Source organism: Notolepis coatsorum, assembly GCF_963971535.1.
Source record: "Notolepis coatsorum genome assembly, chromosome: 2".
Lineage (NCBI taxonomy): Eukaryota > Metazoa > Chordata > Actinopteri > Aulopiformes > Paralepididae > Notolepis > Notolepis coatsorum.
This window is the reverse complement of record NC_140166.1, coordinates 184,124,437-184,196,525: the sequence shown is the minus strand read 5'-3', so window position 1 is coordinate 184,196,525 and position 72,089 is coordinate 184,124,437. Positions and strand designations below refer to the sequence as shown.

Below are 72,089 nucleotides of genomic sequence, written 5' to 3'. Positions count from 1 at the left end.
GCAGGCTTTCTTCTGTTACTGTCGTGTAGGACATCTAGGTGGGCTCCGTCACACCGACTGCACCTCTTCTTTAGGCGGCACTCGGCTGCCATGTGACTGCGCGCACATCGGTAACAGCGCCTGTTGGACTTTATCCATTGACTCACTTCTTCTGCATTCATCTTCTTGAACAGGTCACATTGTGACAGCCAGTGTTCCTTCTCGCAGTACGGGCACACCATCTTCCACTTCTCTTTTCTCGAGGGGGTACTGTGGTTCTTACTGCTCGGTACTGATTCTGATTGGTGCATGACAGTCACTGATCTTCTTCCATCGTTTACTCTCCTAGGTCCCTCTCTGGAGCTTGGTGTGCTCCGCACGAATGTATCCAAGCGTAGGCTGCTGACTTCTCTCGTCAGGAAGTCGGCTAAATCGAGGAGGGATGGTTCGGGACCGTTAGGATCACGGTGGTCTCTTTGCCGCCTAAAGCGCTCTTGTCTGGCGGGCGGCAGCTTCTCTAAAATCCTCTCGACGTTAGAGTTGGCGTATAGCTCGTGCATACCCTTTTCTCGTTGCGCTCCCAGCATCCCTACCAGGGACTGCACTTTTATAGACAGGTCGTCTAGTGAGCGATTGTCTGTTGCTGGGGGTAGGCGGTCAATATGCCTTATCTCTTGGATTACGTAATCCCATATACGTCCATATCTCTGGTCCAGCGCTGCTAGAGCCGCGGTGTATGGGGTCGTAGAGGTGGCATAGGCTAGCGCTATATTGTGCGCTCGGGGTACTTTCAGGTGCTTCAGTAATATTGCATACTTGTGGCGTTCGTCAACGACATCCACCATCATTGTCTCTAAGCACATCCGGAGCTCCGTGTACTGTGCTCGATTCTCATGGGTGAAGTCTGGAAACGTCGGTGTGCCAATGTATGACGCCGTGGATGGCTGGCACATCGGTGAGCGTTGGGAGAGAGGCCTCCTAGGCGAGTCTCCTCTTGCGCCTCTCTGTGGGCTGGTACCGGCAGGGTACCATGGCCCGCTGGTCCAGGTGCTGTTCCTCGGGGCTGGTCGTGCGTCATGCTCACCCGTGAATAGAGTCGGGGGTCTGTAGCGCAGCGCCGCGGGGGTATAGCCTGGGCTGTACTGGACCTCCTGGTCCGGTGGAGTACTGTGCTGTCGTCGGGCTTGGTTCTCCTCCTCTCCCTCTTCTTCTTCTGTCAGGTCCTCTAGATCCTGTAGTCGTTTATTTAGCCTCTCCGCAGTGTATGCTGCTCCTTCCTTGTAGCTGGGTCTCGCTTGGACCGGTCGGGGAAGGGGGTCTGCGGGGGGTATAGGCTCTCTCTGGTGGTCAAGTTCAGGGTCGCTTGGTCGGTTAGGGGATGCTGCCCTTGACTGTTGTCTCGACGAGGCCCTTGAACCCCTGGCGGAGGGAGAGGGTGTTGCCTTGGTGATCAGCTGCTCCATTAGCTGCGCTTGTAGTCTGTCGCGCTCGCCCTGTAGTCTGTCGCGCTCGGCTTCGCGCTGGATGAGAGCGATGTCGCGCTCTGCTTCTCTTTGGGCACCGTCAGCGGCGCGCTGGGTGTCGGACCGGTCTCTTGCCATATTCTCTTCCGTCTGAAGGCGTCTCATCTCCAGGCGTATGTGCTCTTCTTCGCTCCGTTGCTGTGTTTGGAGTCGATCGCGTTCACCCTGAAGTCGATCGCGTTCGGTAGAGGCTGTCAGGCTGACGAGGAACGCCTGTGACAGCATCCTCTCCGCCTCGCTGGGGGAAGACGCTTGTAGAGGTGAGCCGCTCCTGGCTGTACTCGTTGGGGAGTCCTGGAGCTCTATCTCCTCGGCGCTCTCCTCATCTTGTTTCGTGCAGGGTTCCACCTCTGGAGGGTTGTCTTCCTCCCGGAGCTGGTCGGGGACTACTTCTTCGGTATTGGCGGGGGGTAAAGGCATGTCTGTTCCCTCCTGGTCCCCACCGTGAGCTTGGTCAGTTACATTAGAACCCACTAGGGCCTCTGTGGTCGGGGTAACCTGGTCGTTAAGGTCAGACATAATTTTACTTTCTACTTTTACCGCGTTTACCGTCTGTAGAAGGCTAGGTAGTTGACTGACAGCGTAATCCTCTAAGTACTGAGGTGTCTGTCGTCTGCGCCGCGGGCGTTCTACGTTAGGAGGACCGTTTCGTGGAGTGTTCATCATAGGCCATTTCAATATTAATAACACTATATTAATATTACACTAGTTACCCTCCGGCTCGAAGGACCAATTGTAACTGAGGGGTACAATTCCCTGACTGTATTGATAAGTATGGTATCATTAAACCACTACCGCTTGATGTACTTTAACTTCTGGCCATACAGTACACGATATCTAAGTATGATGAACACTTTCCCACATATGAAATCAGGTCCACACAAATATAACAGTCGAAGGTTTAATATAGCAAAAGGTATATACAACATTCACTTAATTACATTTATGATTTGAATGCACTTGTAAGGCAAATGAGTATTCGTAGGCAAATCAACACTGAATGTCCAATCTCTGGTTACGCAGGAAGCAAGTATACAACCTGGTTCTTTAGGGAACTATAGCGATGGTACTTAAGGATTATAGCGGGATACTAAAGGGGTCCTGCTGGTTGTAAGTCAGTAGGGGGGGGGGGGGTTTGGAGAGCCGTCAGCTGCATCCCATCTGGCCAACGATTCCTGGGGAGAATTCAGGTACAGAACACAGTGCCCGCAGGATCTTGATCCACAGATGAATACACTTGGGCCCTCTTGTAGACGGTAGCTGTAGGCTGTAGGTCCACAACGAAGGAGAAGCGAGGCGGCCTCGGTCTGGGTTGAGCGCCGTCTCACCTGGGCTCCTCTCGGGGGTAATTCCAACACTCACCGGCGTTGGCTGTTATCCGCTCCACAAATCAAAGCACCCAAAGCAAATAGATATTCCATGCCGTATAGGCTCAGCAGTCGTCCGGGCAGGTAATCCAATGTGCAGGTCCCCCTCGGTCCTCGTCTAGAACTCCTCGGATGCAAGCACCACACGTGGTCTGCCCAGCCTGGTTAAGCTTCCAGATAACACGAGGAGGCGATGGGGGTGCTACTCACTTTAGAACTCGATACCGAACGATGCACCATACATAATAGACTATTATTAACTTAATAGAAATACGTCCCACTCGACGGTACAGTGCCAAACTATGACAATTCAGCTATGAATTTACACGAGGTCTCAATGCCTATTCTGGGGCCAAATAGGCCATACTGCACCACACGTGGGTCGTGGGTGAGGCTTCACGTCTGTTACTAGGTTGGAGGGTAAAGGACTAATGGACTAAAAGAAAGTTCTACTTTACTTGCGCCATATTTATATGCACGGTGAACAAATAGTACCATTCGTATTTCGGTAGCCGTATTCCTATGCGGAACCGGGGCTAGTTGGGACATGTTCGTCGGCACTATTGAACTTGACTCAAGGGGCTTGTCTGCTGGCGCCAGGTTCTTGTCCAATGAGAGAATGAACTATTATGGGCTGTAGTAGACTAAAGGGATATTCAGTGTATATGTACAAAGAATATACAAGGGATATCAAACGATATATAAATACTATTAAATATATATCCATAAATAAATATATATATTCGGTTTAATCTGATCCTTCACAACAATTAGTAAACCCCGCTTTGATTAGGGGAAGACCCAGGCACATGGTAAGGAGTTCAATGGGAATTCAAGAACGTCACAGTTATCACAAATACAAAAGAAATAATTCACATGTGGGCCCACGTTACCAAATAAAACCTACACTAAAGCCGGCTTATAATGGTTGGGGTACCCCTAGACACTGGTCGTTAGCATTCGCTCGAATGGATACTGTTGTGGGCACACGAGGTACCGTTGTACTTAGCCAAGATGGCGGATCCACTCTCACCACCCCTCGTCCAGGTGACAAGATGGCGTCGGGCGATCCCGCGAGCACAGCCAGCGGGCTGGGGTAGACAGCATGGGCAGTGGTGGAACTGGAGGAGTGTGCTGTGTTGTGGCGACCTCTGCTGGTGGGAGAGGTGTCCTCTGCGGCGTCGATGAGACGTCCACTGCGGGCTGCTGACTGGGCTGGCGCGCTCTAAACTGTTTGGCTACCTTAAACACAGCTAAACTGTGGGTCTTAGTGAACCCTCCTGCTATCGTCTGTACTACTAACGCAACGTGGCTGTATGCACCACCGGTCTTCAGCGACGCTCGCCTGGTGATATACTTGAGTCACTATAGCCGTTAGCAGCATGCTAATACACCGCTCACACTTCTACTATAACACGTTATCTATGGACGTTGGTTCTTCTTTCTGTATCTCTTACTCACAAACTTCACTATCGCTTGTACTTCTAGGATAACACGTTATCTAGCAAGTACTCTCTATCACCCGTCGCTCTCCAACGGGGCTCTTCAACGGGACTCTTCAAACGGGGCTCGTCCAGAGCACACGCCCGTTGCGACCGCTCGCGTCCGAGTTCACTGTCAAAGAGGACTTCCTTCTGTTCCGCCCTCCAAGTAATCATCTCTCGCTCGCTGCTTCTCTCTCCTCCGCTCCACCTGCCACCACTGCCCCCTGCTGGCGACCGCAACTGATCCCACTATAGGACAACTCCAGGCAGGGAGAAAGATGCTTCAATGTCATGTTAATGATCCATATCGAAGCCGGAGAAAGAGGAGCACCTCGCACCATTAGTAGTCCGGGCGAGATATCAAAAGGAACACTGTTTATCACACTTTATACACACAGGGGAAGTAACAAGTTAGTCAGCACTTCTGAATACTTAGCAGAATATTCAGGATTCTACATTTCCCCCCACTTTAAACTTGCCAAGTCCTCTGCAAGTTACCTCAATGAAACCAGTTTAATCACATGAAAACGGTCCTTAGACCAACAGTTTCACACATTGTTTCATCAATTGTACACATTGTTCCACAAACACACTCTTTAGCACATAGTCCTGGCGATACCGAGCGGGTAGCCGACCTCTGGTGCTCCTCTGGGGCCGGGTTCGCTCGACCCCCCCTCGCGTCTGACTCCGTGTCAGATTCGTCCGTCCCTACCGGCAGGTCATCGGCCACGGCTTCGCCCTCCGAGGCCTCTGATGGGCCGCCAGGGGCGCCCTCCTCGCCCCTGTCTCCGCCGTCTTCACCGTCCTCGCCGTCCTCTCCTGAGGGGACCAACTCTACCTCTCCTCCCTCGTTCGGCGCTGCTTCAGCGACGACCCGCGGGGCCCTGGGTGGGTTACTCGAGGGTAAACGAAGGCACCCCCAACGTCTGATTCGGATGAGCTCCGCGATCTCATCGGGATCCTCCGGGGAGCCCTCGTCCGCTCTTCCGGGTCGGAGGCCGGGAAGGAGCAGATCTTGAGTTGATCTCTATGCACGGTCCTTTCGGGGCCCCCTCCTTCGGGGCGAACCGTGAACACCGATGTCCATTCGTGGCTCTGCTTAACCACCATGTAGGGCGTGGGCTCCCACTTGTCCTGTATCTTGTTGCGGCCCTTGGGTCGGTGGTCGCGTATCAGGACTCGGTCCCCCGCCCTCAAGAGTGCGCCCCTGGACTTCCGGTCGTATATCCGCTTGCGTCGATGAGACGCGTGCTTTGCGGCGGCATTCGCGGCCTCCGCGGCGGCCTTCAGTCGCTCGTGGTGTCCCTGGACCCATTCGTCCAGGTTCTCTGCACCGTCGTTGACGACATCCCTGCCCCCCAGGACGTCTCGGGGCATCCTTGCGTCCCTCCCGAAGAGCAGATAGAAGGGGGAGTATCCCGTGGAGGAGTGTACGTGGCAGTTGTACGTGAGTACCAACTCCGGCAAGTGTTCCTTCCAGTCCCTCTTCTTGTCCGCGGGCAGGCTACGTAACATGTCGTGCATGGTTCGGTTGAACCGTTCGCACTGCCCATTTCCCTGAGGGTGGTACGGCATAGTGCAGCTCTTTGAGATCCCATAGAGCCTACAGAGCTCCTTGATCACACTGGACTAGAGATTTCGCCCCTGGTCGGCATGGAGCCGGGCGGGGCAGCCGTAATAGACGAACCAGTGTTTGATGATTGCGACGGCGGTGGTCTTTGCGGTCTGGTCCTTGGTCGGGATGGCGATGGTGAACCACCGAAGTGTCCCCCGTCTTCGTGCTGGGTCTCATAGATCCGCCGCCGCAGGACCGCAGGCACCACTAGCTGTAGGACCTCCTCCCCGTCGCGGGGGTCGCTGATGCGTCTGAACAACACCTGTTGGTGCAGACGGAACCTCTCCCACTGTCCGTACACCTTGCGGAGACCTGCGTCCATTTCCTGTAAATGGGTTTTAGAGGGCTGGACTCCCCGGGTCACCGCCCGCCACACCGGTCCCAGTTCGGGGACGTCTGCCTGAAGTTGCCGTAACTCCGCCCAGCTGTACCCGCTGTTCCCCTTCTGGGTCACGATCTGTCTTGCGACGACTGTCGGAACCCCCCGCGGTTCGGTCCGTTCCTCAGGGCGTAGGAGAGCCCGGACTTCGTCCGCCGGGATCACCACGTAGCCGTCGCGTGCGACTAGGGCGGGGGCCCTCAATGGGGCGGCCCGTTCCTCGGGGACCAGCCGAGTATGGGTGCCCGTCGAGTACGGTAGGGGTGCCGTGATCGTGAGGAAGTCCTTCTCGGTGTCTTCCACTTCCGGTTCTGGCCTCATCGGCATGCGTGACAGGGCGTCTGCATTCTGGTTGAGCCGGCCGGGTTTGTAGTGGACCACAAAGTCATACTCCGCCAGCTGAGCGTTCCAACGCTGCTCCACTGCCCCCAGATTGGCCGTGCCCAGGTACCGCAGCGGGTTGTGGTCGGTGACCACGGTGAACTGAGCGTATAGCAGGAGGTCTCTGAACTTTTCTGTGATCGCCCACTTCAGGGCGAGGAGCTCCAGCTTGAACGCGCTGTAGTTCTGGTCATTCCTCTCTGACCCTCGTAGACCTCTGCTTGCGAAAGCAATGACACGCTCCACGCCCTCTTGCTTCTGGCTCAACACTGCCCCCAGCCCCAAGTAGCTCCCGTCGGTGGTCACGATGAAGGGAAGTCGGAGGTCCGGGTAGGCCAACACTGGGGGCTTCATGCGGCACTCCCGCAGGTGGTCGAAAGCCTCTTGGCACGGGGGAGTCCACTTGAAGGCCTCGGTCCATCCTTTAACGAACCCCTTCTTTTCTTTCCCCATCAGGGCATGCAGGGGCTGGGCTACTTGGGCGAAGCGGGGCACGAACCGCCGGTAATAGGACAGGAACCCGATCACCTGTCACACCTCTTTCGCCGAGCGTGGCACCGGCCAGTCCTCTAGCGCCTTTACCTTGTCGGTGTCGACCTGGACACCGGCCGCTGACACGATGTGTCCCAGGAATTTCACCTCTGTCTTGAGGAGAAAACACTTCCTGGGCTTGAGTTTGAGCCCATGCTCACGGAGGCGCCCGAACACCAGGTCCAGTTTTTGCCAGTGACTCTCGAAGTCGCTGGCGAACACCAGCACATCATCCAGGTATACCAACAGGACATCGAAGGCCAGGTCTCCCAGTACCGCGGTCATCAACCGCTGGAACGTCGCCGGGGCGTTGCACAGCCCAAAGGGCATATGGGTCCACTGATAAAGGCCGAAGGGCGTCGTGACGGCCGTCTTCTCCTGGTCCTCTTCCTTCACCGCCACCTGAAAGTAGCCTGCCGTGAGGTCGAGAGAGGAGAAGATCCTGGCCAGCCCCAGGGCGTCTAGGGACTCCTCTATACGGGGTAGAGGATACGCATCTTGGTGCGTCACATTGTTCAAGCGGCGGTAGTCGCAACAGAACCGCACAGAGCCGTCATGGGCTACAGCTCTCCACGAGTACGCCTTGGTCTACCAGGTCCTGCACGTGTCGTTTCACCTCCTGGAAGACGTGGGGCGGTATCCGGCGGTGCCGTTGCTTGATGGGGTGTGCGTCTCCGGTGGGGACGTAATGGGTGACCGTGGTCGTGTAGCCGTAATCTCCATCATCGACGGAGAACACCGTCTTGTGTTTCTCCAACACCTCGTTCAGTCGGCTCACTTGGGCCGGGGTGAGGTCTTGGAGATTCGCCTGGACGGGCACGACGAGCTCTCGGGTCCTCTCATCGGCCGCCGCCGGTGTCGGTTTGTCTCGGGCGTCAATCGGCGTCACCCTAACTTCCCCGTTGACTTCTTCCATGGTCATACTTGACTGGGGCAGTGGAGTTCCGCCAGTCGGGACCGGGGCCGGAGCACGATCTCTGCGTTGGTCGGGTTCATTAGACGCACGGGTACTCTTCCATTCAGAGCGTACATCACCACGTTTGCTACTAGTAGGCCGGGTGGCAGGTTGGCACTCGGAGTGCTCTCGATCATCACGGGACGCCGCATCCCCGCCGACGTCTCGCAGCAGCCTGAAACGATCATCTCGCTGTGCGGGGGGGGGACCACCGGGTCTCGGCTGGCCACCTTCACATAGCCCATTTTTCCCGGGGCCGTGCACTCCCGTTCTGTCTGCCTCATGGCAGCGACAACTCGGCGCAGTGCGACATTCCCGGCGCCGGGGCGACGACTACTGGCGAAACGCATCCCCTTGATCCCCTTGAAGAGGCTGTCCACTCCGCCGAGTGCGTTCATCCCCAGAAGTCCCTGGACGGCGGGTCTTCAGAGGGGGTCATCTTTCACAATGAATATGCACTTCCCGGGGAACGTCATTTCCAAGCACTTCACCTCCGCGTACAGGCACCCCACCATGGGGATCTCCAAACCGTTGGCGGCCGTGAGGGTGATCCAGTTGGCGGAGGTCAGCTTCTGTTTTGGGAAGTTTCGCTTGAAGTGGCTTTCCGACATGGTCGTCACCTCGGCTCCAGTGTCGAATAGGCAGCGGGTGTCCACACCGTCTATTTGTACCTCCAGGGTGTAGCATTCCCCGTGTACCTTCTGCTCCTCTGGGCTCTCAGCGACTGGGTCGGCGGCTCCTGTCGCAACGGCGTCAATCGCCCTTTTCGGTCCGGGTCGGGGTCTCGACGGGCCCGGCGCTTCGGGAGCGGGGGAAGGGGCGGGGCGTGGTCCACCGGCGGGGCAGGGGCAATCTCTGGCGATATGGCCCGGCTGTTGGCAGGTGTAGCATATCAATCGCCCGTCCTCGTCTTGGCGGGGCATTCCACGCGGGGCCGCGGACACGTCACCTCTATGTCACCGTCCGGCGGCGCCTCTCTGGGGCGCGTCTCGCTCCTGTTGCAATACCTGGAAGAGCTGTTCCTGGCGCGCGCCCAACCGCTCTTGGCCTGCGAACAGCTGTTGGATCGACTCTTGTGTGTCTGCGATAGGAGGGGTTTTGCGTCCCTCTGCGGCGGCGGCGTGGATCAGGCCCCGGGCGGGACCCTTCGTGGGGGGCAGGACCATCTCTTCCTCGGACCAGTTTATCGCCGCCATCATCAGGTCGATAAACGTCCGTCCCCCGTCCTCCCTCACGGACCTCCTCATCTCCCGTCTCAGCATCTCGTCCCTCAGGCCGAGCACGAACTGCTCCTGCAGCCGGGCGGCAGGATCAGTGACCTGTCCGGGGTCTCTGCCCTGAATGCGCCGCATCCGCTCCTGTAGGTCGTACGCGAACTCTCGCACGGTCTCACCGTCTGACTGCCGGTGGTCAAGGAACTCTCCCAGGCGGATACTGACTGGGGTCTTGTCTCCGTACATCTCCTGCAGCAAGTGAAACAGGGCATCTGGCTCTGGGGCGGTTCCTTCCATGGCGAAGCGTACCGTCCGCTTAGCCTCGCCCTTTAAGTGCTGCTGTACGAACTCCGCCTGGTCGTCGCCGGGCACTTTGCTGATTCGGAAATGGGCTTTCATTTCTCGGATCCAGTCCTCCACCGGCGACTCCCCTCTTTCTTTTCCCCCACCGAACTCGCTGCATTCTCGGTCTCGTTGGACATACACGGTCTGCGTGGGGGGCGGGCGGAATTCACGGCCCTCCCTGTCGAGGGCGACTTGGGTCCTTTCCAGGGCCTGTCGGTCCAGGAGTGCCTGCTCGGTCAACTCCTTCACTGCGTCGGCTAGCTGCTTCAGGAGTGCCGCAGCTCCTCGAACCTCGCCGCCATCTCCTGCGCGGCGCGGGTCCCTTCTTCGGACGTCATGGTCTCTCTACTGGTCTGCTTTATACACACAGGGGAAGTAACAAGTTAGTCAGCACTTCTGAATACTTAGCAGAATATTCAGGATGCTACATATCATTTGCAGTTCAGTGGACATTTCTCAGACAAACATAAAAAGACATAGGAAACATCTGTGACTGAACTGTTTTCTTCTGGTGTTATGAAAGCCCATTGCTGTCTGCTTGTGTACTTCGTAAGTCCTCCAAATATGTATGAAAAATAAACAAGTATATACAATATGTTGCACATGTTGCACTCCAGGTACTGAACATTAAGCTCCAACAGTATGTAGTATGATGTACATGTATATAGGAATTCGGAAGCGGCCAATGTCATTATATTCTGATTTGAAAATGGCTGCTGCCAGAAGTAGCTAAGGTGAAAAACAATTGAAGTTTTGGAGAAGCTCGCTTGCAGCAAGTTAAGACAATGTTATCCTATGAATCATCCTCAGTCTCATCAAGCATCAACCAAGCAATCATCAACTTACCAAGCAAGCTAACTTTAGGTTGAAACGAAGTTAAATTGTCTCCAATGCTGAAGGTGCTCAGGGAGAACAGTGGGGATGCATCCCATCCATTCCATATCATCCTAACTAGTTTATTGTTGGGTTTGGATTAGAGCACTCCAATAGCAATCTTACAGAGTGTAATTAGGAATGCATTTCTTCACATATCACTCTGTGTTAGGTTTAGGTTCAGAGTTTTGTCCACCACACTTTGACGGGACACAAGCTACTTGTTGCAGGAAATTTAACCTTTGATCCTCTACTGCCCCACCCAGGCAAACATCTTAGAAATCATACTTACTGCCAAGAACTGGAAAGGAATTTGGCAATATTAAATTACATGACATCCATCAAATGATATTTGTGTTTGTGTGAGTTACAGACTACTGTGATCAGTGTGAAGCAAAGCCCTGACTACTCTGTGAGCGGCCAGTGGGAGGTAGAGACGGAGGGAAGAGGGGGCCAGAAGGAGACTTGTGTCTTTGATGCAGTTATAGTTTGCACCGGCCATTTCACCAAGCCACATCTGCCCCTCAAAGACTTTCCAGGTACCAGCAAACCAGCTTATTAGCTATTGTGTCTCCAGATTAGGCTACACAACTCTAAGGATATTCTAGACTCTATTGAGGCTATATCATCAACAATGTCATGCAAAAGTCATGCAAGTGCCAGTGGTAATAAATACCAGTATGCGGTTAAATATGATTTTGTGTTTCCCCTCCCTGTCACAGGTATTGAGAGCTTTGAAGGCAGGTATTTTCACAGCTGGGAATACCGCAATGCCGAGGGTCTGCAGGGGAAAAGGGTGCTGGTGATTGGGATTGGGAATTCTGGAGGTGACATCGCCATGGATATTAGCAGAGTTGCTGAAAAGGTACAAATAAACGCATTCCGTCAAATTTAGGGGGGTGTCGATTCAAGGGTCACCGTTACATGCAGGTTTACCCCCCTCTGTGCTGATTTGACCAGGTGTACCTCAGCACCAGAAGTGGAGCATGGGTCGTCAGCCGCGTGGGGGAGGGCGGGCTCCCAGCTGACCTGCTAGCGTTCTCCCGGTTGGCTCAGGCACTGCAGGGGCTCCTTCCCACCTCCTGGAGTGCCAGGACGGTGGAGAAGAAACTGAACCAAGTCTTTGACCACAGGCTATATGGTCTGCAGCCTAAACATGGGTAGGAAGTTATGTCATTAACCATATGTCAACCAACGGATACCTGCAAAATATTATTAATTCCCAATCGCCATTCATGTCAATGTTGGCCTCAGCTAATTAAACAATGTGATGTTAAAAGGAGTTTTCAGGATCACTCCCAACACCACCGATGATCATCTCGTCTACTGCAGGTTTTTTGCAAAGATTCCACTAGTGAATGATGACCTGCCAAGCCGCATCCTCTCCGGCCGGGTTCAGGTGAAACCGAATGTGAAGGAGTTCTGTGGTTCCAGTGTTGGGTTTGTTGATGGGAGCACTGAAGACAAGGTATGTATCAATAGTCGGGGTTAAAATTTTGGTGCGGGGGTGAGTGGCTGAGCTAGAGCTGCTGCGGTATTGATGTTTTCCTTACCGCACAAATTTGCGAAATATTTCCTACCGCTGCGGTTATTACCGCACACACACACACAAAAAAAATAAAAATTTGAATGCATTTTTTTTTGGTAGTCTACTCTTTATAGCATATAGCCTGCCTCTAGTCTAAATGTCTATCTTTAGAGGATGACTTTGCAGCATGAATATTGTTTGGGATTCGGCAAGCACGCATTCGTTATTAAAAGTGAAACACGGATTCGAAGTCTCCCCTCTGTGTCGCGGGCAGGGGTGGTAGCGGCGCGCCCGCCGGTTACCCCCCCGACCCTTTCTTCTTCTTATTATTATTATAACGTTACTACTTATGATTACAAAGGCATTCGTTTTGTGGCATTAACGTTATATAGTTACACGTTCAATAACATCAGCGTATTTACCGGACCATAGCAAGGCAAGCGTTACTCAATTCATATCTCAGTTCCTTTCTTTGCTCAGAGCATGCGGAGTTGTACCCATTCTGCGGTCTGTTAATAAAGTTTTCAATCAGACAAGTGTATAGAACGAAGGGCTTTTATTATAACATTTCGTTGCAGTAAAATCATTATGCCTCGTTCCCTGAGGAGCGACGGTAATCCACTCCGGTCTCCGGTGGGAGCTAACGTATTAGCCGTTTTGTGACTGTGAGCTCTGATCAATGGCTGACATTCAGGAAGTAAAAGCACTGCAAGACGCTCCAACGTGTGACGCGTATCTCTTCTGACCAATCAGTGGTCTGCAGTGTTTCATGTGACTTTTCTGGTACCCAATAGGGTCGCTTGGAACCTCGACAGAGAAGTAGGGTATATCTGCAGAGCCGCAAGCCCAACGAGAGCAGGGTACTTTATTATTATTATAAAAAACAGCGGTGATGCGGTATTCAGCCCAACTCTGCGGTGGGCATGATGTAACAGCGATACCGCGGTAATACCGATACCGCGGCAGCTCTAGGCTGAGCCCCACTAAATTACCCTCGAGGTCCTCTGGATGAAGCAAAAACAATGTATGGTGGTGAGGGGGGGCTAAATAGACTAAATCACATAGTAAGAGATATGACTATACATTTCCCGGAATATATAGTTAAACTGGGTTTTTCGCCAGTCTGATGGAGTAGACCTCTGCTTATGTTACCACATACAGTGGTAATGGTAAGGTCCCATATTTAGCTTTATTATTCTCTCTCCAAGCCCCCTCTCTCTCAATGCAGTGCGCTCTGAGACTCGCACCGCGCATGTATGAGCCTCTCTCCCTCTATCCCTCTGTCTCTCTCTAGGAACACTGTCGAACACTTTTGAGGAAGTGCTGACTGACAGGGAAGCGTCTCTACTTTCCGTAGCTGCATTTCTGCAGACCCCTCTCTGATTGGTTGAGCCCATTTCTGCAGACCCCTCTCTGATTGGTTGAGCAACCGCTTCCACATTATTTCCACTCACTTGGTTTTGCTCATACTTACTCAACGTTACGCTAACTCCTCCAATCATAGTTGATTTTGGGCGGGCGGTGGCAGATCAGAATTCTTACACATCACAGATTGACGTAAATTCAGAATGGCTTGGTTTAGTGGGGGAGGTTCTTATCTCAGCTGAACTGGGGGAATGGGACTAGGGATGGGAATCAAAAACCTCAGTGACTATCGATTCTCTTATCGCTGCCAGGTTTTAGTTGTGCATAACGTTAGCGCCATGGCAGACTATTTGATTCCTTAAAGCCTCGAAATTGCCTGGGTTTTGGTCATATGCTCCCGTTGTTTGGCTGCTTCTATGTGCAGTGAAAACTACTCTAATGCTTTAGAACCTAGTCATTGATTTAGTTCAGAGTAACCTAAGATTAGCCGCGGAGCTAGCGCTAGCTAACGTGAGCTAATGCTAGCTCCGCGGCTAAGGTTACAGACATGGCAGACTATTTGATTCCTTAAAGCCTCGAAATTGCCTGGGTTTTGGTCATATGCTCCCGAAATGGTCCCGCTGTTTGGCTGCTTCTATGTGCAGTGAAAACTACTCTAATGCTTTAGAACCTAGTCATTGATTTAGTTCAGAGTAACCTAAGATTAGCCGCGGAGCTAGCGCTAGCTAACGTGAGCTAACGCTAGTTAATCAAGCTCACAGAGAGAGATAAACAGCTGCCAGCGGATAGTACAGGTACAAATACAATAAAAAAGCGGTGGGGGCTGTTGTGTAAACCTTGTACTCTTTAGTTCACATATAATAAGAGACGGAGTGTTTGTTTACTAGTCGGTAAGCCAGGCAGTACCGTGCAACATACAAATGTGTCCGTGTAGCAACACAAGCCAATACCTTACAGGACAGGGGCCTGGGAAGGGAGCTCTGTGTGTGTGTGTGTGAGACAGAGAAGTCAGAGGAATAACGACCTGTTGAATGCAACTACGGTTCAATAGATTAAATTAGTTTAAGATATTGAACTGTAGTTACATTCAACAGGTTGTTATTCAATAGATTAAATTAGTTTAAGAATAAAAAAATAAATATATTTTAAGAGAATCTCAAATACATTATTTTATTTAAGTGTAGAGTTAATGTTTTATTTTTTACAGTTTTTCTATTTTTCTGACATGGGGGCTCAACAATAAATGACAATCAGAAATGTCAAGTTGCATCTTGTTATTCTAACCAGCTTAGTTCTGTTGCATTTCCAATTTATTTATGTAAATTGTAAATTGATCAGGAATCGATAAGGGAATCGATAAAGAATCGGATCGATAAGCAGAATCGATAATGGAATCGTATCGATAAAATCCTATCAATTCCTATCCCTAAATGGGACTGGGTAGAAATTGCACATCTAGTCAGTGTTGGTACAACCCCACATTGCTAGAAAACAATGCAAACCACTGGAAAGGGCCATTTATAAGATAGGGGACCATTAATACCCATAGGTTTAAAGTCAATGTTAAAATCCAAATCTAAAAATACATAGGCCTACAGGGTGATCTCTCTTCAACCTCTTCATTTTGTGTTTGTTTTGTACAGGTGGATTTAGTGATTTTTGCCACGGGGTACAACTATGACTTCCCCTTCCTGCCTTCAGCTTTGCGGGCTAAGAGTGGCTACAGGCTGCCTCTCTATCGGCACGTGTTCCCTCCAGGGTTGACCCAGCCTACTCTGGCTGTGGTGGGCTTCATTCAAAGCCTTGGAGCCATCAACCCTATAGCTGAGATGCAGGCCCGCTGGGCCACCAGGGTATTTAAAGGTAGACCTTTTTTTTTATTATAATTCTATGGATTGGTATGTAGGTCATTGTTTCTCAAATATGGGTCCTGGAACCGGTGTCAGTCCCTGGGATGTTTCTGAGTGGTCCACTGGTTATCTGCTGTAGTCATTTTTACATTTACATTTAGTATTTTTTTTAGCTGACACTTTTATCCAAAGCAACTTACAAGTTCTGTACGACAAGTCAGCAGGAAGGGTACAACTCTTACAGTTGAGTAACAATGATCATCAAACAGTGCTGAAACTTGGGTGTAAATTTCAGTTATTGATTGAAAAAGTGTGAAAGATTGGTCGGGTTTCGGCTGTCCTAACTGTGGTGGGAAGTTCGTTCCACCATTGTGGAGCGTGGGCCCAGAATAGGCGGCTTCTCCTTGATGACCCTCCCGGAGCTCGGATAGGAGTGGGTCTGAGGCGGCCAGAGGATGTAGAGCGGAGGGGTCTTGAGGGTGTGTAGTTGGAGACCATTGACAATTTTTCTAGTAATATTTTTAATGGACGCGGACCCTGAACACCAAAGGTTTGATAACCACTGATTTGCTGTATTACTTGGGAATACACTGATGTATATTAACACTTTGACTGCCACGCTGTTTGGTTAAAGTTACCCTTAGAATGCCAGTCTTCTAAGGGCGGCTAGGTGGTGTAGTGGGCAAGGCACTCGCCACCAGTGTGGAGACGCTAGGATTTGCGTGTTCGAATCCAGCTCTCCACATTGTTTTTCAGTTTGGCTGGTCGTCCGCAGTAATACACATTGGCCGTATTACGGGGAGGGAAAAACTGAAGGGTGGGGATCGAACGTTGTGAACAAGCGACTCCTACAAGTCGGTTGGTGCGCCTGCGCAGTAGAATCAGGAAGTGTCGGGGGCAGCGTGAGCCTCCCACGCGTTACTCCTCGACACTGAGAGATCGAGCTGCGCAGGTGAAAAGATGCGACTGCTGTTACCTCAAGTACCGGAGGGGACTTGTGCTATGTATGACTTAGTCCACATTGCAGCCGGCTTGTGGGAGGCAAGAAACAGCGTTCGTGACAGGGGAGGGTTGAATTGGATGATACGAAATTGGGATGGGAGAAAAATATGGAAAAATGGGGAGAAAAAGTGGATCAAAAAAAAAAAAATGCCAGTCTTCTAGTTTCTTCCGTGGTCGTTGCACTATGTTTGCGAAGTTGTGTTTGTGTTCTGTATTATAGCTGTAGAGACAAGGTGTGGCTCATTTTGACAAACATTACTTGTAGTCCAGCATGGGAATAATAGTTTGTTTCCACACGCTGTAGTTTATTACACGCTAAACATCGCGCATTTCCTTTTTCCATTTCCATTTCCATAGATCGTGAGATAAAACATGTTATGTGCAATAAGCCCAAACCGTTCTGTCTGATCCCCTGAAACCCTGAATACTCCCATATCAAAGGTATATGACTTGTATATGTATCATCACAGAATCATCAAGGGGGGGGGGGGGGGGGGTCGTTTTAACTCAAAACTATGATCGCGTTTGCTGAGCATGTTTTTCGTCCGGTGAATCACAGGACTGTGATCGTTAGAAAAACACGTTTGAGATTAGGTAAAATAGACATAGAATGTACCTTACCTTAGCCAGAAGGTATTCCAAAAGAATAATTCCAAGTGATCGCATCGCCATCGCGATTACCAGTGTATGGGGCATTCTACCGAATTAGTGCTGTCCCACAACAAGAAAAACTATTTAACAAAACAATTAAGTATTCAGACATAGATATTTACTAAGAATATGTTATGATCTATTTAAACCCAAGGCATTCAATTATATTTTGATGAGCTAAATATATACAAAATCATCATTTATAGGGTACTTTCTATTGGGAAGTAGTCCCAAACCCTGACATGTACATTTCAATGTATGTAAATAACACTTAAAAAATTTTATTTAGTTAAATGGTGTAATTTCAAAGATCTTCATGATTAAGTTTAAACAGAAGTTGAACGATTTAGATTTATTGTGGGTTTAATTTTTTCATTAAAAAACTATACTCAAAAAACCTTGTCCCTAGTTTTCATGTCACTATACCGAAACACAGGAGTTTTAGTCCATTGGCTGAGCCTGTTTTTTAGCCACACCCCTGCATTTTTGACCAGGCATTGACACTGCCTCCCTGTCCCTCATGGCTGCATGGTAAGTAGCTAAATCCCATACTTTTGAAATAAATGTGTTCCAAAGTCTGAAAATCGGTGTGTAACCATAATAATTGTCACCACCGAACACATATTTTCTTCAATTAAGTAAACTTTTTTGGGGTTTCAGAATATTATATTTTTATGTGTGTACACCTCTTCAATGTGTATACTAGCCATGTGCTTGCTAGCATTCTTTAGTTATGCTCAAAGTTAGCCAGAATTGTCACTACCGAAACAGTCACTATACCGAAACATATGGTAACGTTTTGGTAGTGACACAATGGAATGGTAAGTAGTTAAATCCCATCATTTTGAAATAAATGTGTTCCAAAGTCTGAAAATCAGTGTGTAACTTTAAGAATGGAATATATATTCTCTTCAATAAAGTAAACTTTTGGGGGTTTTATGCTAAATATTATGTGTTTATGTATTATGCAGTCACTATGGAAACACTGGTGGCGGAATCCACAGAGAATGGATTGCGCGAAGCAAATTGCATTCGCAGAGCCTGCTCTGCGTCTGCGAGCTATCCACTAAAGCACATTGCTCGATGAGATACCAGCGCAGACACGCCCAATATGTGTAGCTCGTGAGCAGTCCGCACTCTGCCCCCCTGACAGCGCTCTTGACAGAAATGTGTGTGTCGAAATGTAGCGCGCTGTCAAGTTTAGCGCGCTGTCCAAAAAAATTCAATAAATTAGAAATCAAGAAATCACTCCATCCATTAACTCAACTGGACTGTCATACTATTCATTTGCACTAGCACTATTGCACTTGGGACATTGATATTATATTATTGATGTTATTATTTATACATGCTATATTCAGTATGTTTGTATGTGGTGATGCTCTAAACTCAATTTCGTTGGACCAACAATGACAATAAAGATTATATTCTTTTGCACTCCTCTATACATTACGAAGTAAACTAAATACAATACAAAATTAATGGAATACTAAATAAAATAGATCTTATGAGTTATGAACAGTATCTAACTTGTTCGAGAAATATAAAGCCGAGTGCCAATAGCCTTCGCAAACGCGTGATTTAGAAATAAGGCTAGCTGACATTTCAAATGATTGGTTCTGAGATGATGATCAATACAGTAAACATTTATTTCTGATATAGGTGCTGATCAGCAGTAATGCAATGTCATGATTATTATTATTCTGAAGTTATTATTATTATTACATTTAAAATGTATTAATAATTAATTAATAAGAATGAATTAATTAATAAGAACTCCTCTCTTATTTTGAAATTATGAAATCAGATATAGGCCAGGGCTTTACAACTTAATAAAGAATATATATTAAATAGGATAGAAACTAAATTAAATGTATACCATATACAATGAAATAATATTATAATCATATTGTGCTATATTCCGTTTATATCCCATTTAATTGTATTCAATCTCTTTATTAAGTTGTAAAGCCCTGGCCTATATTTGATTTCATAATTAGATTACATTCTAGTGAATGAGAGGAGTTATAATTAATTATTAATTTTATAATAATAATAATAATAATAATAATAATAATAATAATAATAATAATAATAATAATAATAATAATAATAATAATAATAATAATAACTTCGTTTTATATAGCGCCTTTCATAAGACCTAAGTTCGCTTATAGGGGAAGAAATAACAAACAGACTGTAGCTAAGGGGCTACACAACCCTGACTGTTTAAATAATGAGCTTGGCAAATACTAAATGATATATTATTAAATGTACACAAAATGGCGGACACTCTTAACTGGAGGGGACAGGGGTACCAAGTTGAATTATTACATTTAATGTGTAACATAAAAACACACATGTAACATATCACATTAATATCCTGTGGTCACATTAATATCCTGGGGCTAATCAAATGTACATGCAACCAGTCGGGTATAGTCGCTGGATAGGGGGGTCTCGTACGGACCGGGTTCCTATAGTCCAAAACGCTGGTCTTCGGTGTTGGAGTATGTCACTCCACTTCTCCTGGCTTTGGCGATATTACGATACCGTTTTTAACGTTAGGTTATGACTATAACCAAGTTCTGTTAGTATAGCGACGCTCGGCGTCACTCTCTGCACTGTCCTCGCACACGTGCACGCGCACTGAATAAAAACCACAATGTACCTTTAATCCCAATATTTGTCTGACCACACCCCTATCAGCTTACCCATATAAGCAGGGGTGGGGCCACCCACTCGCCTCCTTCCCAAGCTTTCACCACAAGGCGAGATCAAGGGCTGCAGCGGCGTCGGACGCCGAGCGTCGCTATACTAACAGAACTTGGTTATAGTCATAACCTAACGTTCTGTATCGTATAGCTCTCGCTCGGCGTCACTCTCTGCACAAGGGAGGCCGAGCGAGAGCCATCGGCCGACAAATACACCCCGCTGAAAGCCCCCCACAACCATCAGAACAGGGAGGGCCGAGCCCCCCCGACCCACCCTAATGGAAGGCACCCCCCCTATTGGGGGCTTCACGGGAGGGCGACGGACCCGACCGTGCGAAGAGGCACTCAAGCAACTCAACGCACAGGGTGAGCAGACCGTGGCTTGACCCCACGACTACACACACGCACAACCCGCATGCCACCCGGGAACGAACGGAGGAAACAACCTCGTTACTGCCCCCAGAATCATGGGGTCAAGGGCAAACCCAACCCTGTGGCAAGGCCGTAGCAGCGGAGCGCGAAGGAAGACCCAGACCCACCAAAGGGACTGGACCCCCTGGAACGGGGGCCCGGAGAAGTCCATGATGCCAGCATCAAGACCCCACCAGGTGGGCACTTAGTGACCCCGCCCCCCACATCGCCAGCGTATTCGGACAAAGGCCCCTCAGCCGAGCGGGCCCTGTCCCCCCAACAGTACACCGCCTGGCACACTGACCCTGCAGAACAGGCAGTCAGCATGGCCGTAAGCACACAAAAAAGGTTATCCAACGGAAGCAGGCAGCGCACCGGGGAAAAACCAGGCAACAGGCTGTTAACCCTAGCCTGGAGACTGCGGACGAGACAGGCGCCAGAGGGGACAGCTGAACACAGCCGCCCCGGCGGAAGGGGCGTATGCTGGCGTTGTTGCATGACCAAGCCTCCATTTATAAAAAAAAAACCACCCAGAGGGGTTGAGGCAGAGAAGGCTGACATGATTGGCAGACGTCATGAACGTGCAGGGGCACCCTCAACCGGGTAACCCGGGAGTTGACACTGCTCCAACACACCAGGGAATCAACCACCTTGGTGTTACCCAATGCGGTGGTTGTTCCTATAACCCCTCAAGAAAATACTCCAAAACACACCTGCGGGTATACACCGGCTATACCGCAGTACAAGTGTTTCAGTTTTCAAAAAGGGTTAACTCAGGCCTACGGGTCGACGAAACATGACTTCGGACCGGGCCCGGCGATACGGGAAGCACAGGGTCACCAGAGGAGGTCAAAAGACCACCCCAACAGGCCCCTCTTCGCCATGCGTGAGAGAGGAGCGAAAAAGAATGGAGAACCAGCCCCAAGCACACCGTACTTGGTATTCCCAGGCGGTCTCCCAACCAAGTACTAACCAGGACCAACCTGTGTAGCGGCCGAGATCTGACGAGATCAAGCGTGTACAGGTTGGCATGGCCGTAAGCCATTACGACAGTGCTGAGTAAAAAATTTACCCAACCAGGGTCTCCATAGCGCTTAACCTTGTGACACCCGGACCGACCTGGCATTTTTCCCCCTGAAAAAACCCCAAGTCCCTCAGGGTACCAGAACAGCAGATCTGCATCCCCGGCGGACAACGGGTTCAACTGATCCGGACCAGCGTGACCAGAACCAGTCCCGTGCCCTAACCACGCCGACATGCCTACTCCAGGAGAAGGGGCAGATATGCGTGTTGATCTTAAGCATGAAAAGAAGGCGCCACCCAGACGTTCGGGCGAACCGCGCCCGGTGGCCCACCCCCAGGGCGTGAGACCCCTCTACATATGTTCAGATCCATTCCGTCATCATCCCCCAGATATGAACGAGAATCCGTCGATAACCAAACCAGGTCGTCGGATTTGGTCGTCGGAAGAGGAAAAACCTCCATCCCAGTTGCTTTATAAAAACGCCGTTTTAACCTCAAGCAACCAAGGCGTGCCAGTCAGTCGCCTGTTTACAGAACACCCCGAGCTAGCACTATACGTGCGTCGGGACACACCCACATCAATGAACAGGCTATTTAGACCTGTCATTGAATCCCCAAGGCGCCCAGGGGAACGACAAGAGGGGTGTGACACTTCCTAACTCCAACTCTTTTTAATAGAAAAGCAGGAAGCACCAACAGTATGTATCCCAGTCTACACAGCCGGGGGTAAAAAAATTTCACATTTTTACATCAAACCACCCTCCCATAGGAAGGAGACGGGAATCCCCAGAGAGACTTCCCAAGCGAGCTGTACAGATTGAAAAGAATATATTGCACCTTGAGCCATGTAAAAATAAATGGTTTTAGGGCTCTCCGGGGAGGAGGCACTGAACCCATACACACTCAATAATCGAATTTAATCGAATACATACACAATATGGTAGGACTCCTTCTTGAGGGTCCACTCACCTTGACAATCTGAGGAGGAGGCTCTGTACTCTGAAGGAGGCTCCCTCACATGGAAGGAGGAGTCCCAACTCACAGAAGGCCCGAATAGGAGCTTGGTGAGGAGGAGCCCTGACCACCCCCCGAAACAGATCCATCACATGGACCTGAACAGCACACGGAAGTCCTACCAACAGAGACGCGCACGGTGACATACTCTATGGCGGGGGAATTTCTGCGGTGCACACGCCCAATATTGCAGGCCGTGGGACCAGGAAACTCCCCCCCCCCCCCCCCCCCCCCCCCTCACCCTGTAACGTGCCGAACCGCAATGTGACAGGAACCTTGAAGGACAGGTGGGTTTACCCCTGACCAACAGAAAAAAGGGGGAGGAAAGGTTACCAGTTCACCCCTTTACGACCCCACACCCATGATACGATGTAATGACAAAAAGAGAGTATGACACAGTCATAGTCAGCTCTATGAAGCGTCTGACAGCTTCACACAGCGCATGAGCTAACCTGCTATCTGATTTTTACTAAGGAAAAAACACAGAATAGAGAGGGCTCTCCAAGAGCCCCGGTACCAAACTTACACATGTGCTTCTGTGGCCAGTCCAACCCAGTTGTAGGTCACATGACACACACAACCCATCATCACCTACAAAAAATGGCAAAAACACTCTACAGAGGAACGCCGTTTTTCATAATGAGAGAATACATAATTCTCGATTAGTATCGGCCACAGGCCTTGCGAAGCACACACGAAAGCGACCAAACAATCTTTTCTTTTAGGAAAATAAAGTTTCTCCAGCAGTTTTAGCACAACCTCAGCAATCAAGCTAAGGGTTACATCGTATCCCTACCACACAGTGACACAATGTAGTGCAACAACATGTCTGAAAGGAGGATGAAGAAGTCCCCAGGGAACCGGGGGGAAACACAATCCTCCTACTTTACCCTTAATACGGCCAGTTAAAACAGGAAAACCTGTTAATATGTGAACACACTGTTCATTGTCATTACAGGCTGAGAAGAGAATCATTCTTTACTCATTTGTCACTAAGCATAGCTTTATAGGTTAGTTAACCCCCTTAGTTGTGAGTACACGGTACATATAAACACACATGATGTTTCTCAACACAACAAACCAGATCATTTTCACATCTGTAACAACAACCCGATTTGCATGGAGAAGCTAAATACCAGTGACAAGACAATTCACACATAACTCGCGTCGTATCCTAAATGTAGTGCAGCAACACTCGTTTTTGGAAAACAACGTTATTTACAAAACATTTAGAAGGGAAAGCCAGAAGAATTGTACAAGGTCTGGCCAAACCTTGCCTACCCGGAGCGTAGATCAAGCGAAGTGCAGTCTCAAGGCACCGTAGTAAACACAGCTGTCCTGTGTTGTCGATCTGGGCAGAGTCGCCGCTCCCTCCCGTCGCTACGGTCCCTCTTGTTGACGCAGTCCTTGCCGTCCTGGCCCAGGGCAGGTTCGACGAACATCCTCTGTCAAAGATGACGTCGTAGTCAAGAGTGTTTAAAACATGTTATAATCAAAGCACGTTCAACAGAGTAGCATTAAGCTAACGGCCGCTCCAACCGTCGGTCGCTACCGCCCCTGCCCGCGAGACGCTGAGCGAACGGCGCACGCGACCAGAGGGGAGCTTCGAATCCCCCCCCGCCTCTCCCCGTGAGGGAGAGGGGAGTTAGGAACCGCGGCGGCGCGCGAGGGGCCGGAGCCACCCCGCGCTGGGCCTCGGCCGATAGCAGCAAGCTAACGTTTCCTAGCCTAGCCAGGTAGGCCACCTAGTGATCACAGCAGGCCAGCGCCGCAGCTAACAGCTGACTGGCTAACAGTAGGCCACCACTAGCACGTAAGCTAAGCAGCAAGCTAACGTTTCCTAGCCTAGCCAGGTAGGCCACCTAGTGATCACAGCAGGCTAGCGCCGCAGCTAACAGCTGACTGGCTAACAGTAGGCCACCACTAGCACGTAAGCTAAGCAGCTATCACCTGAACTTGTACACAATGATATAACACTCACCCAGACAGGCCGCCGTTCTGAAACCCTCCTCACTTTTTAAGAGAAAAGAGAAACAAGATGTCAACACAGTTTTACAACGGTGATTTTACCAACACCCGACGGAGCCAGCACAATACCCAACTGGCCTGTGTAGCTGACTTTGAACACAGATCTTCCGCTAATGAACATCTATGCCCATATCTCCTCGTGAGGGAATACTCTCATTTGGATATGAAAGATGGGGCCTAACGCGGTGACAGAGAGACATCCACTCGTCCAGAAAACACAGGGATCACCAGTGTTAATGGTCGTGGCCCACTAGTTAAACTATAATGGGCTTCAGACCAAGGTCTTCTGTCGCCTAGGAGGCTGAACAAAGGACCCTAGTCTGGGGCCGGTTTTCATAAACATTGTCAACTAGCCCCCATAGCACTAACAGACAAGTGGAGCTTGCCAGCAAACATAACTCACCAAACCTGGAACCCACCGCTCCTCACAGCGGCGCGTCCTACAGCCCAGCTGTGTCTTTACCGCAACCAGCACACAGCAAGGACTGCAGTTGGAAAAGCATGTAGCGGCGCAAACTCCCAATACGAAAACCGGTGGAGGATTTTTAGAATGATCATCATCTTCCAGACACTCCAGTACGAAGACAATATCGCTGTATTTTCTCAAATAGTGAGAGAGAAAATAAAGATATGATGTCAACGTATCCTTGTTTTCCAACTCTTCTCCTACCATCACATCACTTCAAGTGGGGATCTACCGAGGCACTTCCTTGTGGTGAAAGCGAGAAGGAGGCGAGTGGGTGGCCCCACCCCTGCTTATATGGGTAAGCTGATAGGGGTGTGGTCAGACAAATATTGGGATTAAAGGTACATTGTGGTCTTTATTCAGTGCGCGTGCACGTGTGCGAGGACAGTGCAGAGAGTGACGCCGAGCGAGAGCTATACGATACAGAACTGGTAATTCACTTCACCAACGTTACCATACAGCGTTGTAGCAAAAAACAACTCTCTCCTCTCTCTCTCACTTTTTCTTCGCCAACTAACGGTATCTTTCTCTCCGTTCCAATACGTAACGTGCAGGTGAGTGGCTCGCAAACTAACGGTAACTCTTCTCCGTCCCAATACGTGCAGGTGCGCGCTGTATGCAGCCACTATAGCGATATATATCTGCATGTGTCTTTATATTTGTCGCTCAAATTAGATTGTTTATACGAGCATTACGCCAAAGCCCACAATGTTATATAACGATATTTAAATAAGTACGATGCTCAATATCTTGATTTGATATTGTCGTTCGAGATATTCTATATTCTTTCACGGTCTGCTACAATTACTGCTGCCATGATCACCTGTTTAGAGGCTCATTTACATAGAAAGGGGAGATGTTTCGCCCATGTTACCTCATTTAAATATACGCCAATTGCACGAACGCAATGCTAACGCATGAGCAACCTAATTTCATTCATTTGAGAGCGAGATGCGGCGGCTTTGTTTTGGAAAAAGCACACAAAGCAAGTATATTGAGTTATAAACTAAAATGTTATTATAATGATTGGTTAAATGTATGTTACATGTGTAACTTTAAGAATTGTCACCACGAACACATAATTCTCTTCAATTAAGTAAACTTTTGGGGTTTCATGCGAAATATTATGTTTTTATGTGTGTACACCTCTTCAAAGATGTGTATGCTATAGCCATGTGCTTGGTAGCATTATTTAATTATGCTCAAAGTTAGCTAGAATTGTCACTACCTAAACATATGGTAAAGTTTCATAGTGATGTGATCATTTCGGTAGTGACAAAATGGAATGATAAGTAGTTAAATCCCATCATTTTGAAATAAATGTGTTCCAAAGTCAGAAAATCAGTGTGTAACTTTAAGAATGGAACACATATTCTCTTCAATAAGGTAAACTTTTGGGGGTTTTATGCTAAATATTATGTTTTTATGTATTGTGCAGTCACTACAGAAACACTGGGTGTTTTGTAAAAGAAATTAAGTATATTGAGTTATAAACTAAAATGTTATGATACTGATTGGTTAAATGTATGTTCAATTTCATCAATCATTAACTCTGAAATCAATATGATCAGTGTTATGCATTTTACAGAGAAAGATTGCTTTTAGATTTTGATCTAATTGTATCAATTGAACTTAGAAATTTGGTAAAAATGTAATTTTTATTGATTTAATTGTGAAAACCTTCAAGAATAATTTTCAAAAATACTCTTTAGAGTGGAAGGAAACACAATCGTAACAGGTTAATATAATACCTTTTTACTATAGTGTATTTACTATACACTAGTGGTAGTGACCATTTTTGGGAGAGGTAAAACATTCCAAAAGAATCTGAAAATACTATATAAAAATTGCCGGTACGCTCACTAGATATATGTACTTTAGATATGGTACAATATATATTCTGACAGTTTTGGGAATAAACATACAAAAAATTCTAAATATTTCCAACCTGACTTTCAACCAATTCTGTAGAATGGCCCATATATGTCTATACACGTTTCGATGGTCAAATACACTTATGCAACGGAATTCCGAGGCGAGGACTGTGAATTTCTGTCCCAGGAGAAGGAGGGGCCACTCGCGAGGAGAAACTGAAAGTGAAGCTGATTATCAGCCCTCCAATGTGTCGGGACGTGCCTAAATGATGCAGAGCGCTCTGGGCAACTGTGTAGAGCGGGGATCAAAGTAAAAAGATCAAACTATCCAAAAACGAATTTTTACGTTTATGGCACTCAACGGTCGGCGCCCCGAGAAACGTAAAAAGCCGTTTTTGGCACAGAATGTGTTAACGCCAATATTATGGGAAGAAGATGGATACCAGTTTCCTTTCTTTGCATTCAGTAGATGTCTATCCGGCTACACTTTAGCCTAGCTTAGCACAATGAGCAAAATCAAACGGTACCGGTTAGTCTAGGTCGTTGGCCAACTAACACCTCTCCTGGAGTTTAAGCTAGGCTAACCGGTAATGTCCGCTTTCATTTATTGTGCTAAGCTAGGTTAGTGTGCAGTTGGATAGCTTATCTTCTTGTCTGTCCGGCAGTGTGGCTATATGAGTAGAGCTCCGGACTCAAGGCTGGTTCGGAACATCACCGGTTCGAGCCCCGGTCAAGGCTGTTGTCGGAAAGTGGTGTTGTTGTCCAGCAGGGGGCACTCTGTCCTCTGGACTAGTCAGTAACAATGCCCCTGTTGTTACGGTGATAGGGACACTATACAGCTGCGAGTGCCGTCCTTCAGATGAGACGCTAAACCGAGGTCCTGACTGAATCGTCGTTAAAGAACCCAGGACACCTATCGTAAAGAGTAGGGGGTTCCCACAACATTCCTGGACAAATTCCCAATCAGGTCTCTGACATCAAGGCCACCTAATCATCCCTTCCCCTTAATTGGCTGATATCAATCCCCGTCTCCTGAGCCGTTCAGCCATTGTGTAGTGGGATGTGTGCCTGGTGCCAGTGTATGGCAGCCATTGAGCCTGCGTAGCCCAAGGTTGGGTGCTACCAGTGTGAAGGAGGCAATTTCCACCCTACATTGTGGGGAGTGCTTTGAGTGTCTAAGTGCTATATAAATGTAATGAATTATTATTATTATTATTATTATTATTATTATTATTATTATTATTATTATTATTATTATTATTATTATTATTATTATTATTATTATTATTATTATTGTCTGACTCTGGAGAAAATGGTAAGTGAATTTCCCATAATGTTGGCGTGTTCCTTTAAGAAAGAAAGACCCTAGGTTATAGTTGCCTGTATAACCTCTAGTCTAGAGGTATCTTACAATGTATTTTGACTTTAATTTTCCACAGGCCTAAAAACACTTCCCTCAGAGGAGGCCATGCTACGTGACATTGAGAGAGATACGGATACCTATCCAAGGTAGGTGATGATTAAAAATGATTAGACAATTATCTACTGCCAAAGATAATGGGGATTTCCTACCTCAAATGACAAACATAAAAACGTGTAACTCTGGAAATGTAGGCTATATACAGTATGCAAATACAGTTTACTGTATATAGCCTACATTTCCAGAGTTACACGTTTTGTGTGCTCAGTTAAAAGTGTGCTCAGTTAAATCTGTAGGTATAACAGAAGATGCCAACATTCAAAGGATGAACTGCAGATGACCTTTTAATGGAAGAGTAGAATGAACACACACACACACACACACACACACACACACACACACACACACACACACACACACACACACACACACACACACACACACACACACACACCATCTACTGCAGCACAGAATAGTTGCCAAGGGAATGAGCAGACCAAACACTTGTGTATCTGATTTGTGTAGCGCTGCATTACATTAAAACCTGTTCATAAATGTTGTGTGTGTGCCTTTTGTGTACTTCTGCATTCCTATGTCTCTGTGCCAGGTTTACCTGCTCAGAGCGTAACCCCCTACAGGTAGAGTATCTGCCTTACCTCGACTCTCTGGCACAGCAAGTAGGGATTCGACCCAATATTCTCTGGCTCGTACTGACCGATCCCAGGCTGGGACTGCAAGTGCTCCTGGGTCCCTGCACCCCGTACCAGTACCGTCTCACTGGGCCAGGGCGGTGGGCTGGGGCCCGTCAGGCCATCCTCACACAGTGGAACAGGGTGACCCGACCTTTCAATTCCAGAGTAGAACCTGAGCCAGAACCCAGACCCTCCTCCTCTAGACTGAACCCGATACTGACTGTGTCAGGAGGAGCTGTACTGCTGCTGCTGCTGACCTTTCTCTACAATAAACACCAGTCCTCTCTCCTCTCACATTCCCCAGGCCAATAAACTGCATGATTATGTAAAAAATAAAAAATAAATGTTATCTCTTCTTTTTCTCCGCCTGATTTTTCTGTGCTTTTTCCTCCCATCCCAATTTAGTCGTTATGCCAATTCCCCCCTCCCCTACCTAGTTGTTGTGCGCATGTGCCCCCTACTGGTCGGTCTAGGGAGCCCTGAAGTCTACCACATGCTTCCTCCGACACATGCAGAGACAAGTTCAAGTTCAAGTTTCTTTAATAGTTGTCATACAGAAGTACAGAATACTTTTATACAAAATGCTTCTTACTGTTACGCTCCAGAGACTGTGCAAGACAAGATAAGTATGAAATAAAATAACATAGTATAGCATGTAAATTAGAAGTAAAAAAATTAGGTCACAGTGTTCAGTATAGACATATGTACAATGTTCGATGCAGAATAGACGTAACTGAGTTACCATATAATATACAATACTATGCAGTGTACTAATATACAATACTATATAGTGCAAGGCAGAAATGGGATGAGGTGCAATTTAGGTACAATTTACAGTAGGTGTACGAGTTGTAGTGCAAATCCTTTATCAATAAATATAAAGTGTGTTTGTGTGATCTAAAGTGTGGAGAGTGGGTGCTGCAGTGTGTTGTTTGTTTAAGTGAGTGTGTGCGTGTGGGTGTGTGTGCTGTGTGCATTTGATGGTTGTTGCATGGTGTTTATTGTTCGTTTAGCAGCCTGATGGCCTGGGGATAGAAGCTTCTTCTGAGTCTTTCTGTGCTCGCCTTAAGACTCCGGTATCGCTTGCCTGACCGCAGCAGTTCAAAGAGGCAGTTGTTCGGGTGGCTCGAGTCCTTAATAATTCTCTTAGCCTTCCCCCTGCACCGCTTGTTGTAAATGTTCTGGAGGGTGGGAAGCCCCCCTCCAATTGTGCGTTCGGCTGAACGTGTCACTCTTTGTAGTCTGCTAGTGCTACGGTCTTGTGCAGTGCTATTCCCAAACCAGGAGGTGATGTTGCCAGTCAGGATGCTCTCTATTGTACATGAGTAGAAGTTCCTAAGGATCTTCTGACTGACTTGGAACTTCCTTAGGCGCCTGAGGAAGTAGAGGCGTTGTCGTGCCTTCTTCACAACACTGTCAATGTGTGTGGTCCATGTCAAATCCTCGGATATGTGGGCTTCGAGGTACTTGAAACTGTTCACTCTCTCAACCGGTGCCCCATCGATGCTGAGGGGGCTGTAGTCCTTGACCCCCGACCTCCTGAAGTCCACAATCATCTCTTTTGTTTTGCTGACGTTCAGGGAGAGGCAGTTCTCCTGACACCACTGTGACAGATTCTCTACCTCTTCCAGGTAGGCCCTCTCGTTGTTGGCAGAGATCAGGCCCACCACTACTGTGTCATCAGCAAATTTGATGATTGTGTTGTTGTTCCGCTGTGCTACGCAGTCATGTGTGTACAGGGAGTAGAGGAGGGGGCTCAGAACACAGCCCTGGGGGGCCCCTATGTTGAGCGTGATGGATGAGGAGGTGCAGTTGCCTGCTCTTACCACCTGGGGTCTGCCCGTCAGCCAGCGGCTCTCTTTTCACCTGACAGCACGGACTCTCATTGGTGAAGTGTAACGCGTGGGAGGTCACACTGCCTTCACCACTTCCTGTCTTTTGCTGTGCAGGCGCCCAGACCTGACCTGTAGGAGTCGCTGTCCACAACGCCAGATTACCACCCATCAACTTCCCTCCCGCTAACTCAGCCAAACGAGTTAGTATGACGGCTGGCCGGAGGCAATTCTGACACCTGGATTCGAGACCGGAGTCTCTCGCATTGGTGACGAGCGCAATCTCCGCTGCGCCACCCAGCCACCCGTGTAAATTTTGTTTTTAAGGGTAGTTGAAAATAAAGTGTTTTGTGGTTATTTATTAGTTGGTTTATTTGTCTGAGAAATAATAAAGATTTTTATTTTTAGTAATGCCCTTTCTGATGGTACTGAAGAATTGTGGTGATTCTCCTGTGATTATAATATGGTTAATTATGTTATAAGACACTTCTAAATACTTGTATTGGTTGGTGTTCTCTGCCCTCCTGACCTTCCTCTCTTTGAAGCAGTAACTGGGGCATTTTAGCTGGTTGATTTATGACATATCAGATTTGCAAATACAGTACTGTTTGTGATACAAAAAGTGTCCAGAAAAAGAGTGTATACATTTGACGTAGAAACTGTACATTGGGGGAGGTTGGGTACTTGGGTGGGGTGGGGGCTGTACATTGGAGGTGGGGGGGGGGTGTTGGGTAGGGGGGGGGGACACTGTACACTGTACATTGGAATACATTTGGGTCGGTTGGTCAGTTAAACCTCGAACGTTACAATACTTTCTGCACTGGAGAACAATGAACATTACCTCTTTATTTTGCACATAATCACACACATAGCCCAAGGCTATACATTTACATTTTGTCATTTAGCTGACGCCTTTATCCAAAGCGACACGTTTTGTACGACAAGTCAGCAGGAACTAAGGAGATACAACAATCAGCTGAGTATTAGTAACAATGGCTACAGCAACGATGTTGAGTGTAACAGTGTAGGTTAGTATTAGGACAAGTGCGTGCATGGCAGTAAGGTTAGTTAGGGTTCGTGTTTTTTTTTTTTTTTTTAGATATTGATTGAAGAAGTGTGTCTTTAGTCGACGGCGAAAGATTAGACGGGTTGAACAACTTGTACTGTGGTGGGAAGTTCGTTCCACCATTGTGGGGCAAGGACCGAGAATCATCTGAATCAAGGCTCTAAAAGCTTTGTGATAAAGTGCAAGGTTTGTCTGCGGTCAATGACTTGGCAAATTGCTTAGGTTCAGCCTACTAGTAGTAGTAGATTAGTACGTTACTGGCTCCTTTATTCTGCCCAGCTCCCACTGCGACTGCGGTCAAGTGAGCCGTCTTTTGCTTTTGCGTGGTCAAGTGAGCCGCTCTTGTTTTTCGAGTGCGCGATTAGTTCCAGGTTTACGGTAATGCATTCAAACAACCCTGGGAGGCTGTTGTAATGAACCGACGTGACTTTTGAACACAGTCTCGCAAGTAGATCTTACAGAAATACTTAATATGACATTGAATGCGCATCGAATCAATAGGACGTTTAGTCTAATCAATAGGACGTTTCGTATGTGCAGTATTATTGAACATCGAATCAATAGGACGCGCAGTATATTCGACCACTAAACAAAAGCTACAGACAATTCCACAGAGGAACACTTCCGGTGAGGATTTCAAAGTAAAGGATGGCATGTGGTTCATTTCTATTATTTCATAAGTAGTTTATTACACTGCCATGTTTGTACTTAATACTTCTCAAGACTACTTGCACAAATAATATTAACTACTTTTACTGTGTACTTTGAGTAATTTGAGTTTCAAAGTCCTTTTTATAGAACAATGAGTATTTTCGACTAACTTTGATGTGGGATAAAAAAAGATTTTCCCATAAGCACTTTATGAAACTGCCATGGTTGTACTTAGTACCTCTTAGACTACTTGTACAAATTATATGAAATATTTTTACTGTGTACTTTTTGAGTAATTTGAGTTTCAAAGTCCTCAGAATCAGCATTTTCGACTAACTTTGATGTGGTATAAAAAAAGATTTTCCCATAAGCACTTTATGAAACTTCCATGGTTGTACTTAGTACCTCTTAGACTACTTGTACAAATTATATGAAATATTTTTACTGTGTACTTTTTGAGTAATTTCAGTTTTAAAGTCCTCAGAATCAGCATTTTCGACTAACTTTGATGTTGGATAAAAACAATTCTTCCCATAAGCACTTTATGAAACTGCCATGGTTGTACTTAGTACCTCTTAGACTACCTGTACAAATTATATGAAATATTTTTACTGTGTACTTTTTGAGTAATTTCAGTTTTAAAGTCCCCAGAATCAGCATTTTCGACTAACTTTGATGTGGGATAAAAAAAGATTTTCCCATAAGCACTTTATGAAACTGCCATGGTTGTACTTAGTACCTCTTAGACTACTTGTACAAATTATATGAAATATTTTTACTGTGTACTTTTTGAGTAATTTCAGTTTTAAAGTCCTCAGAATCAGCATTTTCGACTAACTTTGATGTTGGATAAAAACAATTCTTCCCATAAGCACTTTATGAAACTGCCATGGTTGTACTTAGTACCTCTTAGACTACCTGTACAAATTATATGAAATATTTTTACTGTGTACTTTTTGAGTAATTTGAGTTTCAAAGTCCCCAGAATCAGCATTTTCGACTAACTTTGATGTGGGATAAAAAAAGATTTTCCCATAAGCACCTTATGAAACTGCCATGGTTGTACTTAGTACCTCTTAGACTACGTGTACAAATTATATGAAATATTTTTACTGTGTACTTTTTGAGTAATTTGAGTTTCAAAGTCCCCAGAATCAGCATTTTCGACTAACTTTGATGTGGGATAAAAAAAGATTTTCCCATAAGCACTTTATGAAACTGCCATGGTTGTACTTAGTACCTCTTAGACTACTTGTACAAATTATATGAAATATTTTTACTGTGTACTTTTTGAGTAATTTCAGTTTTAAAGTCCTCAGAATCAGCATTTTCGACTAACTTTGATGTGGGATAAAAAAAGATTTTCCCATAAGCACTTTATGAAACTGCCATGGTTGTACTTAGTACCTCTTAGACTACCTGTACAAATTATATGAAATATTTTTACTGTGTACTTTTTGAGTAATTTGAGTTTCAAAGTCCCCAGAATCAGCATTTTCGACTAACTTTGATGTGGGATAAAAAAAGATTTTCCCATAAGCACCTTATGAAACTGCCATGGTTGTACTTAGTACCTCTTAGACTACGTGTACAAATTATATGAAATATTTTTACTGTGTACTTTTTGAGTAATTTGAGTTTCAAAGTCCCCAGAATCAGCATTTTCGACTAACTTTGATGTGGGATAAAAAAAGATTTTCCCATAAGCACCTTATGAAACTGCCATGGTTGTACTTAGTACCTCTTAGACTACCTGTACAAATTATATGAAATATTTTTACTGTGTACTTTTTGAGTAATTTCAGTTTCAAAGTCCCCAGAATCAGCATTTTCGACTAACTTTGATGTGGGATAAAAAAAGATTTTCCCATAAGCACCTTATGAAACTGCCATGGTTGTACTTAGTACCTCTTAGACTACGTGTACAAATTATATGAAATATTCTTACTGTGTACTTTTTGAGTAATTTGAGTTTCAAAGTCCCCAGAATCAGCATTTTCGACTAACTTTGATGTGGGATAAAAAAAGATTTTCCCATAAGCACCTTATGAAACTGCCATGGTTGTACTTAGTACCTCTTAGACTACCTGTACAAATTATATGAAATATTTTTACTGTGTACTTTTTGAGTAATTTCAGTTTCAAAGTCCCCAGAATCAGCATTTTCGACTAACTTTGATGTGGGATAAAAAAAGATTTTCCCATAAGCACCTTATGAAACTGCCATGGTTGTACTTAGTACCTCTTAGACTACCTGTACAAATTATATGAAATATTTTTACTGTGTACTTTTTGAGTAATTTCAGTTTCAAAGTCCCCAGAATCAGCATTTTCGACTAACTTTGATGTGGGATAAAAAAAGATTTTCCCATAAGCACCTTATGAAACTGCCATGGTTGTACTTAGTACCTCTTAGACTACGTGTACAAATTATATGAAATATTTTTACTGTGTACTTTTTTAGTAATTTGAGTTTCAAAGTCCCCAGAATCAGCATTTTCGACTAACTTTGATGTGGGATAAAAAAAGATTTTCCCATAAGCACCTTATGAAACTGCCATGGTTGTACTTAGTACCTCTTAGACTACCTGTACAAATTATATGAAATATTTTTACTGTGTACTTTTTGAGTAATTTCAGTTTCAAAGTCCCCAGAATCAGCATTTTCGACTAACTTTGATGTGGGATAAAAAAAGATTTTCCCATAAGCACCTTATGAAACTGCCATGGTTGTACTTAGTACCTCTTAGACTACCTGTACAAATTATATGAAATATTTTTACTGTGTACTTTTTGAGTAATTTCAGTTTCAAAGTCCCCAGAATCAGCATTTTCGACTAACTTTGATGTGGGATAAAAAAAGATTTTCCCATAAGCACCTTATGAAACTGCCATGGTTGTACTTAGTACCTCTTAGACTACGTGTACAAATTATATGAAATATTTTTACTGTGTACTTTTTGAGTAATTTGAGTTTCAAAGTCCCCAGAATCAGCATTTTCGACTAACTTTGATGTGGGATAAAAAAAGATTTTCCCATAAGCACCTTATGAAACTGCCATGGTTGTACTTAGTACCTCTTAGACTACCTGTACAAATTATATGAAATATTTTTACTGTGTACTTTTTGAGTAATTTGAGTTTCAAAGTCCTCAGAATCAGCATTTTCGACTAACTTTGATGTTGGATAAAAACAATTCTTCCCATAAGCACTTTATGAAACTGCCATGGTTGTACTTAGTACCTCTTAGACTACCTGTACAAATTATATGAAATATTTTTACTGTGTACTTTTTGAGTAATTTCAGTTTCAAAGTCCCCAGAATCAGCATTTTCGACTAACTTTGATGTGGGATAAAAAAAGATTTTCCCATAAGCACCTTATGAAACTGCCATGGTTGTACTTAGTACCTCTTAGACTACCTGTACAAATTATATGAAATATTTTTACTGTGTACTTTTTGAGTAATTTGAGATTCAAAGTCCCCAGAATCAGCATTTTCGACTAACTTTGATGTGGGATAAAAAAAGATTTTCACATAAGCACCTTATGAAACTGCCATGGTTGTACTTAGTACCTCTTAGACTACGTGTACAAATTATATGAAATATTTTTACTGTGTACTTTTTGAGTAATTTGAGTTTCAAAGTCCCCAGAATCAGCATTTTCGACTAACTTTGATGTGGGATAAAAAAAGATTTTCCCATAAGCACCTTATGAAACTGCCATGGTTGTACTTAGTACCTCTAGTACCTGATTCTGGGGACTTTGAAACTCAAATTACTCAAAAAGTACACAGTAAAAATATTTCATATAATTTGTACACGTAGTCTAAGAGGTACTAAGTACAACCATGGCAGTTTCATAAGGTGCTTATGGGAAAATCTTTTTTTATCCCACATCAAAGTTAGTCGAAAATGCTGATTCTGGGGACTTTGAAACTGAAATTACTCAAAAAGTACACAGTAAAAATATTTCATATAATTTGTACAGGTAGTCTAAGAGGTACTAAGTACAACCATGGCAGTTTCATAAGGTGCTTATGGGGAAATCTTTTTTTATCCCACATCAAAGTTAGTCGAAAATGCTGATTCTGGGGACTTTGAAACTCAAATTACTCAAAAAGTACACAGTAAAAATATTTCATATAATTTGTACAAGTAGTCTAAGAGGTACTAAGTACAACCATGGCAGTTTCATAAGGTGCTTATGGGAAAATCTTTTTTTATCCCACATCAAAGTTAGTCGAAAATGCTGATTCTGGGGACTTTAAAACTGAAATTACTCAAAAAGTACACAGTAAAAATATTTCATATAATTTGTACAAGTAGTCTAAGAGGTACTAAGTACAACCATGGCAGTTTCATAAGGTGCTTATGGGAAAATCTTTTTTTATCCCACATCAAAGTTAGTCGAAAATGCTGATTCTGGGGACTTTGAAACTGAAATTACTCAAAAAGTACACAGTAAAAATATTTCATATAATTTGTACAGGTAGTCTAAGAGGTACTAAGTACAACCATGGCAGTTTCATAAGGTGCTTATGGGAAAATCTTTTTTTATCCCACATCAAAGTTAGTAGAAAATGCTGATTCTGGGGACTTTGAAACTCAAATTACTCAAAAAGTACACAGTAAAAATATTTCATATAATTTGTACACGTAGTCTAAGAGGTACTAAGTACAACCATGGCAGTTTCATAAGGTGCTTATGGGAAAATCTTTTTTTATCCCACATCAAAGTTAGTCGAAAATGCTGATTCTGGGGACTTTGAAACTGAAATTACTCAAAAAGTACACAGTAAAAATATTTCATATAATTTGTACAGGTAGTCTAAGAGGTACTAAGTACAACCATGGCAGTTTCATAAGGTGCTTATGGGAAAATCTTTTTTTATCCCACATCAAAGTTAGTCGAAAATGCTGATTCTGGGGACTTTGAAACTGAAATTACTCAAAAAGTACACAGTAAAAATATTTCATATAATTTGTACAGGTAGTCTAAGAGGTACTAAGTACAACCATGGCAGTTTCATAAGGTGCTTATGGGAAAATCTTTTTTTATCCCACATCAAAGTTAGTCGAAAATGCTGATTCTGGGGACTTTGAAACTGAAATTACTCAAAAAGTACACAGTAAAAATATTTCATATAATTTGTACAGGTAGTCTAAGAGGTACTAAGTACAACCATGGCAGTTTCATAAAGTGCTTATGGGAAGAATTGTTTTTATCCAACATCAAAGTTAGTCGAAAATGCTGATTCTGAGGACTTTGAAACTCAAATTACTCAAAAAGTACACAGTAAAAATATTTCATATAATTTGTACACGTAGTCTAAGAGGTACTAAGTACAACCATGGCAGTTTCATAAGGTGCTTATGGGAAAATCTTTTTTTATCCCACATCAAAGTTAGTCGAAAATGCTGATTCTGGGGACTTTGAAACTGAAATTACTCAAAAAGTACACAGTAAAAATATTTCATATAATTTGTACAGGTAGTCTAAGAGGTACTAAGTACAACCATGGCAGTTTCATAAGGTGCTTATGGGGAAATCTTTTTTTATCCCACATCAAAGTTAGTCGAAAATGCTGATTCTGGGGACTTTGAAACTCAAATTACTCAAAAAGTACACAGTAAAAATATTTCATATAATTTGTACAAGTAGTCTAAGAGGTACTAAGTACAACCATGGCAGTTTCATAAGGTGCTTATGGGAAAATCTTTTTTTATCCCACATCAAAGTTAGTCGAAAATGCTGATTCTGGGGACTTTAAAACTGAAATTACTCAAAAAGTACACAGTAAAAATATTTCATATAATTTGTACAAGTAGTCTAAGAGGTACTAAGTACAACCATGGCAGTTTCATAAGGTGCTTATGGGAAAATCTTTTTTTATCCCACATCAAAGTTAGTCGAAAATGCTGATTCTGGGGACTTTGAAACTGAAATTACTCAAAAAGTACACAGTAAAAATATTTCATATAATTTGTACAGGTAGTCTAAGAGGTACTAAGTACAACCATGGCAGTTTCATAAGGTGCTTATGGGAAAATCTTTTTTTATCCCACATCAAAGTTAGTCGAAAATGCTGATTCTGGGGACTTTGAAACTGAAATTACTCAAAAAGTACACAGTAAAAATATTTCATATAATTTGTACAGGTAGTCTAAGAGGTACTAAGTACAACCATGGCAGTTTCATAAGGTGCTTATGGGGAAATCTTTTTTTATCCCACATCAAAGTTAGTCGAAAATGCTGATTCTGGGGACTTTGAAACTGAAATTACTCAAAAAGTACACAGTAAAAATATTTCATATAATTTGTACAGGTAGTCTAAGAGGTACTAAGTACAACCATGGCAGTTTCATAAGGTGCTTATGGGGAAATCTTTTTTTATCCCACATCAAAGTTAGTCGAAAATGCTGATTCTGGGGACTTTGAAACTCAAATTACTCAAAAAGTACACAGTAAAAATATTTCATATAATTTGTACAAGTAGTCTAAGAGGTACTAAGTACAACCATGGCAGTTTCATAAGGTGCTTATGGGAAAATCTTTTTTTATCCCACATCAAAGTTAGTCGAAAATGCTGATTCTGGGGACTTTAAAACTGAAATTACTCAAAAAGTACACAGTAAAAATATTTCATATAATTTGTACAAGTAGTCTAAGAGGTACTAAGTACAACCATGGCAGTTTCATAAGGTGCTTATGGGAAAATCTTTTTTTATCCCACATCAAAGTTAGTCGAAAATGCTGATTCTGGGGACTTTGAAACTGAAATTACTCAAAAAGTACACAGTAAAAATATTTCATATAATTTGTACAGGTAGTCTAAGAGGTACTAAGTACAACCATGGCAGTTTCATAAGGTGCTTATGGGAAAATCTTTTTTTATCCCACATCAAAGTTAGTCGAAAATGCTGATTCTGGGGACTTTGAAACTGAAATTACTCAAAAAGTACACAGTAAAAATATTTCATATAATTTGTACAGGTAGTCTAAGAGGTACTAAGTACAACCATGGCAGTTTCATAAGGTGCTTATGGGAAAATCTTTTTTTATCCCACATCAAAGTTAGTCGAAAATGCTGATTCTGGGGACTTTGAAACTGAAATTACTCAAAAAGTACACAGTAAAAATATTTCATATAATTTGTACAGGTAGTCTAAGAGGTACTAAGTACAACCATGGCAGTTTCATAAGGTGCTTATGGGAAAATCTTTTTTTATCCCACATCAAAGTTAGTCGAAAATGCTGATTCTGGGGACTTTGAAACTGAAATTACTCAAAAAGTACACAGTAAAAATATTTCATATAATTTGTACAGGTAGTCTAAGAGGTACTAAGTACAACCATGGCAGTTTCATAAGGTGCTTATGGGGAAATCTTTTTTTATCCCACATCAAAGTTAGTCGAAAATGCTGATTCTGGGGACTTTGAAACTCAAATTACTCAAAAAGTACACAGTAAAAATATTTCATATAATTTGTACAAGTAGTCTAAGAGGTACTAAGTACAACCATGGCAGTTTCATAAAGTGCTTATGGGAAGAATTGTTTTTATCCAACATCAAAGTTAGTCGAAAATGCTGATTCTGAGGACTTTGAAACTCAAATTACTCAAAAAGTACACAGTAAAAATATTTCATATAATTTGTACAGGTAGTCTAAGAGGTACTAAGTACAACCATGGCAGTTTCATAAGGTGCTTATGGGAAAATCTTTTTTTATCCCACATCAAAGTTAGTCGAAAATGCTGATTCTGGGGACTTTGAAACTCAAATTACTCAAAAAGTACACAGTAAAAATATTTCATATAATTTGTACACGTAGTCTAAGAGGTACTAAGTACAACCATGGCAGTTTCATAAGGTGCTTATGGGAAAATCTTTTTTTATCCCACATCAAAGTTAGTCGAAAATGCTGATTCTGGGGACTTTGAAACTGAAATTACTCAAAAAGTACACAGTAAAAATATTTCATATAATTTGTACAGGTAGTCTAAGAGGTACTAAGTACAACCATGGCAGTTTCATAAGGTGCTTATGGGAAAATCTTTTTTTATCCCACATCAAAGTTAGTCGAAAATGCTGATTCTGGGGACTTTGAAACTGAAATTACTCAAAAAGTACACAGTAAAAATATTTCATATAATTTGTACAGGTAGTCTAAGAGGTACTAAGTACAACCATGGCAGTTTCATAAAGTGCTTATGGGAAGAATTGTTTTTATCCAACATCAAAGTTAGTCGAAAATGCTGATTCTGAGGACTTTGAAACTCAAATTACTCAAAAAGTACACAGTAAAAATATTTCATATAATTTGTACAGGTAGTCTAAGAGGTACTAAGTACAACCATGGCAGTTTCATAAAGTGCTTATGGGAAGAATTGTTTTTATCCAACATCAAAGTTAGTCGAAAATGCTGATTCTGAGGACTTTAAAACTGAAATTACTCAAAAAGTACACAGTAAAAATATTTCATATAATTTGTACAAGTAGTCTAAGAGGTACTAAGTACAACCATGGCAGTTTCATAAAGTGCTTATGGGAAAATCTTTTTTTATCCCACATCAAAGTTAGTCGAAAATGCTGATTCTGGGGACTTTAAAACTGAAATTACTCAAAAAGTACACAGTAAAAATATTTCATATAATTTGTACAGGTAGTCTAAGAGGTACTAAGTACAACCATGGCAGTTTCATAAAGTGCTTATGGGAAGAATTGTTTTTATCCAACATCAAAGTTAGTCGAAAATGCTGATTCTGAGGACTTTAAAACTGAAATTACTCAAAAAGTACACAGTAAAAATATTTCATATAATTTGTACAAGTAGTCTAAGAGGTACTAAGTACAACCATGGAAGTTTCATAAAGTGCTTATGGGAAAATCTTTTTTTATACCACATCAAAGTTAGTCGAAAATGCTGATTCTGAGGACTTTGAAACTCAAATTACTCAAAAAGTACACAGTAAAAATATTTCATATAATTTGTACAAGTAGTCTAAGAGGTACTAAGTACAACCATGGCAGTTTCATAAAGTGCTTATGGGAAAATCTTTTTTTATCCCACATCAAAGTTAGTCGAAAATACTCATTGTTCTATAAAAAGGACTTTGAAACTCAAATTACTCAAAGTACACAGTAAAAGTAGTTAATATTATTTGTGCAAGTAGTCTTGAGAAGTATTAAGTACAAACATGGCAGTGTAATAAACTACTTATGAAATAATAGAAATGAACCACATGCCATCCTTTACTTTGAAATCCCCACCGGAAGTGTTCCTCTGTGGAATTGTCTGTAGCTTTAGTTTAGTGATCGAATATACTGCGCGTCCTATTGATTCGATGTTCAATAATACTGCACATACGAAACGTCCTATTGATTAGACTAAACGTCCTATTGATTCGATGCGCATTCAATGTCATATTAAGTATTTCTGTAAGATCTACTTGTGAGACTGTGTTCAAAAGTCACGTCGGTTCATTACAACAGCGTCCCAGGCTTGTTTTAATGCATTACCGTAAACCTGGAACTAATCGCGCACTCGAAAAACAAGAGCGGCTCACTTGACCACGCAAAAGCAAAAGACGGCTCACTTGACCGCAGTCCACTACTGCGACCTGTGTCAACTTGTATTACGTCGTTCTTCGGATCGCAATAGGTAAGACGAAGTACCTTCTCACCTCAGCAGTAAACTAATAGTAATACAGAAGATACATCTGCTGATGCACAGTTACAACAACGCTATAGCCTATCTGAGCAGAGCAATAATAGGTAAATAGTAGAGGTTACCGAGAACTCGATCATTTATTGCACAGTCAAACTTAGCGACACACATAAATCAAATACGCATGGAAAGTTGTAAAATCTGTTTTCGAAGTAGTAGGGAACGTTAATTCGGCATAGGTAATAATATTATTCGTGAAAGGACAGTTTTCAAACAGCTGCAGCAGTGTCCCGTTAAATGTAGCTGCAAAAAGCAACCACACCCGCACGTTTTGGAAGATATTCTGTGGATGTTATGTGAGGTCGTTTCTAAGTATGAAATGATCAAACTCTCACCGGGGGGGAAACAAGAAAACGCACATTATGCAATGATCAATATGCACCATTCGGGTCAGAGGTTTTTCTGCGGTCAATGACTTGGCAAATAGTTTACTGGACTCCTTTATTCTGCAAATTCTGAAAATGGGGGGGCCCTGATGTAAACAAGACGAAAGTCTTTATGGTCTGCATTCCCTTAACAATTGTGTGTATTGATCCGTACTGTATTGTACCCATTCTGTAATCTGTTAATAAAGTTTTCAATCAATCAATCAATCAGATTAGTAATTACTGGACTCCTTTATTCTGCCCAGCTCCCACTGCGACCTGTGTCAACTCTGCACAAAAAGGGCAGTAAATTAGACCCAGGCAACTGTTTCTATTCTTACCTCCATCTCGAAAGTCATGAAAAAAAGAGTCTACGAACAGGTTGAAAAGTAGGCGGAAAAAAATCTAATCTACGAATTCCAATCTGGCTTCAGAACATCCCACTCCACTGACACATGCCTTCTCTATTTGAACGACCACATCAAACAAGAGGTGGACGTGGGCAAATACTGCGGCATGGTCATGCTGGACCTACAAAAAGCCTTCGACACTGTCAATCACTCCATTCTGATTGACAAGCTAAAAGCAATTGGTTTTGATAGTCTATCTGTGAGCTGGATGCAATCCTACCTTGAGGGGAGGGAACAGATGGTGGAGGTAAACGGTACAAAACAGAGTCCATTCTCTTCGGTTCAAATAACAAACTCAGCAAGACCGACGGCTTCTCAGTTACAGTGGGTGACAATATTGTCACAAGGAAAGATGAAATTACCTACCTGGGTTCCATCCTAGAGGCTAATCTTTCCTGTGACAAAATGGCATCCAATGTAATAAAAAAAAGTCAACTAACGAACTAGATTCTTGTACCGGATCTCCTCTCTGGTAAACAAGAATACCCTGAAGACTCTGTCAGGAGCACTCATTCAAGGGTACTACGACTATGCTTGCACCTCATGGTACTAAAGCACCTCAAAGGCGCTAAAAACAAAATTACAAACATCTCAAAACAAACTGGTCAGAATACTGCTTGACCTTACTCCTAGAACCCACCTCACCCCTGCCCACTTTGACAACCTAGGATGGCTTAGAGTAGACGACAGAGTACAGCAACTTGCAATGGGCCTGGTCTACAAGATACACTACACGACCAAGGTACCCATGTACATGTCAAAATACTTCCCAAAGGTCAGTGCCACGATCACAACACCAGAGGGAGCTCCACAAATCATGTTAAACCCAGATTCGGCTCAAACAAGGGACTAAACACGTTTCGCAATTATGCAACATCAATGTGGAACGCCCTACCCAAAGCTGTAAAGGAATGTGAATCACTACCCACTTTCAAAACCACTCTCAAGGAACACATAAGGGAGACTGCAATTCGAAACTGGCCCCTGTAAATGTCCTAACCCAACCCCCTCCAATGTACAGTAAATTACCAAGTATGATTTTGTCAATATTCCAATGTACAGTTTTGCTTGTACAGTTGTATAGTGTTCCCCACCCACCCCTCCTACCCAACCCCCCCCCACCCACCCAACCACCTCCAATGTACAGCCCCCCCCACCCCACCCAACCCCACCGACCCAACCTCCCCCAATGTACAGTTCTTACGTCAAATGTATATACTCTCTTTTCTGGACTCTTTTTGTACTGTACTGTATTTGCAAATCTGGTATGTCATAAATGTATAGATGTAGCAGTACTGTCTATCTGTATGTCATATATGTCAATAAGTCCTGATGAATTGAAAATGGGGGACCCTGATGTAAACAAGACGAAAGTCTTTCTCTGGTCTGCATCCCCCAATTGTGTGTATTGAGCTGTACTGTATTGTACCCATTCTGCAATCTGTTAATAAAGTTTTCAATCAATCAATAAGAATACGTCGTTGATTGATTGATTGAAAACTTTATTAACAGATTGCAGAATGGGTACAGTAGTACAGCTCAATATACACACAATGGGGATGAAGACCAGAGAAAGACTTTCGTCTTGTTTACATCAGGGTCCCCCATTTTCAATTCATCATAACATATACGACATACACAACATACAGATAGACAGTACTGCTACATCTTTACATTTATGACATACCAGATTTGCAAATACAGTACTGTTTGTGATACAAAAAGAGTTTAAAAAAGAGAGTATATACATTTGACATAGAAACTGTACATTGGAGGAGGTTGGGTAGGTGGGGTGGGGGGGGGGGGGGAACTGTACATTGGAGGTGGGGGGGGGGGGGTTGGGTAGGCGGGTGGGGGAAACTGTACAACTGTACAAGCAAAACTGTACATTGGAATATCGATGAAACCATACTTGGATCCAAGAGGAGGGTCTTGTGTATTCTTGGGTTAGGTCATTACTCATTTACTGTACATTGGAGGGGGTTGGGTTAGGACATTTACAGGGGCCAGTTTCGAATTGCAGTCTCCCGTAGGTGTTCTTTGAGCGTGGTTTTGAAAGTGGGTAGTGATTCACATTCCTTTACAGCTTTGGGTAGGGCGTTCCACATTGATGTGGCATAATTGCGAAACGTGTTTAGTCCCTTGTTTGAGCCGAATCTGGGTTTAACATGATTTGTGGAGCTCCCTCTCAGGGCTCTACAGTGCGACCAAATTGCTCGCATATGCCCCTAAAAATATGTGTGTGCGAACCGTAAAACTCAATTACGCGCACGATGTGCGAGTACAGATTACAGCCTCTCGTCTTTTTTTTCTCCGCCGCGAGAAACGTTAAAAAACTACAAGTCCCACATTGCACTCAAGCCAACGGTCCAATCACAGTAGAGTGACGTGACTGGTTTCAAGAGAAAGAAAGCAAATGACCAATCGGAAGCTCTCATTTGGCTTGTTTACTTCCTGAAACGCCACCATTGCGATATGCGAGAGTTTCCCGAGACATGTAATTTCTAGTCTTACCAATAGCAATATATTTTAGAACACCTAGATTTAGCGATAACAATAGTAATATAACGTTAATGCAACAAAACGAATGCCTTGCTTTGTTAATCATAACGTTGATGCAGTAGCGTATGCCGTTGTGTTGACTGTAACGGACATGATAACAACATAAGACTGTACACATTCAAATTGCGATAATCGATTCTAACATTTTCAAATCGATGCAGTTGAATTTCCCCCTTAGGATCGATGCATTGTTTATCCCCTACACTAAAGTCACTGGCCCACTGTGTATCTGTGTGTACAGCTAACTTGGCTAGCGTTATGAACAGCAGAGGTGGGCAATAGGGTCCAGCTGCAGCGCCGGATGGCCGGAGTGCAAGCGGTGTGACGTAATTGGCAGACTCGACTGTCAATCAATGGTCTACACGCAAACTCATAAACAATGTTTCTGTACTGGAGGTGTACAGTATTTCAATAGGCAACCCTGAAAGGATTATTTCTCTAGAAGAGCAACACAGCCAAAACATAGGCATTGTATGCATAAAAGGGGCAAAAGCTAAAGTTAAGTGACTGTTACTTTTGTAGCAGTAGTTTGATTTGATAGTTTATTTGATAGGGACAGCACATGTTAATGAATCAAGTACAAAATACAAAATGTAAACATGCAGGGTTGTAGCAAGAGCTAATTTACACACATGCACGCACAGTACAAATATACATTTATTTTTAGAAAAAAATAAAACTCTTTTACTTGAAATATTTTCACTGTGCTCCTAAATATTTTTGGGTGCTCCTAAATTTCTTTGTGTGCTCCTAACTTTTTTCATTTAGGAGCACCTGTGCCCCTAGTGAAAAAGGTTAGCGTAGAGCCCTGCCTCTGGTGTTGTGGTCGTGGTATTCACTGACCTTTGGGAAGTATTTTGACATGTACATGGGTATCTTAGTGTATCTTGTAGACCAGGCCCATTGCAAGTTGCTGTACTCTGTCTTCTACTCTAAGCCATCCTAGGTAGTCAAAGTGGGCAGGGGTGAGGTGGGTTCTAGGAGTAAGGTCAAGTAGTAGTCTGACCAGTTTGTTTTGTGATGTTTGTAATCTTGTTTTTAGCGCCTTTTAGCGTCGTTCTTCGGATCGCAATAGGTAAGACGAAGTACACTGTAAAAAATATGTTTTTTCACGGGAAATTCACTGTATTATTTTACAGATTACTTTTGTTTTTCTACTTTAAGTGTAAATGCCATAGAAATACAGTAAATTACCTTTTATCAACATATAACCATTAAATAAAGGTTGTAATCTGTAAATGTATTTGATTTTACTGTAATTTGACAGTAAGTATTTGGCAACCATTGATGCCAGACATTTACCGTTTTCTTGCAGTAAATCTGCTGATACACAGTTATAACAAGCCTATCTGAGCAGAGCACACATATAATAATAGCGTAAATAGTAGAGGTTACTAAGAGAACTCGATAATTTATTGCACAGTCAAACTTAGCGACACACATAAATCAAACGTGCATGGAAAGTTGTAAAATCAGTTTTCGAAGTAGTAAGGAACGTTAATTAGGCATAGGTAATATTATTCGTGAAAGGACAGTTTTCAAACAGCCAGCCTTGCAGTGTCCCGTTAAATGTAGCTGCAAAAAGCAACCACACCCACGTTTTGGAATATATTCTGTGGAGGTTATGTGAGGTCGTTTCTAAGTATGAAATGATCAAACTCTCACCGAAAAACAAAACAAGAAAACGCACATGCAATATGCAATGATTAGGGATGTCCGATATTATCGGCCTACCGATATTATCGGCCGATATCGGCATTAAAATGTGATATCGGAAAATATCGGTATCGGTTTTCAAATTCTTATTTTTTATTTTATTTTGTTTACATTTCTATAGAAATGATGTCCGATATTATCGGCCGATATCGGCATTAAAATGTGATATCGGTTGATATCGGTATCGGAAATTAAGAGTTGGACAATATCGGTATATCGGTATCTGTAAAAAAGCCAATATCGAGCATCCCTAGCAATGATCAATATCCACAGAATTATATTTGTATTTATGCGTGTTTCCCTTAGGATGACGACTTGTTTGTACTAGTAAATTTTACCCCCTTTATAGGCAGAAAGTATGACCAGGCGTGTAGCAGTGATTGGAGGGGGGAGCTCAGGTCTCGCCTGCATCAAGACCTGTCTGGATGAGGGCCTGCAGCCTGTCTGCTTTGAGAGCAGTGATGACATTGGCGGTCTGTGGAGGTTCAAGGTGGGTCACAGATAGGGCTGGGCGATAAAACGATAACGATAAATATCGCGATAAATTATTTCCTCGAAATAAACATGAAACGTGGTCGCAAAGTTTCGATATATCGATTTTCCAAGTTTGGCTCCGCTCAGCCTCGGCTCAACACACTCACTAACAACAACCAACGTTACGTGATGACGTGACGTGCTTTACGTGATGACGTGACGTGCTTACGCACCACAGCTCCAGATGCGCCACTGTTTTGGTTTAGGACTCAAGGCTGGCGCTAGGATAATTAGCTTGCACAGCTCTATGTTATATATTTACGTGCCGTGTATGCGTGTGACGTGAATTCTGATGCCACGGTTATAGTAGTGTGTGGTATACGGTGGACGTTGTTGCAATGAATTCTGGCGGAACAGAGTATTTTAGGGATATTTAGGACATTTGGATACATGCGTGGCTAGGATAATTAGCTTGCACGGCGCGATTTTATATATTTACGTGCAGAGTATGTATGTGGCGTGAATTCTGATGCCACGGTTATAGTAGTGTGTGGTATACGGTGGACGTTGTTGCAATGTATTCTGGCGGAACAGAGTATTTTAGGGATATTTAGGACATTTGGATACATGCGTGGCTAGGATAATTAGCTTGCACGGCGCGATTATATATATTTACGTGCAGAGTATGTATGTGGCGTGAATTCTGATGCCACGGTTATAGTAGTGTGTGGTATACGGTGGACGTCGTTGCAATTTATTGGGGCGGAACAGAGTATTTTAGGGATATTTACTAGTACATTGTCATGGGATTGTCTCGCTCTGGCTAACTGCTAACGTGCGCGGACTGATGACGACATCAACTCGAGACATTCGCAGCAGAAAAACAAGTCCATCGGCGCCGGGCATAATAAGTTAATTAAACTTGACAGACATTATATCGACGATAATTATCGATATCGAGTTATATGAAAATAATTGTATAATTTTATCGCGATAACGTTTTTGGCCATATCGCCCAGCCCTAGTCACAGACATAGGCGGCGGGTATGTAAGGCCAGGCTGGGCTTTGCCTACCCAAAATATTATGCTGGGAATTTTGAAATGTATATATAATATATGTGCGCAGGCTGCTGGCTATTGTGTGTGTCTTGTGCTGCAGCCCGCTGGCCGAGGTGTCAACGACGAAGGTGTCAGTCGGCTAGGTGGCAGCGTTTAACATTCCAGGTACAGGTAGCAGTAACCAATCACGCATAGGCTCAGGTTAAATAATGTAGCCAATCACATCATTCACATTACCGCAGGCCGAGTAAAGCAAACATCTGCGTTCTGAATCTCCGCCCGCCGATCACTTTGTAGCGAACACCAGCACACTATTTTGAGTCAAATTTCAAAAAGCAAAATGGATATACAGTATTTTCCCAAGGCATATAAACAAAGTAATTTAGAAGCTGCACCGGGCTGCCCCTGGGCATAACTACGGATCACCTGAGGCTATATGTTGCGTTATCTTGGCAAACAAGGGCTTGCTCTAAGAGGACATGATGAGAGTCCGAGTTCATCAAATCGTGGACACTTTTTAGAGCTACTGTATGTACATTGTTTTCAAAGCATGATGAGATCTAAATTACGAAAAACTTTCCCTTCATTGCTGTCAGCACTGCAACTTGTGATTCAAGTTGTGAACGGTCTTTCTCAGCAATGAGGCACATCACATCCAAAACCAACAATGCGCCAGTCTGCTTCACATTGAAAGTGATCTCACAGACAAAGTTAAAGCAGAAAAGATCATTGATGCCAAGACGAAACGTAGCATTTTGCTGCATTAAGGTAAGACAATGGTTAATCTATTATTGGATGCCTTCATTTGAACACTTAATTTGGAGCGGCTAGGTGGCGCAGTGGGCAAGGCACTCGCCACCAACGCAGCATATGCTGGGTTCGAGCCCAGCTCTCGGCATTGCTACCAGCTTGGCTGGTCGTTCATACTAATACAATTGGCAGTATTAGGGGGTGGGAAGCTGGTGGGTGGGGATCGGACATTGTGGACAGCGACTCCTACAGGTCGGTTGGTGTGCCTGCGCAGTAGAATCAGGAAGCGACGAGGGCGGCGTGTCCCTCCCACGCAGACCCTCGCCGCTGAGAGATCGCGCTGTGCAGGTGAAAAGATGCGACGGCTGCCTCCTCGAGTACCGGAGGGGACACGTGATGCAAGGCTTCGTCCACATTGCAGCCGGCTTGTGGGAGGCATGGCCTAACAACGTTCGAGACAGGGGAGGGTAGAATTGGACAATGCGAAATTGGGGACAGGAGAAAAATAAAAAAATGGGGAGAAAAAGTAGATAAAAAAAAAGAACACTTAATTTGCACTATATGAGTGGGGCTCGCCTCGCATAGCCTAGTGGGACGTATTGACAAAAAAGGAAAAATGTTGCACGCTCCGCGTGTTATACCCTACCCTAATGTCCGGTTCACGCGCCGCCTATGGTCACAGACTCACAGTCACCTAGATAGGAGGGCAACTCACTCCTGACAAATCATTCTGATGTGGACCATTGTTTGTTCTTGTCTCTGGGAGGCGGCGGCGGCTTCAGAGGCAGAAACAGTATACATTAATAGTAGTAATCATGTTTCATTAAAAAAATGCTTTAAAAGCATTAATCATGGTTCATTGTTGCATTAAAAGCAATACTTTTTTTTTCAACAAAGTGCATAGAGACAATAATCATGGTTCAGCAGCACATATAGTCGCACAAACATTACAGTGGCAGGTTACTAAATAGCCGCTCCCATATCCTGGATTTGAACACTGCATCACTCTGTTTCCTTAATATTGAGTGGTAGTTTGTTCCACTCCACTGCACCTCTATTATCTAAATGAAAATTCACCTGTCTTCCTGTTGTGTTTACAGGGGACTACATTTCTCAAGCTTCCTCTTGTGTTGTGTGTGTGAGTGTGTGCAATCATTTCAAAGTGGTTGTTAAAATATGTTGGGGCTCTCCTGTTTAGAATCTTGTGGACCATCCCTAGTTGTATCTGTGTGGCTCTAGCCTCAACTGGTAGCCAGTGGAGTTGGATAAACGCCCTACCCACAGCCGTAAAAATGTGAATCCCTACCCACCTTCAAAACCGCTCTCAAAGAGCACCTACGGGAGGCTGCAATTAGAAACTGGCCCCTGTAAATGTCCAACCCCCCCACCCCCTCCTAATGTACAGTTTCCTCCCCCTCGTATTATCTGTTAGGATCTCTTGATTTGCATATCTTGTATGTCACAAATGTAACAGTACTGTATACCTGTATGTCATGTATTGTCATAAATGTCATGATATATATCTGTATATCTGTATGGCCCCCGTAAATGTCCAAACCCCCCCTCCCACCCACCCACCCCCTCCTAATGTACAGTTTCCTCCCCCTCGTGTTTATATATTTTCTGTTAGGATCTCGGTTTAACAGTACTGTATATTTGCATATCTTGTATGTCACAAATGTAACAGTACTGTTACAAATGTCATGATATATATCTGTATGTTGCATATGTCATTAATGTCATTATGAATTGAAAATGGGGGACCCTGATGTAAACAAGACGAAAGTATTTCTCTGGTCTGCATACCCTTAAGAATTGTGTGTATTGTACCCATTCTACTATCTGTTAATAAAGTTTTCAATCAATCAATCAATGGGGTGATAGTGGCTCAGGAGATAGAGCAGTCGTCTGGCAATCAGAAGGTTCCCCGTTCAATTCCAGCTCCTCCGGTGGCGGGCGCCTTCTTGTACGCTGTGAACTGCTGGGGCAGCGGACTGAGAGCAGGGGACACAAACAGGCTGGATAAGCTGGTCAGGAAGGCCAGTAGCGTGGTTGGGGTGGAGCTGGACTCTCTAGCGAGGGTGGCGGAGAGGAGGAGCCTTGCTAAGCTCCAGGCCATCAGGGAAAACTCCTCCCACCCAGTACACACAGACTTGGCTGACAGGAGGAGCATGTTCAGTGCTAGGCTAACACTCCCTAAATGCACCACTGAACGGCACAGGAAGTCCTTCATTCCGACAGCCATCAGACTTTACAATGCATCACTGTGCCTCACTGCCTCACTGAGCACAGAGTGACAGTTACCATCTTCCTGGACTTTTACTTTTGAAACAACACTGTGCAATATTACACTTACTGTAGACTTCTGTATATTTTTACTGTATATTTTATTCTATTCTTATTCTTAGGACATTTGTTTTGTTATTCTTATTCGTGACTTTGTTCTGTCTAATGTTTACCATGAGCGATTTGTAGTGTCAAATTTCCCTCTGGATAATTAAAGTATTTCTATTCTATTCTATTCCCTGCAGCGAAAGTTGGCAAATAGCATGGTTGCTTCCGCCGTCAGTGTGTGAGTGAATGGGTGAATGTGAGGCATAAGTTGTAAAGTGTTGTATACCGGTAATTGCAGTCCATTTGTCTCTCTTGAGACCAAGCAGTTAATGATAACAGTCTACAGAAGATAATCATAATCTACATGATCTACACTTTGTCTTCACTTGTGCTGATGAGGATGATGATGATGATGATGATAATTTCTCTGCCTGGCTGTCTGCCCACAGGAGAACCCAGAGCCAGACAGGGCCAGCATCTACCACTCCGTCATCATCAACACGTCCAAGGAGATGATGTGTTTCAGTGACTACCCCATCCCTGCTCACTACCCCAACTACATGCACAACTCCCTCATCATGGAGTACTTCCGCTTGTACGCAGATCACTTCAAGCTCACCACGCACATACGTTTTAAGGTGGGGATGCCATATGCTACACTGCTACTACAGTAAGAGGTGGACAATCAAAGGTGTTTTTTTTTATACATTGTTATTATGTATCCTTAATTCTTCCCACTCAATTTCAGATTTAGATGCTGATTTAGAAATACATGCTGGGAACCAAGGATGTTGGAAATGAATGCTACATTTAGCTTAGGCCCAATTATAAGAACAAAATAATTGAGTGAAATAAATGGTTTTGTCACCTGTATAATGTAATAAGGATCTCATTCCCAGACCAAAGTCCTGCAGGTGAAGCAGAGGCCAGACTTTTCCCATTCAGGCCAGTGGGACGTTGAGACTGAGAGTAGTTATGGAAAAAAGGAGAAACACATTTTTGATGCCGTGATGATCTGTATTGGACACCACTGTCACCCCAACCTGCCTGTTCATGACTTCCCAGGTACGACTCTGTAACAATAAACCACCAGAATTAAAATGAGAATCACTTTATTTTGCAAATACAATGAATATACAGGAATTCGACTTAACATACTCAAGGGTTGGGTCGTTGCAGCCCAGAGAGAGCTTTGAACCTTGGCTTTTAAGGTGTGTCAGTTGAAACCTAAGAAGTCGGCCGTTTGCATCATATTATCTGGAATCTGAATCTTGAAACAATATTCCTGTTCCCTAGTACAGTTCAATCAATATTTGTCAACATACACCACTCTTGCCTCAGGGTCACCAGGATGGTGGATGTGAATCCATAAAAGTTTTATATTTATTATTATTATTATTATTATTATTATTATTATTATTATTATTATTATTATTATTATTATTATTATTATTATTATTATTATTATATTATTATTATTATTATTATTTTCATAGCTCTTAAATCACAGTGTCTAAATTATGGCTCAGACTTGTCAGCAATACTAGAATATAAAACATGTTTGTGAGAATTCAGCATTTTATGGTCTCACAAAGTCAGTGCCCCTTTGAATAAGGTGATATGATATCACACATTTGAGGGTTCTCTCTGATTTCTAGCATTAGGAGGGAATGGTGCATGTTCTCAAATATTGACCCAACTGTCCTGGGGCACAGGAATAGCATTGTGTGAGTTCTTCTAATGGGTGGCATTCCCCTTAATAAATAAAAAAAATCGCCATGCTGTTTTAAATGGTAAAAGGCAGGTTAAATGGGGACTCTATGTGAAGGTTGACTGAGTTAAATGATGGATAGTGTATCATTAACCCAGTGTAATGTGCATTGAACAGGGACATGGTCTGACCAGATCATTTATTTTAAATGTGGATCACTGTCTTGATAAACCACGATAGAGAATCTGTTAAAAAATAATTATTGTTATTATTATTAGTATGTACAGTATATAGCATGCATCAAATGGCAACTTATTTTTTATTGTACATGGTCCCTTACAAATAAATTAATTAATTAGTATATAGAACAGAATTTGGTTTATCTTTCAGATATGTATCCAAGACAGAACCAGGATAATCTCTTTTTCCAAGGAGACTTGGCCAAGATATTTAAAAATTACAGAAAGTAGTTGGTAATCACACTATCTATGATCATGAAGTTTTTTGAGGAAAATTATTGCTTGCAAGGAATTATTGTACAAAGGGCAAAACCAAACGTACAGAGGGTGACATTATCGTACAAATATGCTCATTATCATACAGAGGGCAGTGGTCACTATACTATAGCTCTCTCTTCCAGGCATTGACACGTTCAAGGGGAAGTATTTCCACAGCAGGGACTATAAGACCCCAGAGGAGTGGAGGAATAAGAAGGCTATAGTGATCGGAATAGGAAACTCTGGAGGAGACATTGCTGTGGAACTGAGCAGAGTCACCAAGCAGGTTGGTTGATCAGCCAGACTTCAGCCATTATGTTCCCGATATGGATCCTCAGATGCATAATAATACTCTAATCTTTACCTGATTCTTCTGATCATGGCTGACTCCCCCCTGTGTGTCCCCTCTCCCCAGGTCTACCTGAGCACCCGGCGGGGGGCTTGGATCCTAAACCGGGTTGGAGAAAGCGGGATGCCCTTGGATTTGCAATTCAACAGGGTGCTGGATGCTCTACGGTCCATCCTGCCCTTTGGCTTCTTCTGTAGCCTGGGAGAGAGCAGAATCAATCAAAGATTCAACCACAGTTTGTACAATCTGAAGCCCAAACACAGGTAGTGTGTATGAAATATAAATATATAATATATAACATATAAATAACTCAAAACAGCAATCTAGAATCAAATCTATGCATGTATTAAATCGAGAATCAATTATGAACATATTTACATCTGGTTAAATAAAGGATTTGATTGATTGATTGATTGATTGATGAATCGAGAATCTATAGAATCAAAATCCAGTCGAATAGTGAGATTTCCAGATTGCTGCACCTCTAATGTTTATTATTCTCATGATACATTTTTTATTTTTTTTACATTTATTTGTATATAAGTAAAAACGAGAGTAAGTCAAAGTAATATAAAAGAAACAAAAAGAAAAATTCACCCTCAAAAGAAAACTTTATTTTGCAGACATGCTTGAAATTAACTGTACATTCCAGATAATTTATCTGCAGAGATCATTTATATACAAAATGTAGGCATCACAGGTTTGATTCCAACCATAATGACCATCAACATCAAGTGCAAAGACTGAAAGAGTATACTTTACTATAAATAACTTTTAATTTGTTTTTGGAAGATAGGCAGAGAGGGAGAAATATTTACCAGGTGTTGATGTGCATCCCACAACCCTACAACTTTGAGTAAAAACTGACCCCTAGTGGTGAGATCCTTAGGCAGAATCGAATCAAACGTTATCATAACCATTTATTAATCTGAATAACTCACAGACAACAATATACATGATCCTTTAGCAGGTCATTGGTGAAATAATAAATTATACAGTTTGCTTATTGCACAACTACATTTGCCTAACCCCATATCCCTCTTAATACACTTCTGAATGTGTCTCAGGCTGTTCAACCAGCATCCCACAGTGAATGATGAGTTGCCCAACCGCATCCTGTCTGGAACGGTTCAGGTCAAACCAAACATCCGCAGATTTCATGGATCCAGTGTAGAATTTGATGATGGGAGTGTAGTGGAAGACGTTGACTTGGTGGTAGGTAGAATCATAACACACACACACAACCTAGTACACATACTGGGTTGAATCATATATTTCTCTCGTTGTCAGTCTAGTCTCTTCCTCATACACACTTTGGCGTTTTCATCATATTTAGTCACCTTTATCTATTTTTAATTTAGTCAAGTTTGAGTCAACTACAGGTCTGAGCATTTTAGTCTTAGTCTTTTTCGTTTAGTCTCGATTTAGTCTTTTTTGTTTAGTCTCGACACTCAATTACAGCCTCATAAATTGGCATGAGCTTTTTCTAAACAAAAACAAGCTAATGTTAGTGGTAGCTGGTTAAGTTATTTAATGTGTTCTATGTTATTATTGATGCTGACGTTATTAGGTGGAGTTGCGCGCCCTCTTGGGGGTTTGTTTTGGGGAAGAGTGGGGCGTGCGCCTGTGACAGGTCCGTTGTGTTGTGGAGTGGAAAGAGGAAGAAGGTGAATAAAACCGTTATGTTGATGATCAGATATCAATTCTCCCGTGATTTTATTTTACTATAGTTTGAAAGTATAGGCGGACTATTCCTCGGTTACATTGGTGGCAGTGGTGGGATTGTTTCCTGCATTAGTGTCCAGCGTGAGAACTGAGAAGTAAAGGGAATGCGAGAATGAATTAGAGATGATTTGACAGCTAACGTACACTAGCAGTTCGTTTCAAAGTATAGTTAGACAGCATTCACCGTTGGAGAGTAAGAAGTGGAAACGGTTCTTGATTTGAGTTTGGTGATCAACATAACGGTTTTATTCACCTTCTTCCTCTTTCCACTCCACAACACAGCAACGGACCTGTCACAGGTTTCACACATTTCTCCCCAGGCTGAGCGGGCTCCCCTTCTCCTCCTCATCTTTCACTTTCAAAAATACATTCTGCCAAGTCCAAGCCCAAGCCCACTGCATACAAGACCACGAGACCCTGTTGCCCCGCCATTGTTCCATTAAACCCCTGTTGTGTGCAGTTACTGCTGTCTAGAATGCTGGCTAAGAACAAATGACGCGGGTGAGGAAATTAATCAAAGCGCTTGTGCTGTACACATAGGAAACGGAAATGCTGCACTAATAATAACATGAATTATTCTAAAAGTTATAATATTTTTTTCTTAAAATGAAGAGAGATTGCAGCAATATTTTATTTTGTAAACTACATTTTGTGTCGTTGTTTGTAGTCAACGACATTGCATGAATTATTTAGTCACGTTAGTGTCACATGATCTACATTAACGTGAAAGCTTCATTGACTACCATATTAGTCATCATTTCCGTTGACTAAATTAACACTGTACTTTGGTCACAGGTCTGTCAACCAGTATTAATAAGATATAACTTCTTTAGGTATTTGCCACAGGCTACAGCTTTTCGTTCCCATTCCTGGCCTCCAACGTGCTGCCTGTGTCGAGCAACAAGGCCTCTCTGTACAAGTACGTCTTCCCAGCCGAGTTGGACCGTCCCACCCTGGCAGTTATTGGACTGGTGCAGCCACTGGGAGCCATCATGCCCATCTCTGAGATGCAAGCCAGATGGGCCACACGTGTCTTTAAAGGTGACACATATTCAATTTTACTCTCTCACATCATACAGCACTTCAGTCTTATATAAAAATAAAGATATTCATTCAGTTTTAAGATGTTGATGTTTCTCCTCATTACACACAGGGTGTAATACGGTTCCTTCGGTGGCTGCCATGCTGAAAGATGTTAAATGCAAGCAGGAGGCCATGACTAGAAGGTAGTGAGTTCACACTGCTCATTGATTGTGAGGCACATATGAAACACAGTTAGGACAGCCGAAACCAGACCAATCTGTCGCCGTTGACTAAAAAAACAATCTTCAATCAATATCTGAAATGAAGGAGAAGGAAAGAAATAATAATAACAAAAAAAAGAACCTTCGTACTGTCTTCTACTATCATGCAATTTTCCACTAAATAATCTTCCTTGCCTATTGATTGATTGATTGAAAATTGTATTAACAGATTGCAGAATGGGTACAATACAGTACGGCTCAATAGGCACACTTGTTAACACATTTGGGGCCATTGGAATGTGGCTGGAATGTGGCTGGAACGCCAGCTTTCCATTACAAACTTTCACTGTACATCACATTGTTTGTAGAGCTAAATCTATATTTTATATTATAGCTATGGATACAATATCATGGTCATTTGACAGTATGAACCTTCCGTTCAAGATGCACAAAATAAATAATTTGTCCATCAATACGTTCCCGTTTTATACCGTGGTGAATATGAGTGTTATTTCGGAATGATCGGGGCTAATTCCTGTGAGGCTATTTATAAGGTGCGACGCTACTAACGTTAAATCCATTGCCGTTTCGTCCATACACACGCTAGAGTTAAAAATCCAAATGCATATGATCGGTATTATGTTCCATCATGAATGCATGAAAGGGGGGGTGGGGGGGTCGTTTCTGATTAATTGATTGCCAATAACGGCATTCGTTATTACCACAACATACGCTGATCAGGGGGGTGGCTATGAAATCCTTGCACGATCAAGCTGAAATTGAGGTTAAATTGTCCTTACCTGTGGCCGGTCGGATTCCAAAAAGAATATTCCAATTATTTGATTGCCATGTGGTAGGTCATGTGTCCATTTGGCCCATGATAACGCATCTACGTGATTGGCCGGGAATGTGTTGGGGATGCAGACCAGAGAAAGACTTTCGTCTTGTTTACATCAGGGTCCCCCATCTTCAATTCATCATGACATTTATGACATACAGATATACAGTACTGTTACATCCAGACATCTATGACATACAAGATATACAAATATACAGTACTGTAAAATAAAAGACAATATATACATAAAACATACATAAAAGAAAATATATACATTCGAGGGGCAGGAAACTGTACATTGGGTGGGTGGGGGTTTGGACAATTACCGGGGCCAGTGTCAAATTGCAGCCACCCGTAGGTGCTCTTTGAGAGTGGTTTTGAAGGAGGGTAGGGATTCACATTATTTTACGGCTGTGGGTAGGGCGTTCCACATTGTATTCACTGACCTTTGGGAAGTATTTCGACATGTACATGGGTATCCTTGTGGTGTAGTGTATCTTGTAGACCAGGCCCATTGCAAGTTGCTGTACTCTGTCGTCTACTCTAAGCCATCCTAGGTTGTCAAAATGGGCAGGGGTGAGGTGGGTTTTAGGAGTAAGGTCAAGCAGTAGTCTGACCAGTTTGTTTTGTGATGTTTGTAGTCTTGTTTTTAGGGCCTTTGAGGTGCTTTGGTACCATGAGGTCGTAGTACCCCTGCTGAGTTTGTTATTTGATCCAAAGAGAATGGACTCTGTTTTACCCAGGTGTAATGATAGTTTGTTATCAGCGAGCCAAGTGCCGATTCTGCCGAGTTCAGACCTGAGGGCTTTTTCAACCTGCATTACTACCGTACCTACTATACTATTATGTCTCACTCTCTACTACTATGCATTCAACACTGTTTGATGAACATTGTTACACAGCTGAAATAGTTGTACCCTTCCTGCTGACAGAACTTGTAAGTCGCTTTGGATAAAAGTGTCAGCTAAATGACTAAATGTAAATGTAAAATGTAAATGATATCACTAAGGACCTAAATCATAGCAATTCGTGTTTTCTATCCCAGGTTTAACTCTTGATCTCGACCTCAGGTATGTTACCAGCCAGAGACACACCATCCAAGTTGATTACATCTCGTACATGGATGAGATAGCAGACCAGATTGGGGTTCGACCTAACATCCTACGGCTGCTGCTGACTGACCCCAGGCTGGGGCTGAATGTGATGCTAGGTCCCTGCACCCCATACCAGTACCGTCTCAAAGGGCCAGGGAAGTGGGCCGGGGCCCGTCAAGCCATCCTCACTCAGTGGGAGAGAGTGCTCCGGCCCATGGCAACCAGGCCATGTGATGATGACCCCTCGGAGCCGAAGCGCTCCGTCGTGTTGTCTGTGGTTCTGTCGGTCACTGCTCTGGGCCTGGCTGCCTACTACAACAGGAGCAGTCTTCCAGCCTTCTTACCAGAGCCCACTGCTCTGCTGGACTGCATAAAGGTCTACCTGCCTGGACAGTGACCTGCGATAAATGCTTAACCCAGACCTCTCACACATTCAAGTAATTAGGACATGCCCCGGTGCATGCATATTGTCCTTTATACTGCATGGGTTAATGGGAAATGTGCGTTTCTCCAAAGGATTTCATCTTTTGTTAACATTCCAATTTTTAAAAGCCAAATTGCTGACCTAAATGACCGGATGTTGCAGAGAATGCACTGACACTGGTAACATTGGGTGACCTGCTAAGCTAGTTTTGGCTAGCGATTTCTTCCTTTTTTTAAACTGCTGTTTAAAATTTAAAAAAAATCCCCTGCCTTGACAGATAGAGAAATGTATATTAGAAGGCATTGTTCACGGGACCACAGCTGCATGAACCACAGATGAAGCTAGGAGCCATCTGTTAATAGTCCACTCGTGAGAGGTCTATGCATTACAAACTTGCTGTTTTAATCAGTAAATTACTGGCAGCTTTGGGGAGTAATGGATTATAGTAGTCTAATTACAAAAAAGGGCCAATTATGTTTCAGTTACAGAAAACTATCAGATTAAAAATACTTTTTGAAGAAAGAAAAAAAGGTGATTACTCAGAAACATGTTTGAAAGAAAATGCATTTACATTGTGATGTTATGAATACAAACATTCCAGCATGAATTATATACAGTATACATATTATATTCAGTATACACATACTATATATTTTAAACACAACTTGAAGTAACGGTTGATCACGGTTATAGATTACAACACTATTCAAAATAAAGTCTGAATAAATCTTTTGTTTCACTTCATATTTTATAGATTTCGAAGGCAATGTAATCCAAGGTAGCTAAAAGTAATTACATTATTTTTGCTCATTACAACTTTAAGCAGATAATCAATAACCTGTAAAAGCTTTGAAAGTATCCATAATATTTGAATGTCGGTCTGTTTTATCTAACACACCTCTTGAACCCAACCCACTAACCTCCATTTTTGGAGTAACACCAGGGGAAATTCATATCACAAATGCACAAAGGAACCCCCCCCCCTTCTGGAGATGGATACAGGAGGTGCTGTCTTTGCTGCAACTTGAAAAAATAAGACATACGTTGAAAGGGTCCTATGGCTATGACAAGTTCACAAAAATATGGTCCCCTTTTATTGAATATGTAAAGGGATGACCTTTTGAGGTAACATCAAACCTGACTGATGGTTTATTTATTCAGTTCACAATCCACGCCTATATCACAGATCCCCTCTGTATGTGTTTTTTTTTTTATATATATATCTTTTTTTTATTATTTTTTAAACATGACACACGAGCATTAACAGTAAACATCCAACGTAAATCACAGAACTATACATTCCATTTGAATCAACATAAATGTAGTCTACAAGATATATACCTAATACTTGCAATCCAATACAATACATACATATGCTCTTGCTCGCTCTTCCCCCCAGGACCCCCACTTGGATAATCCATCCATTTTCATTAGCTTCTAACCAGGAATTACAATTCATATACTAGCCTTTATTCTCTCCACCACTTCTAACCAGATTGCAATGCTGGTTTCATTGACACCTAAAATTCTTGCTGTAGATATCTCTAGATAAATCACATCGAGATAGGTAAAAACCCATACCTTCCGGCACATTTTATCCGGTTGAATCCATCGTGATGCTATCAGCTTTTTAGCCGCTGTGAGACCGGACAAAACTAGTATTTTTTGTTGTATGGGGGCTGCAAACTGAGAAACATCATTCAACAGCAATACAGAGGGGAGTACAGGTATGTTCAGAAATAAAAATTCTGATAATTGCAGGGTCACTTCCCAGAATATCTTAGCAATCCCAATACATATGCATAAATGTACCCTCATCACCATTTGTACATAAGGAACATAGAGAATCTTGTCTAAGTCCCATTCTGTTCAATCTTATAGGAGTCAGGTATGTCCTATGAATATAATTAAGATGAATTTGTTGATGATCCGGGTTGCGTGACGCAATTCGAACGTTTGCCCAGACTTCTTGTCAATCAAAATCTACTTCCAGGTCTGGTATATCCCTCCTCCAGACTGAGTCTAGGGGAAGGATTCCATACGAAGACGTTAGTAAGTGATGATAAAAGTCAGATACAAAGCCTCTCGATGTCTCTTTCATAGAAGAATTTGTGATATCTGTGGTGCTCAATTGGTATATTTAATGGGACTCCATGAGCCTTCAAACATTCCAATAACTGCGTAGAAATAATATGTGGAACTGGTGAGGTTAAATTTGTTACGTATATCTTGATAGCTACAAAAACCCCGTTTGTTGAAAACATCTCCCAATGTATGTATTCCCTGCTTTTCCCATTTGGGGTATCTGATAGGTCGTTTTCCAATAAGGAGTGCATTGTTATTGAATAGGGGAGTATGGCTATGCCATTTATGTTGGTTAGAATATTTTTTCTGTGTTTCACGCCATATACGAATCACATGTGTAATAAGAGGGCCAAATTTCAATTCGCATTGCTTAATTGGTAATATGGTGTATACTATGTCCTGCAGTCTATGTGGTGCTACTATATTTTCTTCTAAGTTCCTCCAGGATACAGATGCTTGAGAGTCAAACCAGGTTGTCAGTGGTCTTAAAGAGTACGCTTTAAAATAGTGATCAAAATCTGGAAATGCTAAATCTCCGTCAGCTTTGTTTCTATGTGCGGTGGATCTTTTTATTCGTGGAGGTTTGTTATTCCAAATAAATTTATATGCGGTGGAATGTAATTTTTTCCAGTAACCATCAGGAGGGGGTAACGGTAACATTGAGCTAATGAAGTTGATTCTAGGTAAAACATCCATCTTAACTATTGATACTCGGGCCTGTACTGAGTTTTTAAGTTTGGACCAGTCAAAGTCGTATTTGATCTTATCTTGGAATTTTGTGTAATTGTACTTCACCGTTTGGCATATAGTAGGGAATATTTCGACTCCTAGACATCTGAAGTGTTTTACCATTGGTATTTTTTCTGGAAGGAATATATTCTTTGCAGGGGCATTAAGTGGAAGGAAAGCCGACTTTGGCCAATTTATCCTAAATCCCGATAGATCCAAAATCATCAATCAACTTGAGAAGATGAGGCATTGAGGTGGTAGGGTTTAGCATGAACAATATTACGTCGTCCGCATATAAACTAATATGATGTTGTGTGCCCTTAATTGCGATTGGTTCTTTGGATTGGGATTGTCTTATATACTGTGCTAAAGGCTCTAATGATAAAGCGAATAGTCCGGGACTAAGAGGGCAACCCTGTCTGGAGGAGCGCGATACAGGAAAGATTTCGGAGGTGATATTACCTGTTGTAATCATGGCCGATGGGTCTTTGTATAATACTTTTATCATATCAATGAATCCGTTTCCTAACCCCATCCTTTCTAGTACTGCCCATAAATAAGACCATTCCAACCTATCAAAGGCTTTCATCGCATCCAAGGACAGCATCGCTATAGGTGGAGTGGCATCCTTGCTGGCATCTAGCACATGTAGTAACCGTCTTATATTATCCGTGATCAAGCGGACTCTTATGAAGCCAGTCTGATCAGGGTGAACTAAAGATGTCATATGCTTTTGAAGTCTGATGGCTAATACCTTGGAATACAGCTTGATATCGATTCCGAGGAGGCTCAAGGGTCTATAACTACCGCAATCGGTGGGGTCTTTGTCTTTTTTAAGGAGGACTGTTATGAGTGCAATATTGTCTATCTTATGGAAATTCCCCTCCTTGATTGAGTATAAAATCATATTAAGTAATAGGGGTCCAATTACATCCCAGCATGAGAGGTACAATTCTGGAGGGATCCCATCCCTTCCAGGAGCCTTACCAATTCGCATTTCAGATATAGCCTCCCTAAGTTCATCTAGTGTGATGGGTGTTTCTAATTGTTTAGCGTCGTCCTCTGATAGTTTAGGTAGGTTAATTTGATTAAGATATATATCCATTTTGTTTTGATCGAAAGCCATTTCTGATTTGTACAAGTTGGAGTAAAACTCTTTGAATGTCTCGTTAATTTTTTTGGGGTCTGTAACAAGTCCTTGCTGGGCCTTAATAGTAGGGATATCTGCGGTTAGCCGGTTAGGTGGCCGAGCGGAGATCGCGTTCGTCACCAACCCCGGAGCTGTGAGCTGGATTCGCCTGTTCGAATCCAGCTCACAGCTCCGGGGTTGTCACCAGCTTGGCTGGCCGTTCACACTAATACAATTGGCTGTATTAGAGGGTGGGAGAAGCTGGCGGGGTGGGTCCGGGTCGTTGTAAACAGCGACTCCTACAGTTCGGTCGGGGCGCCTGCTAAGCGCGGATAGGACCTGAGGGGGATAGTGTGATCCTCCCACACGCTACGCCCTCTCAATGAGAATCCGCGCTGCCAGGTGAAAAGAAGCAGTGATTGGCTGGACGTGTGTCGGAGGAAGCACGTGGTAGCCTCCACTCTCCCAGATGATCTGACTGTGGGGGGTAAGTGCGCAGCGACCAGGAAGGGATTGGGAATTGGCATACGACTAACATTGGGATGGGAGAAAATCGGAGGAAAATCGGAGGGGGAAAAAGATAAAAAATAAAAAATAGTAGGGATATCTGCAAATTTTGCGTTGTCTCGTATCTTCATAGCTAGTAGGTGACTTGGTTTAGAACCCTGAAAGTAATAATGTTGTCTTGTGCTACGTATTAGAAATTCAGAGTGTTGTCTTAAAATGGCGTTAATCTCTTTTTTTAACACATTCATTTGAGATTCCAATCGAACCGAGTAGTTGTATTGTAAAGAGGAAAATAATGATGAGTAAAGCCTTTCTGGCCGCGTAAGGGAGGGTGGAGTTGTGCGTGAAGGGGGTGTCAAATGAACACAGGTACCTTGTACGGCTCTTTAAGGGAGGGGGGTTTAGGGGATTATATGTATGTTTTTAAGATCGGCTCTCAACAGGACCTCAATTATTGGATATATATCCATTGTGAATTCGAACTCCAGACGAATTACAAACAAGTACACAACAACTTGTATAGATTATGGCTAGTTTGAATATAATGATTTGGAACACTGGGGGAATAAACAAACAACATAAACTCAAAAGCGTGCTTACACTGATGAAAAACAAACAGGTTGATGTGGCTCTTTTAAGCGAAACGCACCTTTTAGTTGATGACAAAGTAAAGCTAGCGGACAACATATATCATAACATTAGCCACTCTTCTTTTGGAACGAGATCCCGTGGAGTTGCTATAGTTGCGAAACGAAAGTTGAATATTGAATTGCAGGACGTATGGTCTGATATAGAGGGTTGGATAACCTAAAATTGTATACAGTAACAGGAAAATAGCGTTGGTGGCGGCATATGCCCCAAATCTTTACGAGGCTAACTTCTACGCTACACTCACCAGAACAATGTTAAACCTTCCTGAATACTCATTTATAATTGGCGTGGATTTTAATGCCATTTGGGATCCCGGGATGGATAAATCTTATCCCACCATTTCCAATTATCAGAAACATGCATCTAATGCACTAAAGGATTGGTCCAAGAATACAGGTGTAAATGACCTATGGCGATCACTCAACCCAACGGCCCGAGAGTACCCTTGTCGATCTACAAGACACAAGACATTCTCCAGAATAGATTATGTTTTTGCATCCCCTAGACTATTTGATAACTATGACGTGGAAATGGTTCCCAGATCAGATCACAGCTATTTACTCCTAAAAGGATCATTTGGTATACTGTCATCCCGAGCCCCAAGATGGCGATTTAACTCGATATTGATGAAAAACAATGAATTCATTACACAATTCAAAGAAGCACTTGTTGAATTCCTGCTGGAGAATGCGGAATCGGTACAGGATCCCAGAATATTATGGATGTCGGTAAAGGGATTTATCAAGGATTTCACTGGGGTCTTTTCCTCCAAACTACGCAAGAATCGTTGCTCAAAACTGGCAGAGCTGGAAAGATCCCCTCTGTATGTGTATATTTTAACTTTTTTTCTTTTCTTCTCTCTCTTTCCTCTTCTCTGAGTGTGCTCTTGATCCCAGGGGTGGTAGGGAGGGATAAGTGGTGGGTATAGCGGGTCATCGTCCATGTGTCTTCACTACATTTATGTCTTCAATTAGTCTGTACATGTATGTTTATTCAAGTAATTGTTGTCTCTAATTTGACTATATGTATGTTTGTTCAAATAATTGAAAAATCCTACAAATAAAGGTGTAAAATGGCCTATTGTAATTTCCATGGCAGTATATGGCAAATTGTGGTCACTCACTCACTCATGGACGTTCTGTGGGACGTTGCACTTCATAGCAGTGACAGACAGTTCAGCTCAGTTAACCCTCCAACTTGTCCTTTGTGATTTTAATCAGTGATTAAAGGTGAACTACACCCAATTTCCATAATTTGTACATGTTATTCCTCTGGTCTAAGATAGTACACAAATATTAGTGAGCAACTATCTTCCAAATCCAAAACTCAAACTTGTGATGTCATCAAGTCTGAAGCAGCTCCATAGACAATTAATTGGGAAAGATGTTATAGATGACAGAGCATCCAGGGGAAGTTCATTGGTACATTGTTTTCAGAACTGAGACCACTACTATAGAATAAAGTCATTTCAAATCATTTGGATATAAAAAAGAAAACAAAATGTTGAGTCCACAAAATCAGTCTCCCATTCATTGTCAGTGGAGCAGCTCCAGATGTAATAATTGACAACATCACAACAACACAATTGTCTGCACTGTCCTTTCAGAACCACCACGCCTGCGCTGTCCTTTCAGCACCACAACGTCCCTGCTGTCCTTTCAGCACCACCACGCCTGCGCTGTCCTTTCAGAACCACCACGTCTGCGCTGTCCTTTCAGCACCACCACGTCCCTGCTGTCCTTTCAGCACCACGACGCCTGCGCTGTCCTTTCAGCACCACCACATCTGCGCTGTCCTTTCAGCACCACCATGCCTGTGCTGTCCTTTCAGCACCACCACGTCCCTGCTGTCCTTTCAGCACCACGACGCCTGCGCTGTCCTTTCAGCACCACCACGTCTGCGCTGTCCTTTCAGCACCACCATGCCTGTGCTGTCCTTTCAGCACCACCACGTCCCTGCTGTCCTTTCAGCACCACCACGTCCCTGCTGTCCTTTCAGCACCACCACATCTGCGCTGTCCTTTCAGCACCACCACATCTGCGCTGTCCTTTCAGCACCACCATATCTGTGCTGTCCTTTCAGCACCACCACATCTGTGTTGTCCTTTCAGCACCACCACGTCCCTGCTGTCCTTTCAGCACCACCACATCTGTGCTGTCCTTTCAGCACCACCACATCTGTGCTGACCTTTCAGCACAATCCACATCTGCGCTGTCCTTTCAGCACCACCACATCTGTGCTGTCCTTTCAGCACCACCACATCCCTGCTGTCCTTTCAGCACCACCACATCTGTGCTGTCCTTTCAGCACCACCACATCCCTGCTGTCCTTTCAGCACCACCACATCTGCGCTGTCCTTTCAGCACCACCACATCTGCGCTGTCCTTTCAGCACCACCACATCTGCGCTGTCCTTTCAGCACCACCACATCTGCGCTGTCCTTTCAGCACCACCACATCTGCGCTGTCCTTTCAGCACCACCACATCTGCGCTGTCCTTTCAGCACCACCACGTCCCTGCTGTCCTTTCAGCACCACCACGTCCCTGCTGTCCTTTCAGCACCACCACGTCCCTGCTGTCCTTTCAGCACCACCACATCTGTGCTGTCCTTTCAGCACCACCACATCTGTGCTGTCCTTTCAGCACCACCACATCCCTGCTGTCCTTTCAGCACCACCACGTCCCTGCTGTCCTTTCAGCACCACCACATCTGCGCTGTCCTTTCAGCGCCACCACATTTGTGCTGTCCTTTCAGCACCACCACGTCCCTGCTGTCCTTTCAGCACCACCACATCCCTGCTGTCCTTTCAGCACCACCACATCCCTGCTGTCCTTTCAGCACCACCACATCTGTGCTGTCCTTTCAGCACCACCACATCTGCGCTGTCCTTTCAGCACCACCACGTCCCTGCTGTCCTTTCAGCACCACCACATCTGCGCTGTCCTTTCAGCACCACCACATCTGTGCTGTCCTTTCAGCACCACCACGTCCCTGCTGTCCTTTCAGCACCACCACATCTGTGCTGTCCTTTCAGCACCACCACTCACACCTCCATGTCACATGCACACTCTGCTCCCTCTCTTGGGAAAACAGTACCCTTTGTTTTTTCTCTTATTTTGAATGTTTTTAATAGGCTATTACATTGAAAGTTGGTTGTTTAGTCAGCAGATTTTCACATCCCTAGTAAAAAAAAAGCCATATCTGCTTCACTGGTGAAAGATGCAGAAGTCATAGCATGCAGCTTATGCAGGCGACATGTCAAAGGTTGAATTGAGTAAGAAGTAAAAAATTACTTCACTAGATTAGTTGTCTGTGACTAGAACACGAGATTGCTAATGACCTGCCTACTAGTAAATTAACCCAATCCCTTATACTGCCCACTGCTACAGATCACAATGAACAATGCTGCTTGTCAAATAAGTTCTTATTCTGAATGATGTTAGCAGGTAAGACTATACTCTTGATGTGGCTACCCTGTATCACTGATTGATAGGACACAGTACCAATTCTACCTATGTTCATGAACACTTTTATACTTTCTGTTGTAAACAGTAGTGTCTGGTAGAACATTCCTGGGGGAATCATTACTGTAGGCGCACAAGGATGCATTTCATGTAGAAAAAATGCTTCAGTTGGTAAGTAATAGAAGACAAACTAATTAGCATGACTTTTCAAGTTGGAAAGCAAGTAACTGCAGAACAAAGACACAACAGCAATGACCGTTTAACACCGATAGATTTTTCCAAAACAAAAACAAAAGAAACCAAGGATCTTGCTGATTATTACCAATTTAAAGATTTAAATTTAGCCAATAGGCATATGCAGCATCACCAGAGCAAGACTATACTCCATGTCAGCTGGATATGGTTGCAAAAATATGACATGCAATAAATTATGGGGTTGCCACAACCTGTCCGTTTTTCATATTACCATATCCTCTGTGATTTTGAATCTCCTGTGAGAATATGGTTGCCATAACCCAGAGAAAACAATAATGTTGGTTATAGCTCTATGGAGAGAACCTTGTGGCAGTTCACCCAAAAAAAATTATATATATATATAAAAAAACATATTTCCCCCCTTATCCAGAGTAATATCTATCCATCCAGGTTACTCAAGATAATCCACAGACCTTTTTTTCATGTAGGAACTATTTTCTACCGAACTACACCCCCCATTATAATGAATGGGGATCATGATTTCTGGAAAGAGACGTTGGTTTTGAGTGCCATTCAGCTCCATTATATTGGAGTGACAGCAGATATCTCCAAAACTAGGCAAATCACAGTGAAACAATCTGGATGGATAGATGGCACTCCAGGTAAGAGTGAAAATATATATTTTTGGGTCAACTGACCCTTTAAAGTATGTCAGTAAAAACTAAGAAGGATGCGTTTGGCCTCACATGATCTGGAATCTGTTTTGAGCTTTGATTTGTCTTTATTTTCCTGTTGCACCTTAAAGGGGAATATCACACATTCCTAATTTATGCAAATGACATGTCGTCAGCTTGTGACTGCAACTTGTTCTTGTTCGCAGACGACTCAGCCCTGCTGGTCTCTGACAAGAACAAGTTACAAACAAGTAAACCCTTAGCTTGGAACTAGGCAAAATCTGCATATGGCTCGCTGATAACAAACTATCATTACACATGGGCAAAACAGAGTCCATTCTCTTCGGTTAAAATAACAAACTCAGCAAGACCGACGGCTTCTCAGTTACAGTGGAAAGATGAAATTACCTACCTGGGTTCCATCCTAGAGGCTAATCTTTTCTGTGACAAAATGGTATCCAATGTAATAAAAAAAGTCAACCAACAAACTCGATTCTTGTACCGGATCTCCTCTCTGGTAAACAAGAATACCCTGAAGACTCTGGCAGGAGCACTCATTCAAGGGTACTACGACTATGCTTGCACCTCATGGTACCAAAGCACCTCAAAGGCGCTAAAAACTAAATTACAAACATCTCAAAACAAACTGGTCAGACTACTGCTTGACTTTACTCCTAGAACCCACCTCACCCCTGCCCACTTTGACAACCTAGGATGGCTTAGAGTAGACGACAGAGTACAGCAACTTGCAATGGGCCTGGTCTACAAGATACACTACACGACCAAGGTACCCATGTACATGTCAAAATACTTCCCAAAGGTCAGTGAATACCACGATCACAACACCAGAGGGAGCTCCACAAATCATGTTAAACCCAGATTCGGCTCAAACAAGGGACTAAACACGTTTCGCAATTATGCCACATCAATGTGGAACTGTGAGGATTGGTTCTTTCCCCGCCACACACTTCTTGGGGTGCTGTGATGATTGGTCCGTTGCCTAACGCACACTTCTAGGTTAAGTATCAATTACCATCACGTACCTGATGTGTGTGCTAATCAGCGCCCCAGAGGGCTTTATATACCTGGACCTTCTTTCTATCGATGTCGGGTCGTTCTGGAATACAACTGCTTTGCCTGCTTTTTTCCCGTTGCTGTTTCCTGGTCTATATTCTCTCCAGGACCTTTCTGTGGAGAACTGTTTGGAGCTGCGCCTTGTTACCCGTTACGCGTTGCACTTGGGTGAGTGGAATCAAACCCCTCTGGATAATTTGGATTGTGTGTTATTGAAGAGACACAGAAGATATCCTTTTGTTTGCTCTGGATAAGTTCTGATTGTGTGTTATTGAAGAAACACTGAAGAGATCATTTTGTTTGCTCTGGCTAATTCTGATTGTGTGTTATTGAAGAAGCACTGAAGATATATTTTTGTTTGCACTGGACTCAGCCGGATTGTGTGTTATAGAAGAAGCACTGAAGACATCTTTTGTTTGCACTGACTCTGCTAATTGTGTGTTGGGGAAAACACTGATACCTGTCTCTTTCTCCGTTTCCCACCTCGAGGAAGAGCTGGGAGTATCTGCAGAGCCGCTACAACATCATATGCCAAATTCCCACCACTGTCGCCAGGAGGATACTGCAGAGCGGCTGATGACTCTGCCGGAGGCAGTCTCCCCGTTTGTTTGATTACTGTACCTATTCCATCTTTTGACTCTGTAAATAAATACGCCCTAGCATTTGGCTAACTCTGAACTTCCTGTCTGTGCTGTTGCGTTTGAGGTCGGTTACAAACCATAACAGGAACGCCCTACCCAAAGCTGTAAAGGAATGTGAATCACTACCCACTTTCAAAACCACTCTCAAAGAACACCTACGGGAGACTGCAATTCGAAACTGGCCCATGTAAATGTCCTAACCCAACCCCCTCCAATGTACAGTAAATGACCAAGTATGGTTTTGTCAATATTCCAATGTACAGTTTTGCTTGTACAGTTGTACAGTGTTCCCCACCCACCCCTCCTACCCAACCCCCCCCCACCCCCCCACCTCACCCACCCAACCACCTCCAATGTACAGCCCCCCCCCCCCCCCACCCACCCAACCCCACCCCACCTACCCAACCTCCCCCAATGTACAGTTTTTACGTCAAACGTATACTCTTTTCTGGACTCTTTTTGTATCACAAACAGTACTGTATTTGCAAATCTGGTATGTCATAAATGTATAGATGTAGCAGTACTGTCTATCTGTATGTCATGTATGTCATATATGTCCTGATGAATTGAAAATGGGGGACCCTGATGTAAACAAGACGAAAGTCTTTCTCTGGTCTGCATCCCCTTAACAATTGTGTGTATTGAGCTGTACTGTATTGTATCCATTCTGCAATCTGTTAATAAAGTGTTCAATCAATCAATCAATCAATCAAAACACATTTTAACAATTCACTACATATTATTCCTGTTCCTGATCTCTCCTTCCCTGGCATCCCATAGGCTACCAGTAGCGACTCAAAGGGCGAGGGAAGTGGCCTGGGGCCCGTCAAGCCATCCTCCAGAGAGTGGCCCAGCCCATGGTAACTAGGCCATGTGAGCATCACACTGCCTATGGTTCTGTCTGTCACTGCTCTGGGCCTGGCTACCCACTACAACAGGAGCAGTCTTCCAGCCTTCTTACCAGAGCCCACTCTGCTGGACTTTATACTTTATAATGCATTGCAGATTTGTTAGCACTTTGAATAACTTTTAATCACTCACTGATGATCATGTATGCAAACAACATTTTCTCCAACATCTCACCCATCATCATGGATGGATTGTACACCAATATACATTAGTGAGCACTGCCACCTACTGGTAGATCTAGAATCCAGTGGATGATTAAAGGAAAACGACTGTTCTCCACTGGCTTTCTGTCTCCCACCAGATCAACTACAAATCCTGGTCTTCACCTAGGCTACAAAGCCCTTAACACAGAATCATTGCATGTATTTGAAATGATATGTGCAATTACTTGAATTTTGTATATTGCATGTGGTCAGAAAAAAAACATTTTGTTACTAAATGCTTCTGAACTGTGTTTTTTTTGTATTTCTAAAATACTAACTTTAAATAGGAAAAACTGTAATTTCTAAA

The 72,089-nt window shown here is 43.6% G+C and overlaps 2 protein-coding genes across 5 annotated transcripts in view; both read left to right on the top strand.

The window, feature by feature from the left end:
- LOC311223638 (uncharacterized protein) overlaps window positions 1-28,996 on the top strand; it is a gene marked incomplete at its 3' end in the record, with an annotated part of 115,252 nt that extends 86,256 nt beyond the window's left edge. The window contains exons 19-25 of the mRNA XM_084308412.1: window positions 11,020-11,185; window positions 11,369-11,511; window positions 11,607-11,806; window positions 11,979-12,114; window positions 15,183-15,402; window positions 28,012-28,081; window positions 28,600-28,996. Of these exons, the coding sequence (XP_084164538.1) occupies window positions 11,020-11,185; window positions 11,369-11,511; window positions 11,607-11,806; window positions 11,979-12,114; window positions 15,183-15,402; window positions 28,012-28,081; window positions 28,600-28,996 (1,332 nt within the window). The remainder of the gene's footprint in view (window positions 1-11,019; window positions 11,186-11,368; window positions 11,512-11,606; window positions 11,807-11,978; window positions 12,115-15,182; window positions 15,403-28,011; window positions 28,082-28,599) is intronic.
- A 12,838-nt stretch (window positions 28,997-41,834) lies between these two features.
- On the top strand, window positions 41,835-71,808 carry LOC311223258 (flavin-containing monooxygenase 5-like). 4 transcript variants are annotated; one of them, XM_084308041.1, is made up of 10 exons: window positions 41,835-41,902; window positions 47,371-47,511; window positions 52,088-52,276; window positions 52,538-52,703; window positions 53,990-54,132; window positions 54,262-54,458; window positions 55,263-55,410; window positions 56,754-56,961; window positions 57,074-57,146; window positions 71,451-71,808. In XM_084308041.1, the coding sequence occupies exons 2-10, from the start codon at window positions 47,380-47,382 to the stop codon at window positions 71,536-71,538; spliced, it is 1,344 nt and encodes a 447-aa protein (XP_084164167.1). In that variant the 5' UTR covers window positions 41,835-41,902; window positions 47,371-47,379; the 3' UTR covers window positions 71,539-71,808. The 4 variants fall into 4 exon arrangements, with proteins under 4 accessions (XP_084164167.1, XP_084164165.1, XP_084164168.1 ...); XM_084308039.1 differs by lacking the exon at window positions 71,451-71,808 and adding an exon at window positions 59,073-60,212; XM_084308042.1 differs by lacking the exon at window positions 71,451-71,808 and adding an exon at window positions 59,048-59,173.
- The last annotated feature ends 281 nt before the right edge of the window (window positions 71,809-72,089 follow it).

Bases quoted from the DNA above. Each gene is read 5' to 3' on its own strand.
- LOC311223258 (XM_084308039.1), top strand. From the start codon at position 47,380: ATGACCAGGCGTGTAGCAGTGATTGGAGGGGGGAGCTCAGGTCTCGCC. The intron at 52,704-53,989 runs GTACGACTCTGT...TCTCTCTTCCAG, and splicing joins GCCTGTTCATGACTTCCCAG to GCATTGACACGTTCAAGGGG. The intron at 56,962-57,073 runs GTGACACATATT...CATTACACACAG, and splicing joins GGCCACACGTGTCTTTAAAG to GGTGTAATACGGTTCCTTCG.